The 72,089-nt window shown below is 39.7% G+C and overlaps 2 protein-coding genes across 6 annotated transcripts in view; both read right to left on the reverse strand.

Moving 5' to 3' along the window:
• Window positions 1–206: 206 nt before the first annotated feature.
• Window positions 207–28,245, reverse strand: LOC137658131 (mitotic apparatus protein p62-like). Its single transcript, XM_068392816.1, has 5 exons — window positions 28,091–28,245; window positions 21,799–21,902; window positions 21,017–21,145; window positions 4,563–4,751; window positions 207–332 (listed from the first exon to the last, which is right to left on the reverse strand). Exons 1-5 carry the CDS (start codon window positions 28,125–28,127, stop codon window positions 309–311), a joined length of 483 nt encoding a protein of 160 aa, XP_068248917.1. The 5' UTR covers window positions 28,128–28,245; the 3' UTR covers window positions 207–308.
• Window positions 28,246–39,163: 10,918 nt separating this feature from the next.
• The window catches only part of ACC (acetyl-CoA carboxylase), a 131,240-nt gene continuing 98,314 nt past the window's right edge, over window positions 39,164–72,089 (reverse strand). For all 5 annotated transcript variants that reach the window (XM_068393109.1, XM_068393105.1, XM_068393106.1 and 2 more), the window contains 14 exons: window positions 63,783–63,883; window positions 62,646–62,807; window positions 61,942–62,049; window positions 58,881–59,001; window positions 55,607–55,815; window positions 54,751–54,894; window positions 53,684–53,854; window positions 53,288–53,431; window positions 51,704–51,839; window positions 49,000–49,177; window positions 48,324–48,525; window positions 46,895–47,131; window positions 45,955–46,149; window positions 39,164–40,795 (listed from right to left, as the gene is read on the reverse strand). In XM_068393109.1, the coding sequence (XP_068249210.1) occupies window positions 40,634–40,795; window positions 45,955–46,149; window positions 46,895–47,131; window positions 48,324–48,525; window positions 49,000–49,177; window positions 51,704–51,839; window positions 53,288–53,431; window positions 53,684–53,854; window positions 54,751–54,894; window positions 55,607–55,815; window positions 58,881–59,001; window positions 61,942–62,049; window positions 62,646–62,807; window positions 63,783–63,883 (2,270 nt within the window). In that variant the 3' untranslated portion in view covers window positions 39,164–40,633. The remainder of the gene's footprint in view (window positions 40,796–45,954; window positions 46,150–46,894; window positions 47,132–48,323; window positions 48,526–48,999; window positions 49,178–51,703; window positions 51,840–53,287; window positions 53,432–53,683; window positions 53,855–54,750; window positions 54,895–55,606; window positions 55,816–58,880; window positions 59,002–61,941; window positions 62,050–62,645; window positions 62,808–63,782; window positions 63,884–72,089) is intronic.

The following is a 72,089-nucleotide window of genomic DNA, read 5'->3' on the forward strand; positions in this document are numbered from 1 at the left end:
TATGTAGTTTCTTGGTGTATCAGGAATTAGGCTTGTTAACTATTGGAAGTTATTAGTCTCATCTTTAATATTTAGCTTTCCAATTCTCATTACAATGTACAGCATTCAGCATGTAGTCTTCAGCCATTTATTCCTCTGTTTAACACTTTCACCAGTGCTTACACCTATGGGTCACATTCTTTAGTAAAAGGAGCAGTGATACACACTTTCATTTAAACCGTTTATCAAAGACGTACATAATTTTAATTACTAATTTTTCACAAGATAAAAAACAAACGAAGTGAAGCCACACCTAACTACTTAAACCTCTACTTTTTTGCCTTCTTCTTAGCCTGCAAAGAGAAAAAAAAAACATTTTAAACTTCAGTCTTGATTCTGATGAAACTCTAAAATAATCAAAATAGTTTGATCTTAAAATTACAAATCTATGCATAAGAATAGTCATCATATTTCACTATACAAATATACTGCTTTAAAACATGGTTGGTTCTATAACAGCTTCAAATATAAATCATATGGTTTTTTTTTTTTCATGAAATTGTTTCTGCACAGAAAACATAAGTACTGTATATCAAACTCCAAAATGCTCATGAAGTTTGACATAAAAACACAAACTTCTTAGTATAAGTTCATGGTCCCCCAAGCTAAATCAAGCAAAACTTGTAATATTCTTATTTCACCTCCAATAATACAAGGTGTTATTAGATCATCCAAATTTGTCAATATCACTATATTTGCCTATTCCAATCATTGCTAAACTATTCAAGTGACTGTAATTTGCGAGCTTTATGAACAGATTTAGATTACACACACACACAAACATACAGCATAATATCAAGTCATGGAAAGCTGTAAACAAATACACATGTTAACTAAGTATAATTTCATCTTTAAGTAGCAATTCTAAAATCAAAACATAAGACCACCCATCAAATAGTGGATAATCCAAAGGTAGTAGGTTGGCCAGGCTACCATCAACCTGTTGAGATACTACCGCTAGAGTTATTGGGTCCTTTGACGGGCCAGACAGTACTACATTGGTACCTTCTCTCTGGTTACGGCCCATTTTCCTTTTGCCCACACACACTGAATAGTCTGGCCTAGTCTTTACATATTCTCCTGTCCTCATACATCTGATAACACTGAGATTACCAAACAATTCTTCCTCAATTAAGGTGATAACTACTGCAATATAATTGTTCAGTGGCTAAATTCCTCTTGGTAGGTGTAGAAGAGACTTTTGCTATGGTAAGCAGCTCTTCTAGAAGGACACTCCAAAATCAAACCATTGTTCTCTAGTCGTGGATAGTGCCATAACCTCTGTAGTACAGAGACCATGGTCTTTCACTGTCTTGGGGTAGAGTTCTCTTGCCTGAGGGTACACTCAGAAAACTATTCTATCTTATTTCTCTTCCTCTTTTTTTTTTTTTTTAAATTTTATAGTTGGTGTAAACAAATTTTTTGGAGTTGTTGCTGTTCTTAGAATATTTCATTCTAGTTAATTACATGTAATTTCCTTATTTCCTTTCCTCACTGGGTTATTTTCCCTGTTGGAGCACTCAGGCTTGTAGCATTCTGCTTTCCTAACTAGGGTTGTAGCTTAGCAAGCAATAATAATATCAATAACAAGTGTTTAAAAATATACATATTACCGTGAATCCGATTTTCATTAATTCCCTCTCCCTCTTCCATATCAATACCAGATGTCTTTTGTTCATTATTAATGTAAAGGATGTGCCTGCCTCCCAGTGCACAACTTCCCTATCCTTGGAGGGATGAATGTCTCACCGAAATTGGGAGCATCCACCGTTAAATTCATTAGATTTTGCAAACCCCTGCTTTATTGTACACTAGTGACTACTCTACTCCAATATTACTCTGGTATTCTTCCATGTAGACAACATAGCACCTTAACCCCAATACAAGCAAAACTGCTGTTATCTGATTAATTTGGTAACAAAACGGCTGTTTTTTTTTGTTCAGTTGTTATTGTGGCTATGCATTTAAGCATTGATTATACCGTTACTAATGATACTTTTAAGATTATCTTTAAATTTTCTAACCCATTGAAGTAGAAGATGGGATAGATATTATTACCGGGTTACTGTAAATTTCGGACAGATTCCCTACAGAAGATAACAAGACATCATGCATTGCATCAAACTAAAAAATGGCAGCGTAGAACTTCATACAAAAATGGTTAGTGGTCATTATATAAAATATGTATACATAGTTAATCCTAATATTGTACAGAACATAGTTATGGTAATGTTATTTATTGCAAATGTAGGCTACATACCCGGTGAGTCAAGTCGAAATCGGTGAACACTTACAGTACAGTTATTCTTTACTGTAGTGATAGTAGTATATTACAGTAATATACACCACAGTACCAATGAGTGTTATACAGTATTCTACTAGATAGGAACAACTAAAACGGAGATAAAGCAAAAACAATATTAGGCAGTACTTAGTGTATTATCAGAGCATAGGCAGTGGGCAGAGAGTTGTTAGGTTAGGATTTATCCAACCCTAGGCCACCAAGTATTTGCGAATGGCGCCTGTCTGTTACTTAGCCCTCGCAAAGAATGAGGGCTGACTGTGTGTTTATGAGTAAACTTTGTCAAATAAACTTGTTTGTTTGTCCACATGACCTATAATATAGGTCCTATATGGATATCAAATTGTAAAAACCCGCGTAATATTGAATTTATTTTGCGGAACACTTGTGAGGGGGTCCTCAGTTCTTTTTGTCATAAAAAGGGTCCTTGGTTGATAAAATGTTTGAGAATTCCTGCCATAATGATACTTCATCTATAACCAATTTGTACGTGCATGGGTAAGAAGAAAAAAAAGTCAAACACTTGCCATAAAGAGAAAATGCCTAGGAAAGAGATAGATGCCTGTCACAATCTCTCTGCCATTACACACTATTGATGAGGGCCCCATTTCTACCCTATTTCACCCTCATAGGTGCCATAAATTATTTGAGTACTACAAAAATAGGTTGGACCACTTGGACTTGCTTCAGGTAGTAAATTATAAACACCCTATGTCCATGTATGTATATAAAACTCAGAATGTCCTTAATTGGCATATAAATTTTTCTCATATTCTTATTCTAATTATTTTTTTATCAATATTGCAAATGTAGGCTACATATGCGGTGATTCAAGAAGAAAACAGCGAACACTTACAGTACAGTTATCTTTACTGAGAGAATTATGGGTCCTTTGACTGGCCAGACAGTACTACTGTACATTGGATCATCCTCTCTGGTTACAGTTCATTTTCCTTTCGCCTAGCCTACACATACACAGAATAGTCCGGCCTATTCTTTACATATTCTCCTCTGTCCTCATACACCTGACAACACAAAGATCACCAAAAAATTCTTTTTCTCTCAAGGGGTTAACTACTGTACCGTAATCGTTCAGTGGCCACTTTCCTCTCGGTAAGGGTAGAAGAGACTCTTTAGCTATGATAGCAGCTCTTCTAGAAGTATACTCCAAAATCAAACCATTGCTCTCTCGTCTTGGGTAGTGCCATAGACTCTGTACCAAGGTCTTCCACTGTCTTGGGTTAGAGTTCTCTTGCTAGAGAGTACACTCGGGCACACTGTTCTTTATGATTTCTTTTCCTCTTGTTTTGTTAAAAGTTTTTATAGTTCATATAGGATATATTTATTTTAATGTTACTGTTCTTAAAATATTTTATTTTTCCTTGTTTCCTTTCCTCACTAGGCTATTTTCCCTGTTGGAGTTGGAGCCCCTGGGTTTATAGCATCCTGCTTTTCCAACTAGGATTGTGGCCTAGCAAGAAGTAATAGTAATAATAATAATAATAATAATAATAATAATAATACTATCTTTCTCTGTTAAACATGCAAGGAAAAATCGTAAGCCTATCCTTTTTCATTGTTACATTTCGTGCAAGATTTTTTTTTTCTTAAATTCTACTAAAGGTAGGTATGGTGGCTGGGCCCAGGTAGTACTGTCTCCAGTATTTGTATTGGTTCCCAGTGATGATGCTAGCAGTTCAGACAAACATCATTAGAGGTAGCGTGACGGGATAAATAGAGCCTGAACTGGTGGGTCTCTCTTGTATGCATACAGAGTTCCTGCTTTGCGTATTGAAACACTGGCCCTGGAACAGAGGATATATTTCTTTGGTGATTTTTATTGGACTCCTTGTTTTAGCCATTAACAGTCGAATCTTTGGGGACCACACAGTACTGTATCACCTATTACGGTTCTTTCTTCTTTTAGAAAATTTAATTGTTTTAGCGAATGGGTTTATGCTGTTGATACATCCTTTCAGTCTCTTACAGGCTAAAGGACTAAAGGTTTGTAAACACATAGGAACAAATTGTTCCTCAGAGTAAAACTTCCGTTTGAGCAACATACCGTAGTCACCATCCAAGGTATCAATCAATTACTTACCTTGCATATGGCTGGTTCTAACATAAGGTAAAAACTAATACTTGCAAGAAATACATCTTCATACCAGTATGCAACCATTACTCTACAAAGAAGAATCTACTTATCAACAAACTAACATACCGGCACTTCGTCAGGTTCATCGTCGTCATCATCATCATCTTCATCTTCCCATCCAGGTCTGTTTTCATAACCTTCAGCATCATCCTCATCCAAAATTACTGTGGTCTCTGTTTGGTGTGTGCCACTAAGGTATAATGGACCAGACCCTTTGATAAGGTGAAAAGTTGCTTGTTGGTCCTCTAATAATATCTGAAAAGGAAAATAAATTATACAAAGGGTACTTGGTAACAAGGCATTTATTCCTTTGATAAATGAATGAAATGGATACTGCAAATTTACAAAATCAAAAGAATACTATTTCTCTTGCTTGAGGGTACACTCGGGCACACTATTCTACCTTATTTCTCTTCCTCTTGTTTTGATAAGTTATTATAGTGTTTATAGAAAAATGTTATTTTCCTTAGTAAAATAAATTTTTGAATATACTTACCCGATGATCATGTAGCTGCAACTCTGTTGCTCGACAGAAAAAACCTACGGTCGGGATACGCCAGCGATCGCTATACAGGTGGGGGTGTACAACAACAGCGCCATCTGTCGAGTAGGTACTCAGGTACTTCTTGTCAACAAGAACCAATTTTCTCCTCGGTCCACTGGGTCTCTATGGGGAGGAAGGGAGGGTCCTTAAATTCATGATCATCGGGTAAGTATATTCAAAAATTTATTTTACTAAGGAAAATAACATTTTTCAATATTAATCTTACCCGATGATCATGTAGCTGATTCACACCCAGGGGGGTGGGTAGAGACCAGCATACATGTTAACATAAGAAGCTAAGTATCCCGTATTTCATTTTAGCAGTTATTCAAAATAACAAACATAAAATAAATAAGTACCTGGTAAGGAAGACGACTTGAACAATTACTCTGCCTTTTTAAGTACGTCTTCCTTACTGAGCCTCGCGATCCTCATAGGATGCTGAGCGACTCCTAGGAGCTGAAGTATGAAGGGTTGCAACCCATACTAAAGGTCCTCATCAAAACCTCTAATCTAGGCGCTTCTCAAGAAATGATTTTGACCACCCGCCAAATCAAGTAGGATGCGAAAGGCTTCTTAGCCTTCCGGACAACCCAAAAATATTTCAAGAGAAAGATTAAAAAGGTTCTGGAATTAGGGAATTGTAGTGGTGGAGCCCCCACCACTACTGCACTCGTTGCTACGAATGGTCCCAGAGTGTAGCAGTTCTCGTAAAGAGACTGGACATTCATAAGATAAAAGACGCGAACACTGATTTGCTTTTCCAATAGGTTGCGTCGAATATAATTTGCAGAGATCTATTTTGTTCAAAGGCCACGGAAGTTGTGACAGCTCTAACTTCGTGTGTCCTTACCTTCAGCCAAGCTTGGTCTTCCTCATTCAGAAGGGAATGAGCTTCTCGTATTAACAGTCTGATAAAATAGGATAAAGAATTCTCTGACATAGGCAAAGATGGATTCTTAACTGAACACCATAAAGCTTCAGACGGGCGTCGTAAAGGTTTTTAAAATAGAACTTAAGAGCTCTTACAGGACATAATACTCTTCTAGTTCATTTCCAACCATACGATAAGTTTGGAATATCGAACGATATTGGTCAAGGCCGAGAAGGCAGCTCGTGTTTGGCTAGAAAACCGAGTTGTAGAACATGTAGCTGTTTCGGATGAGAATCCGATGTTCTTGCTGAAGGCATGAATCTCACTGACTCTTTTAGCTGTGGTTAAGCATATCAGGAAAAGAGTCTTAAAGGTGAGATCTTTCAGGGAGGCTGATTGAAGTGGTTCGAACCTGTCTGACATAAGGAATCTTAGAACCACGTCTAAATTCCAACCAGGTGTAACCAAACGACGCTCCTTCGTGGTCTCAAAAGACTTAAGGAGGTCCTGTAGATCTTTATTGTTGGAAAGATCTAAGCCTCTGTGACGGAAGACTGATGCCAACATGCTTCTGTAACCCTTGATAGTGGGAGCTGAAAGAGATCGTTCTTTCCTCAGATATAAGAGGAAGTCAGCTATTTGAGTTACAGAGGTACTGGTCGAGGATACGGATACTGACTTGCACCAGTTTCGGAAGATTTCCCACTTCGATTGGTAGACTCTAAGGGTGGATGTTCTCCTTGCTCTAGCAATCGCTCTGGTTGCCTCCTTCGAAAAATCTCTAGTTCTCGAGAGTCTTTCGATATTCAGAAGGCAGTCAGACGAAGAGCGTGGAGGCCTTGGAGTACCTTCTTTACGCGTGGCAGACGTAGCAGGTCCACCCTTAGGGGAAGTGTTCTGGGAACGTCTACTAGCCATCGAAGTACCTCGGTGAGTTATTCTCTCGCGGGCCAGAGAGAAGCAACTAGCGTCAACTTTGTCCCCTCGTGAGAGGCGAACTTCTGCAGTACCTTGTTGACAATCTAGAACGGAGGGAATGCATATAGATCTAGATGAGACCAATCTAGTAGAAAGGCATCTATATGAACTACTGCTGGGTCCGGGATAGGTGAGCAAAGTATTGGGAGCCTCTAGGTCATCGAGGTTGCGAAGAGATCTATGGTTGGCTGGCCCCAGGTGGCCCAAAGTCTCTTGCATACATCCTTGTGGAGGGTCCAATATGTTGGAATTATTTGTCCCTTCCTACTGAGACAATCTGCTATGACATTCAAGTTGCCTTGGATAAACCTCGTTACTAGTGAAAAGTCTAGACCTGTTGAACAGGAGAGGAGGTCTCTTGCGAACTCGTACCATGTCAGAGAGTAGGTCCCTCCTAGTTTGGAGATGTACGTCAAAGCAGGGTGTTGACCGTGTTCACCTCCACCACTTTGCCTTGAAGGAGAGACCTGAAGCTTTTCCAGGTCAGACGTACTGCCAGAAGCTTCTTGCAGTTGAAATGCATTGTCCTTTGACTCGAGTTCCATAATCCCGAGCATTCCCTACCGCCTAATGTCGCACCCCAGCCTACGTCCGATGCGTCCAAGAAGAGAACGTGGTTGGGAGTCTGAACAGTCAGGGGAAGACCCTCTCTAAGGTTGATATAGTCCTTTCACCAAGTCAGACCAGACTTTATCTTACCGGAAACCGGGATCGAGACCGCTTCTAGCGTCTAGTCCTTTTCCAGTGAAAGCTAGATGATACAGAAGAGGACGGAGGTGTAGTCTTCCAAGTGACACAAATAGAACCACGGATGACAGTGTCCTAACCAGACTCATCCACAGCCTGACAGGGCAGTGTTCCTTCTTCAGCATCTTCTGGATGGATAGTAGGGCTGGGGGTTGATCGTCTTGTTCAGCAATGTCCTCATCAGAGGGTTCCTCATTCGAAACTGATGAGGAAACGGCAACGGAGTGGGCAACGTCTGACTCGCTGAATCCGGTCGCACTGGTGGATGCGTGACGGAGCCGGACACAAGATCATGGTACTGCTGCACAGTCTGTGAACTGTCAACCATGGGGACGCGAGGAAGTACAGCGTCAACCCGAAACTGTGAAGACTGTCTGGGTTGTGCAGTCAACCCCCTACAGGGTTGCTGAGGTTGCCGCACTGCGTCACAACAAGTCATCTCTGCTGGTTGTTGAACGTCTTCCTAGTGACACACTGAACGTCCACAACCACCTCCGAGAGTCGCTTAACGTCAACGTGCGACTGGCAACCCACACTGGGTCGCACCGGTGGAGGAACCATCTCAACTGGCGGACGTGAGTAGGATACCTCAGCGTCAACAGGGCGTACAACCAACCGGTAGGAAGGTTGTTGGCTAGAAGGTTCTTCTCCGTAAAAAATCCTCTATCAAGGACACAAGCTTGGACTGCATGTCTTGCAACAAAGCCCATTAGGGTCTATGGGAGCAGGTGTGGCAACAGACGGGGTTAGCGACTGAAGCGGAACCATTTACCATCCCTGGAAGCATTGTTATGCTTTAATTAAAGTCCATAGGAGGCTAAGCAGCTTAAGGCTCCTCTCCAAATGACAGAGTCCTCAAAGGAATATCAGGAGGGGGAACAGCACTTTCTCATCTACAGGAACCATGTCCGAGAAAAGCTAGGTTATCTCAGTGAGGGTTTCACTGGTGCATAAGCGGCAGACCAGAAGGCAACGTTATGTAACTGCTTGACAGTCTGTGAACTGTCAAAAACTGAACTGTCAACCACAACAGGTGCGTGAGGACATACAGCACTGGTGCATTAGTAGCAGACCAGAAGGCAACGTCATGTAACTGCTTGACAGTCTGTGAGCTGGCAACAACCAAAGCTGTGTGGGGAAGCCTCAACTCCTGACTGACTAGTCTGCTGCGGGCGAGTGGCGGTAACCACAGTGGGTTGCGGAGGCTGACACACCGTGTCAAAACACGGCAGCTTGTGGTAGCTCACGCACGGCAACGGAGTGCTCCGTGTGTCTGAGGGAGTCAGCATGCGCCTGGCAGGGTCGACTGCGCATGGGTGGAGGAGCTCTCACAACAAGAGTGTGGGAGCAGGCAGCCATGCTGGGCGCACAACCGTGGCAGGCTGTAGGCCAACGGGTGCATCGTCAACCTACTCCGCAGTCGGAGTGTGGGAGCAGGCAACAACCAAAGCGGAGTGGTGGTGCGTGGTGGGGACTGCCGTGGGTTGCGGAAACTAACGCATCGCGTCAAAACACGGCAGCTTGACTCCACCTTCCCACTGCTGATGCGGTAGCTCACGCATGTTAACGGAGGGAGCCGCACGTCGGCTAACGTTAACATGCGTCTGGCAGGGTCGAATGCGCATCGGATGTGGAGCTCTCCGCAGCCGGAGTGTGGGAGCAGGCAGCCTCAGCGTGAGCTGAGCGCACAACCGTGGCAGGTTGTAGGCTAACGAGAGCAGTGTAAACCTTCTCCGCACGAAACTCCTGCATAACCGCAGCTAACTGAGTCTGCATAGACTGCAGTAAAGACCACTTAGGGTCTACAAAAAACAGCAACAAACGGAGCTACTGTCCGTTGTGACTGAGGGTCTAAAACAGCTGGTGCGGCAACAGACGGAGTTACTGCCTGTTGCGGTACCACCTTGCCTCTCTTGGGAGGTGTGCAGTCGTCGGATGACTGCAGCGAGTCCGAACTGACCCAGTGGCTACACCTAGGCCGTTGGACTTGCGCGGAAGGGACCGACTTGCACTTAAAAAGCTGCAAGATTTGGTCCATGGTTTCTACGAGAAACCTCTTCCGCAGACGAGGAATAAATGGGCTCTCTCGTCTTTGTGTGGGTGGGGCGATCACGTCGGCAACGTGTGTAGATACGCCCGAAACCACAGAGGGAAAAACGTCTGTTCGTCGATCAAAGCCTGTGGAACCCATAAGTCGTTCGACATTACTTCTCCCCTGGGCTTGGGAGCTTGTAAGAGGTCCCGGACTAGGTGAACAACTGGCACGAACAGACGAACCCTCGAACGCAACACTGTAACACTTTGCGCATATCACTTTATCACTTTTGATTTTCTGTTTGCACTTATTTCACTGAAATCGAAACTTTAACTGATTTCTACCTGAAACACGCAATCCTATCCTTCATTAAAAGGTAGTAATTGCGAAAACAGTTACAATGCACCAGAAAAACATAAATAAAGATAAAGAATTCAGTGGCTGGAAAAGAGACTACTGTAAACACTAGATCAAATAAACTACGTTTACAATCTCTCACCGCATAAAGCCTGGGAACAAGAATAAAACTCTAGAAACGTTTTACCTTCTTCCCCTACAGCGACTAGGGAGAAGAGTAAAAAACGAGAACAACGTTACCCGCTTGAACGAAACGATTATTCTCCTCTCGCTCCCTCCGTCTCTATCTCTCTCTCTCTTCTCTCTTGACTTAGCACCTGAGAGAAGAGCCCAATTATATATCGTTAAAACATGTTATTTGCTAAATGAAAAAACTGAAAGGTTTCCCAAATAAAAAGTTCCTTTATTTAGAATTTAAACCATTTAAGCTAAGAAAGAATGAACGAAACGCTAGAATCGGTTTACTCTTACTGCAACGTGAAACCGTGAAACACTCTCTCTCTATCGTAACGATAGAGTGCATGTTGAACGTTCTGAACGTCAACAACTGCGGAGACTAAAAAACTAAACGTTAGTTCATCTTTGAAAACAGTACGAGACTATCAAAGAAATTCTTTCATAAAACATTAAAATTAAAAAGTATTAAAAAGTATTAAATTCTTAAAAGGTTAAATATGATATGACGGGCTCAATGTTAATTAACTTCGGTTCCAGGTAAGGACCGCCTACTATTAGGAAAGGTCGCATATAAACAAACATAAAAATTAATTTTTATAAGTTTATAATAAATGGAAAGTTAATCGAAGAGGCCTATAAAGGCGGAGAGATATAAAATAAATAGATCTATAACTTGTTAAGCAAAATTACCAAAAACCTAAACACACTTCCCTCTAAGGGAAGGGTCGGCCATTTAAAAGTGAAAGAGAGTCCATACTCTCTTCGTCACCAACACTTCCGTCTAAGGGAAGGGTCGGCCATTTAAAAGTGAAAGAGAGTCCATACTCTCTTCGTCACCATAATTAAATCTATCCAAAACGAGTTCAAGTTTTGAAATGAAGATAAAACCCCTGCATAGCGAAAGCTCAAAACTGGAATAGTGTACTTCACCAAATCGTTGTGAAAACAAATCCAGTTAGGGACGGCGTATTTAGTAGGTCCTGCCATTGGCACGACAGAGGAAAAATTGGTTCTTGTTGACAAGAAGTACCTGAGTACCTACTCGACAGATGGCGCTGTTGTTGTACACCCCCACCTGTATAGCGATCGCTGGCGTATCCCGACCGTAGGTTTTTTCTGTCGAGCAACAGAATTGCAGCTACATGATCATCGGGTAAGATTAATATTGAAAATTAAAAAGTATTAAAAAGTATTAAATTCTTAAAAGGTTAAATACGATATGACGGGCTCAATGTTAATTAACTTCGGTTCCAAGTAAGGACTGCCTACTATTAGGAAAGGTCGCATATAAACAAACATAAAAATTAATTTTTATAAGTTTATAATAAATGGAAAGTTAATCGAAGAGGCCTATAAAGGCGGAGAGATATAAAATAAATAGATCTATAACTTGTTAAGCAAAATTACCAAAAACCTAAACACACTTCCCTCTAAGGGAAGGGTCGGCCATTTAAAAGTAAAAGAGAGTCCATACTCTCTTCGTCACCAACACTTCCGTCTAAGGGAAGGGTCGGCCATTTAAAAGTGAAAGAGTCCATACTCTCTTCGTCACCATAATTAAATCTATCCAAAACGAGTTCAAGTTTTGAAATGAAGATAAAACCCCTGCATAGCGAAAGCTCAAAACTGGAATAGTGTACTTCACCAAATCGTTGTGAAAACAAATCCAGTTAGGGACGGCGTATTTAGTAGGTCCTGCCATTGGCACGACAGAGGAAAAATTGGTTCTTGTTGACAAGAAGTACCTGAGTACCTACTCGACAGATGGCGCTGTTGTTGTACACCCCCACCTGTATAGCGATCGCTGGCGTATCCCGACCGTAGGTTTTTTCTGTCGAGCAACAGAGTTGCAGCTACATGATCATCGGGTAAGATTAATATTGAAAATATGACAAATTCGAAGATAATTTGTATTTTTCCTAACCATACAAACCTTAGCTATTTACAAAGGGTATTACTTTTAGCGTAGCTGAAATGGCGAGCCATTAGAATTTAACGAGGGTGTATTACCCCCGCGCTAGTTAGCGGGGGGGTAGGGGAGTGGTAGCTAGCTACCCCTCCTCCCCCTCACACACAGGTGAATACTCACTTTCACTTAGAGGTAGGACTTGTCTTGGGGGACAGGGCTGGCGGGCAAATATGTGTAAATAGCTAAGGTTTGTATGGTTAGGAAAAATACAAATTATCTTCGAATTTGTCATTTGTTCCGTAACCGAAATACAAACCACGCTATTTACAAAGGGTGACTTATCCCTTAGGAAGGGTGGAAAGTCCCCAGCCATACTGGCTTTGGCTTTACCCGGGGACTCAGAATCCGAGTGAGTCGCACTCGAGAAAAGGAGTCCCTGCACCTCACAAGTTCCTTGCACCGCAAGGAACCATGTGGCCTACGTAAGCTTGTGTGTGAAGGAAGAAGTGTGACCCGTCTTAGGCAGTTGACCTGGAGTTCCAGAAGGAACTCTGGGTTAAGACGTTCCCAATACCACCTCGTCAGGGTATGGGGGACGCGACAGTATTGACTCAATACTCGGAACACAAGGAAGCATGGTTTACCTGCAGAGGTTCGAGGTCAGCTATGCAGAGACCAGGATGCTGCTTCCCCGTAGAGGGGATGATGAAGAAAGAAGTAAGGGCCAGACATACTTCTTTCGTTCATGCAGACTAAAACCTGATAACAATGCCCTCAACCTTCTGCTACCTGTCCAAAAAGGAGCCTGAGGTTAGACCAGCTGTTGTGTAGCCACCACAGAGCGATAGAAAACGTATCGAGACTCCTGTGGGTCACGCCCTGCAGGAAGCGGGCTGCGAAGGTCATCAGACGCTTCCAGACTCCAGCTTGTAGCACCTGCGTCACAGAGTAGTATTACTCGAAGGCGAGGGACGTTGCGATGTATCCAACATCGTGCTGTAGGGCGACGTGACGGGGGAGGGTCTGAAGACAGGTCGAGATGAATGTCCTTGAGTCCGGGCTGAAGAGGTATACTGGTGACTCTCCCCCCATGTCCTCCTTGTGTTCCCAAATCGGCTGCAACTGAGGCCAAACTGCAGCTGTTCCCAGCGCTAACCTCTCGATTCCTGTACTGGCAAGAAAGAGAAGGTCTTGGGACATCAGACACAGAATGGAGACTCAAAATCTTGAATGAATCGGACCGAAGGGTCGGGACCCTCAGATTCTGAGTCTAGCCAACAACTCAGGAGCGAGCCTGAATGTTGCCTTCCCCTCTTCCTTAGAAAGGGGGGGAGTAGTAAGAGACCAAGAAGATTGCTCACACACTGGCCGTGGCCAGAGTGAGCAGAAGACCCAGGGCGGAATACAATCCGAGGCCTGTCGTAAAAGGGTCTTGAGAAGATCTCTTAAAGGACTAAAAGTCCGAGCCATGCTCCAAGTTGGAGGTCTTCCTCCGACTAGGGCAGGGACGATCGTAGCTTCGCATGAGCGAGGATAGATCCAGCGGGCAGGAAAAAGTTATTCCTTTAAGCCTGAAGGTCAGGGAAAGGCTGAGCGACAGGCTTCATTGCCAAGAGCGGAAAGGAGTTTCCTCCCGCCGAAAGGCAATAAGACCGTTATTGCTGGAGAAGAGGCCTCACGGGAAGAAGTATATCTCCCACGGCACCAACCACCTTAGACTCTTCACTTTGCCTGGGAGACCCCTGTGGATGACTATCGCAGATGACGCGACCTCCGTACCGCGACTGTAGCGGGTTGTCTCTTCTAGAGGAGGAAGCGTAGTGTCTCCAGGCATGAAGCCGAAGCGACGCCCCGGTTCGGGAGAGATGTCGCAGTGTGGTTGCTTGAGTAGTCTGCGCCGTGGGAGAAGCTCTCCCGGGAGTTCCGTCAGGGGAAGCAGAGGGTCCAGAAACCGTTCTGCACATAGTCCCAGTGGAGCTCTCCCATTGAAAGGTTGACAGACAACCTGGTTTTGTTGAGACCCATTGTCCGCAGACAAAAAGGAGGGAAGACGCAGGCGTCGAAGTTGTCCCACCATCACCGGAATGCATCTTGCCAGAGTCTCGGGGTCTGAGACTGGGGGGAAAACTAGCGGAAGCTTGAGGTTCCAAGCTGTCGCGATCAGGTCCCCCAGACCAGCACTTGCTGGTTACCCAAGGTCAAAGACCCCTAGGTACACTCTCTCTATGAGGCTCTGCTCGGATAGTCTGAGAGAGACATTCCCCTGCCTGGAATGAGAGAGCCGATGGTGGAATTGAGAGAATCTCAATCATCCCGATATCTCTACTGCAAGATGTGAAGGTGTGAAAATGCGTCCCCTGCTGGTTAGCATGAAGTCGACACGCAACGGGGCGACTTGGCAGGAGCGGTAGGATCTGAAGAGGGGCCAGACTAAGGCCCTTAAGCCTGCCTGAATGATGGAGAGGTATCCTTCAGGTCTTGACCATAGGCCTGGACCGGAACATGCCCCCCCCCCCCCTTTCCTTTGACGAGTCCGAGAACCGCATCAAGAATGTGGGGAAAGGACGAGAATATCCACTACCATCAAGAGGCTCCATAGGTCAACACCCATTGCAGGTTTAATAGTTCCGCTGGTCCCATAGGGCCAGGGAGTCCGGTTAAACATTGCCTGAAGCCACCGGAACTTGGATCGCCCCACATGGAACTTATCCTGAGGCGACCGTTCGGACTATAAACGGGTCAATGAGGAAAGAAGAACTAGGAAACGTTCCAAGGTAGGGCTGAAAACTCTGCTTGACTGAGAACAGGTACTGCGACTCTCCTCAGTCTTGCCACGGTGAACCGAAAGGAAGGCTCGGAGGATGTGGTAACAGAATCTGGCGTCCCCAGGTGGTCACCCATCCAAGTACCGACGTTGCTTAACCTCGCTGGACGGACGAGAAGCGGGGTTTCCAACGTGGTAAGGCGGTTGACTCAATATCATGGCCAGATACTCCAGATGTTGAGGCAGAGGAAGAGAAGGCTCCAAGCAAAATACCATGAGCCCACACTCATGGTCAGCATTCGGAAGCTTTTCCCGGCGCTGAATCAGGTCGAAACCCGAGCCTACCGGAGTTGACCAGCCCTCCAAACAGCAGAGGAGGCGGAAGTCTGCACCTGAGCGGCCAAGAGGAAGGCAGGGAGAGTTCTCTGGGGAAACAAACCTGCTATGCCACGGCGGGATAGCCACACTGCATCATAAGCAGGAATACTTGCAGTTTAGGCTGAATTCGACGAGCACCCTGGAAGATGGATGGAATGGAAACTGAAAGTACCCGTCCTTCCGATCCAGGGTTAAAGGAGTCCTGTCGCCTCGTTACCAGTCTGATCGATTCTGCTGGTCTACGCTGGCCGAAGTTTGTTCGACAAACTTGATCAGGGCTGAGAGGTCGACTATGGACGTCCCCTCTCAGATCCTTCCTTACAAGAAAGGATCGACTGAGGGGGCCGGGGGTGAAGCCGTCGATGATCCTAAGGAAGACCTTCGCCTAAGGTATGGATCATTCTGCCCAACCGGGCAACTCTGCTGATGCTATGGCATAGAGGTTCAGAGACACTGAATTCGCTGACAGAGACGGCAGGCGCGATATCCTTGGCTACTCACAGAGATTGTGCGGGAATGGGCATCGGGAAGCTGTCATTCGGATGAGTAACCTTAAGCATCCTCCCGGCGAAAAAACCTGCAATCCTAGAGTTCGTGAACTCCTTTTAGGACTATGCCCCCCCCGGGGGAGTCTCCCGTGCCATCTGTTCCTGACAGGAGGAAACTGCAATTGGACACCTTGTCCCAGTTGTCGTAGCCGATAACTTAGGCCGACGTGGTTGAAAGAAAAGGGAGCTGGAGCCCTGCAGAGTCTGGAAGAAAGCGCCTTGGAGGAGTGAAACCGGAAGTCGATTTACTCCGCACAGCAGATGTTTAAGTCTCTGTCCTTGGGCAAAGACAAAACTCTTCTCAAGGATGGAAGGGTGTCTGAGGTCGTTGACCTCCACAGATGAGACACCCGAAGGAAGCCTTCAGTCAGTGCGTCCAGATGGTACAACATCGAGCTTGTCCGCAAGTAGATACTTAACGACGAAAGGCCAAGGTGCCTGAGCTCGAGAGGAGGAAAGTACCCTTGATCTTCCTGTAGCTTCCTTGAACCAAACCTCGGGCCGTAACCGAGGAGGGAAAGAACCTGGTAAGCTCCCAGAGGAAGAGGTAAGCAGTCACCCCTTGTCCGATGGAGAAATCTTCAACGGAAAGCCCCCCCGCCAAAACTCCTTCCAGGGCGGGAGAAGGAGAGAGTACTAGTGCAGGAGAGGGGACCCTCGAGACCGACCTCTTGGGAACCAACTTCGCCCTGGGGGAAGTCACCACGAAGTCCACTCCTCTCTTTCTCTTCAGCGTAGGAGAGACAGCCGCTGGTTTGTTACCCTGGCCGGTGAGTGCTGGTTTCATAAACCTCATTAACGCCCGTGCCAGCGGATCAAACCATGTCTGCTGCTCCAAGGACACAGAGTCCGAAATCCTCGCTAAGGTGAAAGGGATCGGGCGATCCTTTGGAGAGGACACGACGGTTCCTGCCTGAAAAGAAGGTGGGAAGAATGCTGTACTGACCTGTCTTCGTCCTGCACTACCAACCTGTGCTTGGATGGAGGTGATCCCGAGTGCCGCCTAGGAGCACGCGTCCCTGCTGCTACCACCGGCTGTGGAATTCGCCGCGAACTATGGTCGCGCGAGGGCGAACGGTCGCGCAAAGGCGAATGGTCGCGCGGGCGCACAGGCGAGTGGTCGCGCGGGCGCGCAGGCGAGCGGTCGTGAGGGCGCGCAGGCGAGCGGTCGCGAGGGCGTGCAGGCGAGCGATCGCGCGGGCGCGCAGGCGAGCGATCGCGCGGGCGCGCAGGCGAGCGATCGCGCGGGCGCGCAGGCGAATGGGCGTGACGGCGAGGGATCGTGCTGCCGCGTAGGTGAAGAAGATCGCTGGCGGTAAGCGATGGCGAGCAGCATGTGTAGGTGAATGATCGCGTGATAGGGTGCGATGGTGATCAGCATCCGCAAGAGGGCGATCGTTCAGGGTTGTGCGATGAGGAGCAGCATGCGAAGCGGGCAATCGTTCAGGGTTGTGCGATGGCGAGCAGCATGCGCAGGTGAATGATCGCGTGAAAGGGTGCGATGGTGATCAGCATCCGCAAGAGGGCGATCGTTCAGGGTTGTGCGATGAGGAGCAGCATGCGAAGCGGGCAATCGTTCAGGGTTGTGCGATGGCGAGCAGCATGCGCAGGTGAATGATCGCGTGAAAGGGTGCGATGGTGATCAGCATCCGCAAGAGGGCGATCGTTCAGGGTTGTGCGATGAGGAGCAGCATGCGAAGCGGGCAATCGTTCAGGGTTGTGCGATGGCGAGCAGTATGCGCAGGTGAATGATCGCGTGAAAGGGTGCGATGGTGATCAGCATCCGCAAGAGGGCGATCGTTCAGGGTTGTGCGATGAGGAGCAGCATGCGAAGCGGGCAATCGTTCAGGGTTGTGCGATGGCGATCAGCATCCGCAGTTGAGGGTCGCGCGATGGCGATCAGCATCCGCAGTTGAGGGTCGCGCGATGGCGATCAGCATCCGCAGTTGAGGGTCGCGCGATGGCGATCAGCATCCGCAGTTGAGGGTCGCGCGATGGCGATCAGCATCCGCAGTTGAGGGTCGCGCGATGGCGATCAGCATCCGCAGTTGAGGGTCGCGCGATGGCGATCAGCATCCGCAGTTGAGGGTCGCGCGATGGCGATCAGCATCTGCAGTTGAGGGTCGCGCGATGGCGATCAGCATCCGCAGTTGAGCTAGTAGCTGGCGAACCATGTTCCTTCAGAAGTGTTGGAGAACGTTGGCGTGCCAGCTGTAACACACGTGGGCGATCCGGAGATCGCTGGCGAGCTGATGATCGCTGACGAGCTGATGATCGCTGACGAGCTGATGATCGCTGACGAGCTGATGATCGCTGACGAGCTGATGATCGCTGACGAGCAGAAGGCTACGCGTGGAAGCCCGCGCAAAGAAGAAGAGTCCTTAACCCCGACCTGAACCTAAGTTCTAGATCGCGAGGGCGAACGTGGGCGCACAGGGCACGTAACAGGAACTGCAGGGAAGATCATCTGAAAGCGCTGACGAACAGGAGAGCGCTGACGAACAGAAGGGCGCGCAGGGAAACCCTGACACGCAAGGGAAGAACCCCCGTGGGGGCAACCCTTTGCCCCGAAGGGATCGTTGTCCGCCGGGAGACTGATGTCCGTCGGAAGACCGCTGTCCGTCGGGAAGACCGTTGTCCGTCGGGAAGACCGTTGCCCGTCGGAAGACGAGATTAGACTGCTGTCCATCTGCACCAAGACGGAAGATCGAGAAAAAGAAGTTGTAGGCTGCAAACGGAGATTCAAAAAGGCGCCTCAAACACCCTTATAGGGAGATGAGAGGCCCTTACGACGAGGCGGACGGAGGGCCTTACGGCGAGGGAGGCCAACAGCAACAGCAACAGAAGAAACCTCCGAAGAGGAGTCTCTATGAGTGTACTCTCTCGCGAACGAAAGAGAAACACTTCGTGGAAGAGACTGGTCAGCCAGTGACCTAAAAGGGGCAATCCTCCGAAGAGGAGATCCTGCAGTTGCCCAGCCCCTTGAGCGAAACTGCAGGTGCGACCGCTCAGCACCAAGAGCATAGTCGCACGAAAAAAAAGGCAAGAGAAGAACCCCCCAAAAGAGGAAAAGCTCAAGCCTGGACAGGAAAAAACTTCCCTCGGAAGGAAAGTTATCCGCCCAAGGAGGCAAGCCTCCTGACTGTTCTAAAATGAACTGGAGAGCTGTCCGTCGACACGGGAGTACTACCAGTAGAAGGAGACACGCCCCTGACGACAATACAAGGGGGAGGCAGCAACAGCCGAATCCCCAGGACTCAACCAGACAGCTCACACCGTTGCTATATTACAGAAACGAACTAGATCGGTAACTGTAAAAAATAAAACAAATAATATTAGTACACATTCATTCCCCCGGGAAGGCTCCGAAGAGGAATCCCGAGGAAAAGGAACAAGAATTACACAATAGGCACGTGCCCTCACAACCACTTACACTCGCGGAAGGAGAGCTGTAACCAAAACAGAATTATAACAATTATAATTATGTAACTATGTAATTATGTAATTTAAAAATGAATGAACACTAAAGAAAAAAACGAAAACCCCGAAAGGAATCGTTCTACAAGCTGAAAAATTAACAACTACAATTAGATTCATAAACTAATTGAGACAAAATGTACGGCGTAGCAACCCCACCCACACGGGAAGGAAGCTACAAGGGCGTAGTAAAACATAGTAAAAGGGTGAACGACCTCAAGAGAGAGAGAGAGAGAAAGACCGAAGTCAAACTCGATCGCAACCCATAAAATTAGGCCGTGGTGGCCTAACTGCCGAGGCCTCCACGTAGATATCGTACACTACACACACACATCTGAAAAGGAAACTTACTTATTTCTATACTCAAATATATATACAAACATGAAAACATGTTTACATATATATTGAGTAAAAGAAAAGTAAGCGATTAAGTAAAGACAAAACAGACAATGGCTGCCAAGCGAGGACCAAGACAGAGACGTCTGTCACAGTCCGAGCCAAAAGTGAAAGTGAGTATTCACCTGTGTGTGAGGGGGAGGAGGGGTAGCTAGCTACCACTCCCCTACCCCCCCGCTAACTAGCGCGGGGGTAATACACCCTCGTTAAATTCTAATGGCTCGCCATTTCAGCTACGCTAAAAGTAATACCCTTTGTAAATAGCGTGGTTTGTATTTCGGTTACGGAACAAATTGATTTTAATGATGTTACTGTTCTTAGAATATTTAATTTTCCCTGTTTCCTTTCCTCACTAGGCTATATACCCTGTTAGGGCCCCCGGCCTTATAGCATCTTTCTTTTCCAGCTAGGGTTGTAGCTTACCCTATAGTAATAATAATATATCTATCTATCTATCTATACATACACACACACACACACACACACACACACACATATATATATATATATATATATATATATATATATATACCAAGGCACTTTCCCTAATTTTGGGGGGTAGCCGACATTAAACAAATGAAACAGAAAAGGGGACCTCTCCTCTCTACATTCCTCCCAGCCTGACAAGGGGACCTCTCCTCTCTACATTCCTCCCAGCCTGACAAGGGACTCAACCTAGTTCAGCTGGTACTGCTAGGGGTACCACAGCCCACCCTCCCCCGTTATCCACCACAGATGAACCTCCGCAACGCTCAATCCCCTACTGCTCCTACCTCTGCGGTCTTCCAAGGTACCGGAGGAAGCAGCAGAGCCTACCGGAACTGCAAAACAATCGCTCGCCATTCATTCCTATTTCTAGCACGCTCTCTTGCCTCTCTCACATCTATCCTCCTATCACCCAGAGCTTCCTTCACTCCATCCATCCACCCAAACCTTGGCCTTCCTCGTGTACTTCTCCCATCAACTCTTGCATTCATCACCTTCTTTAGCAGACAGCGATTTTCCATTCTCTCAACATGGCCAAACCACCTCAACACATTCATATCCACTTCACACCAGTAATTACCAACACAGATTGCTATGAATTTTAATGGCAGTTGCAGCTTCGGGGAAATCATACCAATATTAAAGGACAAGGGTTTGTTTCCATGTAGGAACAGCAATAAATCAAATCAATTCAACAGGATATTGAAATATAAACAATGGAAAATACATGCAATTCTCATGGGCAGTCATATATAAGTAATAGGGGTTGTGATGAAAAAAACTTTGTCTACAGTAGTTAGGAAAATGCACTCACTAAAAAAATAAATACAAACAGATAACTAAAACTTACTTCAATATTTATAACATGTGGACCTCCCTTCTTCATCACACATACTGGCATTCTAATTTTTTTATTATCGAAACCTGTAGTTTCTATTTCAACAACATGATCTTCACTAGCCTCTGGACCTAGTACAGCCTGAAAGAAAAATCAAATATACTTCAATACAGTATTACATAAGTGAGCAGAACATGATAACATACATGAGGACACATGTATAGGGTACTTGAATAATAACTTAGATAGTCGTAATTCAGTTTAATGTATACTGTATTAAATATGGTCAAAGGGGTTAACTTACTGCAATGTAATTGTTCAGTGGCTACTTTCCTATTGGTAAGGGTAGAAGAGACTTTTCAGCTATGGTAAGCAGCTCTTCTAGGAGAAGGACACTCAAAAATAAAACCAATGTTCTCTGGTCTTGGATAGTGCCATAACCTCTGAACCATGGCCTTTCACCGTTTTGGGATAGAGTTCTCATGCTTGAGGGTACACACAGTCACACTATATCTTATTTCTTTACCTCCTGTTTTTTTTTTTTTTTAATTTATATTTTTTCAATTTTAATGTTACTTTTCTTAAAATATTTCATTATAATTTCTAATTACTTCTCTTGTAGTTTCCTTTTTCCTTTCCTCACCGGGCTACTTTCCCTGTTGGAGCCCTTGGGCTTATAGCATCCTGCCTTCCCAACTAGGGTTGTAGCTAAGTACTGTAGTAGTAGTAATCTCTCTCGCAGACACACATACCCTTAGTAGAAATTAGGTGTGACCAAAACCAAAGAAACTTACCTGGCGAAGAGAAAGTGTGTGCGCGCAGACTGTACAATCCTCTTCATTCTCTACTGTGGTTCCGTCCCACTTTACTTCTTTGTTGGACGAATCGAGCTTCACCCCTGTGAAAAACAAGCACTACTTTAATTCTGTACCATACAGAAAATAGAAGAATAGACCATCTACTAATTACAGTACAGTACAATATTTGTAAGTAAATGCCAATTTTCCAGGTGTAGACTACTTTTGAAATTAATTATCTTACAATGGCTGTTATTTTTAAAAGACGGTACATTTCTGGTTAAAAGTACAAAGGTTCCACACCTTAAATTTAAAAAACATATATATTATTACAGTAAAATGTTTAAAAACATATACATTATTATAATAAAATGTTTAAGTTTCAATATAAAGCTATAGATTTCTATAATAATAATAATAATAATATAAAAAAAGGCCTAGCAATTTTCTAATAATGTACAGTACAGTCAGTCATTGAATTATACAATAAAGTATAAGGAAAAAATATCCCTAATTACACTACCATTAACCAAAAACTTACAACAAAAAAAAAATGGACAATTTTACTGAGAAGGTTTGATCATAACATTACTTGCCACTTAAAAGGACTAAATATTTGCTACTAAAGTACCAATTAGAGGGGATAAGTATAGAGCATTCCACGTAAAAAAAAATATTGGTACTGTATATTATTAGGACTAAATTTCGTACATAGCTATTCAATTTCCCTAACCATATTTTGTACATAGCTATTCAATTTCCTGTACTTTCCTGAACCATATTTTACATAGAAGACACAACTTTAGCTTTATTGATAAAATACCCATTATTTTGATAGGTCTTGGGTTTCTCCCAAGAACATTGACACCCGAGATAGGTTGCGAACACTCAATACCGTGAAGCTTAACTACCCGAAAAGCATTTCCTAATGCAAATGGGAGCTCTCTACCTTTATAAATCGTCTTCATCACTTGAGTAGTTCACTAATACATTACTCCTGCCAAAAGTGTGCCTGGTTGACCACTCTAAGGTATTGTATGGCAAGAAACCTGCTTAAATATCTGCAATAAGTTGATGGAAAGATAGTGGAGCCATCATACTTCACTTATCTATCACAAAAACACAACGGATATGATGATGAACATAGTCAAGGGGTCACCATTCATTCCTTGACCTAACTTGGTCCCAAGACACTGCTAGGAAACTTAGGACTAAGGCAGGGATTGCTGGTGGAGACACCTGTATCAAATGAGTTTCTCCAATGAGAAAGATAAAGGCATTTCCAACACTAAGCCAGAAAGTCACGCCAAAATAGAAATGGCAGTGGCACCTCTCTGAACCAGCTGATGCAATCGTCTGGTGGAAAGACTCGCTGCCATCTTATCTATCAGCATGCCAATGTATGTATGTATGTTGCATAAGATTTTTTCTAATTCTGACCATCCTTTACATTCAGATCTTCCTGGACAGTTCCATCCTCTTCGTAATACTAGGCATGCAGTTAATCCTAATAGTCAGGCCTTCTCCATCATGAGGATCAATACTGCACAGTATTCTAGAACTTTTATTCCAGTTGTGAAATGACCTTCCTAATCGGGTAGTTGAATCGCTGGAACTTCAAAAGTTCAAAGGTGCAGGAAAGGTTTATGTTGAATACACTGACATAGTCTTTTTAGTTATATATGAATTTTAATGTTGTTTTCTAAAATATTTCATTTGTAAGTTTTCTTTACTTCTTATATCGTTTATTTATTTCCTCGTTTCCTTTCCTCACTGGGCTATTTTTCCCTCTTGGAGCACTTGGGCTTAAAACATCTTGCTTTTCCAACTAGGGATATAGCTTGGCTAGTAATAATAATAATATAATCTAGCACCACAGGCCCTCTTGAAATTAGCTTCAAAGTTAGTCTTCAAAACTTGCATAATACGTGAGTATTCGTTAAACATGGATTGCTTTACCTATTTTTTGAGATTGAGACTTTTGAAGTTTTGTTTGAATTTAATTAATAGCGTGTTTTGAGAGTTTCAAGATTACGGTCACGGAAAGGTTCTCAAAATTGCGGCCTAAACGACCCACAGCCTAAATAAACACTCTCCATTTTTACACACATCATTCAAGTATTCTTCTTGATCTGACCCTTCTAATATCGTATGTACCCATTCTTTAATGCAATACCCACATGGGCATATTGCATTTTATCATACCATTCTTCTAATACCATATGTTTATGCTATACCCACGTGGACATATCATATTTTACCCTAGTTATTCAAATATACTAGGTATCTTGACCTCTCTAATAACATTGTTATTCATTCATTCATGCAATACCCACTTGAATATTTCTCTTTGTTTCCATACCCATTTTAACAGTTTTCTCCCTTATTACAGCCTTTTGATTCATTACCATTAAATGTTTATTATTCTTTTCATTTTATCTTACCGTTTTTCCTTCATACCTGTTGTTATTACCTTATCACATCCAGTTTTCACATAAATACTGTCTCTGAACAAGTTTCCCAAGCAAGTTCATTCAAGTTTACTTTGTAGACTCCATTCTGTTTCCGTTAACTAATCACGTGCCCATACGTATGGAAAGTTTCCACAGGGAGGTTAATATTTCCCCTCCCCTCTTATTTTTATCTTCTAGTCCCTTCCCAAATCTTTTTCCTTTTAAAACATTTGTCCCTGTTAAGCCTTTGTTCGTATTCTACTCCTTTCGTGCGCTATTATGGAGCTTCCTATACAAACGTGTAAAGGTTGTAGTTATCCATACTTAAAAACCGCAGGGAAGTTTCATGGAAATTACCATGATACACCTGATGTAATTCACACTTTCGTCTCTACCCTTCGCCAGCTCAGATAGAGCAACACTTGCTGGAAGACCCAGGCCTTCGACGTCCCGAACATGAAGTAAGTCATTATTTTTACTTTAAATTTAATACCTGGTTAGTAAATGCCGTTCATCATTAAAGTTATATTGATGTTAGCGTGCGCATCTTAACACTAGCGCTGGCCAGCACATACGGAGCTTGCTGTGTTTATTTTTTGGTGAGGGAAGCGAGGCCACTACCGAACAACAAGAACCATTAGATTTTGGGTAAAACATTGTTGTTAGCGTGTGCAGCTGAACATTACCGCCAGTACATACGGAACTTGATGTTTTTATTTTTCGGTGAGGGAAGCAAGCCCACGGTCAAACAAGAACCATTAGATTCTGGGTAAAACATTGCTGATAGTGTGCGCAGCTGAACATTACCGCCAGTAAATATGGAGCTTGATGCTTATATTTATCGATGAGCGAAGCGAGCCCACAGCCGAATAAGAACCATTAGATTTTGGGTAAAACATTGCTGATAGCGTGCACAGCTGAACATTACCGCCAGTACATTGAGCTTGATGTTCAGGTTCAGGTTGAGGCTTTGCCTTTGCAACAGCGCCTCTGTGTCTTTTAGTTTTGTGTTCCTTATTTTCATTAGTTTTTCTCTTTTCATCCACATTTGTTGTAGTACACTTTTCTTATTTTCAATATTTTCTTCATAAAAAAGGAATTTTCCAACTATTTGTGTACTATCTTCTTCGTATGGTTGTTGGAGTTCAGTTGCTTTTATTCTTATATCACTAAACTGTGGACAATATAACAAAGTGGTTAGCATTTTCTTCAACATCACAGAATACACAGTTTATATTTCCATCTTGGTGTCTTTTTTATATTCAAGCCCAATGTGTTTGTCCTTGCTCTGAATAAAATTGACAAAAATGTGTTGTCATATACTTCCTCCTTGATTTCACTTTTCCAGTTTTTATACAAAATTAGACTCCCCTTGCACTCCATTTCACACTTCCATTTGCTTGTGTCCCATTCTCTTCTTTATGTCCTCTTTCGTACATCTCTTGACTTCTCTCATCGCCATCCCACATTCTTCAGCATATTTCTTCACATGCATCCACCACTTCCTCTCTTTTTCTTCCATATCATCGACTATTGCTGTTAGTAAGTCCTTCTCTCCCTTATAAATACTATTAAGGTACCTCAGCTTTCCATCCATTACCCTTGTTTTCACAGCAGATGCTCCTACTTCCCCTCTCAAGGCTACAATTGCTGTTTTCTTTACACCCCCTAACATTCTTCTATACACTCCATTCTCTGCAACTTTTCTATTTCAGTTTCCGTTAAGTTAATTACCCTTGTTCCATATAATATATGTTTTTCGGTGAGCGAAGCCAGTCCACGACCGAACAAGAATCATTAGATTTTGGGTAAAACATTACTGACAGCGTGCGCAGCTGAACATTACCGCCAGTACATACGGAACTTGATGTTTTCATTATTCGGTGAGGGAAGCGAGCCCACTGCCGAACAAGAACCATTAGATTTTGGGTAAAACATTGCTGATCGCGTGAGCAGCTGAACGGTACCGCCAGTAAATACAGAGCTTGGTGTTTTTATTTTTCGGCAAGCGAAGCGAGCCCATGGTGGTACAAGAACCATTTATGGTAAAACATTTTGAACAGAAAATGTTTTCCTGTAGAAAATAAGGAGCCATTGTAGGGTGACGGCCAGGTCCGTTTCCAACCATAGAAAATGGGAATATTATAAAGTGGGGTGGACTGTGGCCGCCGTTCTAAAATCGAGTTCGTAGAAAACGGGAATATCCTGAACTGTGGCCGTCGTTTTAAAACCGAATTTGGCGGGAGAAGCTAACTTAAAAAAACCCACCTAACCTATGCTAAAAGCCGTGTCCTTACCTACGAGTACGACGGGAGAAGCTAACTTAAAAAACCCACCTAACCTATGCTAAAAGCCGTGTCCTTACCCGGGGGGCTGCGCCCCCCCGGACCCCCCCCCCTTACACAACAATAACATTAACTACATAGTTAAATACTGAAATCCATGTGTACCTACATGATCAATATTCGTAATCGCTGAATTCCGAATCTTCGGGAGGCGCGCTGGCGATCTTCGGGTCCCGATCTTCTTTCTGACATTCGATGGGCGGGATGGACCGGGAGATATTCGGTGTATTGGGGAAATTTATAAACAAAACCACAGATGAGGATAAAAATATCCTGGCACGATAACTGGGATAATTACACCGCCAAAAGTACGTGTTTTCACCGTTTCTTGATTTGCCGTCGTACTTCTTAGTGACTTCGCCGATATTGCAACTAGAACACATTCACCTAACAGGCCTTTGAAATACAAATAATCACTGAAATTGTTAGTGGCCATGAAACTGAACACTTGAAAAAAAGTAGGGCCGTTAATTTGATCGAACTTAATTATATCTTCACAAACACGAGATGTAGAACCGGACGTCATGGTGTCTGCACTAGAAAGAACGAGCGTGCTTCGAGTGAGGTATGGTATGATCGAGATTTTTGAAATCTTGAATTCTGATTGGGCAAAAAATTGCCCTTAGGCTAATCCGCAGGTCAAGTGGGGTCTCATTGGGTCGTTTCAAAAGTACCGCGGCCGCGTTTAGTTCGGTAATTTGCCACTACAGCGGTGCTATCACTATCGTAACGCCAACTACAGCTAGTTTTATGAACTACGGGAGCGAGAAGATTCGTGGCCGGAGTAAGAACTCGAGCCACATAAATTTTCAGGTAATTTAGGGTTTTCGGCAAAAAACATAAAAGTGTGCGATTAAGCACATATTTAAGATCCGTAGACCATTTCCAAACGATCTTATTCTATACAAGATAACAGTGGGAGCGATAATAAACAAAATATGGGGGGGGGGGGGGTGGCCGGCACGCTACAAACTACCCGAAAATAATGTGATTTCACCGATTTTGTGCTTCATTTCAATAGCATCCAAACAGAACAACTGGTTTGACTAATTTCCGTGTAGAATGAAGTTAGCCGAATTGATTTTTCTATATTTGCCATTGAAATGAAAGTCAAATACGGTTAAATCACATTACCTACTACAGGAAACCATATATTTTCTGTTAGAAATGTTTCCCCGATCGTATACAAATTTTACAGATTCGTGAATTTGAATTCTAACCTATTCATCTGTAGCCTTACACAAGCCTAAGTGAACTCTAATCTTATTCTTTATCCAAAATGTACCACAGACGTTAATAATAAGGCATCGTATCGACATACCAGCTTATAACATTTCTATTAAGAAGCAAACCCAACAGATAGACGCGACTACAAACTAGCCTAACATTTAGCTTCTCTTGGAACACTCCTCGCTGACATGCCTTGTAATCGATGCAAATGATTACACATACTGCAATGGTAGAAATGAAATACTTCTGTGATATGCTTACCCCAAAAGAATGACTTTTCCAATCCCCCTCTCGCCATGGTTATAATTGGAGAAAAAGCGCGGGTAACACGTGAGCCGTTAGGATAGGAGCCGTTTGAGATGCTTCCTCTCCCTTCACGATCACAACAACAAATGGGGTCTTATTTTAAATTTGAGCAGTGATCATCGCACGGCAGGGGTGCCAGATTATTTCGACTGGATTATCGTACATGAGCCTTAGAATTGTCGTTTTTTCAACCAAAATTATCGTACACAGTTTCAATATAATTATTAAAGAGTTACATGATTGACTTATTTCAAAATATTTTAGTATAATTGTTTAATTAAACACATATGTATATACCTAAGGTATGTATCGTACATCGTACTGGACCTAAAATAACCATACATGTAGGATAATTATCGTATGAATGGCACCTCTGTCGCACGGTTACTTTCATTGATGTGTATTATATAGATTTTTTCATGAGAATTCTATAAAAAAAATGTCGATAGCTATTTCATCACGACTATTATTATTATTATTATTATTATTATTATTATTATTATTATTATTATTATTATTATTATTATTATTATATAGATTTCTTCATGAGAATTCTATAAAAAATGTCGATTTCAATTTCATCACGATTATTATTATTATTATTATTATTATTATTATTATTATTATTATTATTATTATTATTATTATTATTATTTTTATTATTATTATTATTATTATTATTATTATTATTATTATTATTATTATTATTAAAATTATTATTATTATTATTATTAAAATTATTATTATTATTATTATTATTATTATTATTATTATTATTATTATTATTATTATTATTAAAATTATTATTATTATTATTATTATTATTATTATTATTATTAAAATTATTATTATTATTATTATTATTATTATTATTATTATTATTAAAATTATTATTATTATTATTATTTTTATTATTATTATTATTATTATTATTATTATTATTATTATTTTTATTATCATTATTATTATTATTATTATTATTATTATTATTATTATTATTATTATTATTATTATTACTACTACTTGCTAAGCTACGACCCTAGTTGGAAAAGCAGGATGCTATAAGCTCAGGGGCCCCAACAGGGAAAATAGCCCAGCGAGGAAAGGAAACAAGGAAATGTAAAATATTTTAAGAAGAGCAATAACATTAAAATAAATATTTCTAAATAAAATATAAAGACATTAACATAACAAGAGGAAGAGAAATTAGATAGGAATATTTATAGATCCCTAGGTGCTACTATAGCGTGAGGTCTACCACACTATAGCGTGAGGTCTACCTCCCGTTCGCACTATAGCGTGAGGTCTACTGCTGAATTATTCGTCCCTCATAGATAAAACACATTTCATACATTTGTTTAAAAAATAAACACTTAATTTAAACATATCTTAGAAATGACTTAAATAGATAAATAGATAATTGGATTTTTAATTACATTAAAAAAAGGAATAAAGGTAAAAATAAACATGTTATCATATGTTTCCATACATTTATTCTAGCGATACACTCTTCGTACATCAAACATGTTATCATATATTTCCATACATTTATTCTAGCGAGACACTTCGTAGCCTACATCTTCTAAGAATGACACAAATAGATCATTGGAATTTCTTCTCATCCCCCTCCAGCAAAAATGATCAAGATGAGACTGGAACAGCTGACGACCAACAGAATCATTGTTTTAGCGTCCTTATGTAGGAGCTTGCTTGCTTGCTTGCTGTAAAATATAGCCAACAGTTCTCGTTGGCATGGGCCATTTCCTTGGTCGGCCCGTAGCAACATTTAGAAGCTCCATTGGCTTCCTTTTATATGGGCAGTTCACGTGGACAGGTCACGTTTTTTTATGGTTAGGTGCGAGGCTCTGGGACGCTGGTCACGCGGTAGACCTCACCCTCTACCTGGGTAGGCGACATATGGCGGTAGACCTCACACTATAGTAGCACCGATCCCTATTTATTTTATATAAATTATCTCTCAATTTTTATCTGCAGGAGGTTACAGATAATCTAGAGTTGATCTTTTGGTTCTTTCGAGTGGATTTATTTTATTTGATTTTGTCTTTTTTTTTTTTTAAATTTGAGCAGTGATCATCGCACGGTTACTTTCATTGATGTGTATTATCTAGATTTCGTTATGAGAATCCTATAAAAAGTTGATTCCTATTTCATCACGACGAGAAATATTTCTTTATGAGAGTCCTATAAAAAGTCGATTCCTATGTCATCACGACTAGAAATATTTCTGTATGAAGAGAGTCCTATAAAAATTTGATTCCTATAATCCTATTTCATCACGACTAGGAATATTTCTTTATGAGGAAAGTCCTATAAAAATTTCATTCCTATTTCATCATCACGAGAAATATTTCTTTATGAGGAAAGTCCTATAAAAAGTTGATTCCTATGTCATCACGTCTAGAAATATTTATAGATCCCTACGAATATTATGTCAGCTACCCCTCAAAATTGGGGGAAGTGCCTTGGTATATGTATGTATGTATGTATGTATGTACGAATATTATGTAAGTTATCTCTCGATTTTTTATCTTCAGGAGGTTATAGGTAACATGGAGTCGATATTTTGGTTCTTTCAGGTGGATTAAGAGTGTATTTATTTTGTTTTATTTTATTTTATGTCTTTTGTTTTCTGTGTAAAAAGACTGTGCTGTTCTCTGATATCTTGATTCACTTTCTTCCCAAAATGTAACTATGTTAGTATGCGTGTTACAATTTCCTTATAATCATAGAAAACATCACATATTTAAAAAAAAAAAAAAAAAAAAAAAAAAAAAAAAAAAAAAAAAAAAAGGAGAAAAAAAAGAGTAAACTATTGTTTTATAAAAATATACCTATCTGTGTAAACCTGAGACGTTGTTAGGAGCAACATTATTATTATTATTATTATTATTATTATTATTATTATTATTATTATTATTATTATTATTATTATTATTATTATTATTATTATTATTATTACTTGCTAAGCTACAATCCTAATTGAAAAGGAAGGATGCTCAAGCCCAGGGACTATAACAGAGAAAATAGTCGAGTGAGGCAAGGAAACAAACAAAAATAAAATATTCTTAGAACAGTAACAATATTGAAATAAATATCTCCTATATAAACTATAAAAACTTTAACAAAACAAGCGGAAGAGAAATAAAATAGGATAGTGTGCCCCAGTCATCCCTCAAGCAAGAGAACTCCAACCCAAGACAATAGAAGACTATGGTGTAGAGGCTATAGTACTACCCAAGAGCAGAGAAAAACGATTTGATTTTGGAGTGTCCTTCTCCTTGAAGAGCTGCTTGCCTTAGCTAAAGAGTCTCTTCTACCCTTATCTAGAGTAAAGTGGCCACGGAACCATGATAGTCCCATGATAAGTAGTGAGGCAGGAAAAGTATCTATACTTCCACATATCAGTTGGGATGAAAGTCCCAAGCTATTAACACAAGTGAGTTATAAATTACATAGGAACAAAAAATTTAATTGCACAGTCCCACTCACTATGAATAAAATCTTTGTTCCCAGAAGCCTATCAGCCCGAGGTCTGTAAAAGAAGGGTTAAAAAGGGAGGTACACTGTTTTACTGAGAACGCATAAAGGGCCGGAGTCTCATTATTTCAAAAAATTCATAAATGTGCAATGATATGTGCATGAAATATGTATAGAAAAACGGAAGTTTTCAACCCCAGAGTTATGTACCTCAGTAACATCTATAACTATATACCAAGGCACTTTCCCCAATTTTGGGGGGTAGCTGACACCAAACAAGTGAAAAAAGGGTACATTTCCTCTCTACGCTCCTCCCAGCCTGACGAGGGACTTAACTGAGTTCGGCTGGTACTGCTATGGTGCCACAGCCAACCCTCCCCCATTATCCACCACAGATGAAGCTTCATAATCCTGAATCCCCTACTGCTGCTACCTCCGCGGTCATCCAAGGTGACTGGAGGAAGCAGCAGGGCTTACCGGAACTGTGTCACAATCTCTCGCCATTCATTCCTATCTCTAGCACGCTTTCTTGCCTCTCTCACATCTATCCTCCTATCACCCAGAGCTACCTTCACTCCATCCATCCACCCAAACCTTGGCCTTCCTCTTGTACTTCTCCCATCAATTCTTGCATTCATCACCTTCTTTAGCAGACAGTCACTTTCCATTCTCTCAACATGGCCAAACCACCTCAACACATTCATATCCACTCTAGCTGCTAACTCATTTCTTACACCCGTTCTCACCCTCACTACTTCGTTCCTAATTCTATCTACTCGAGATACCCCAGCCATACTCTTTAACACTTCATCTCAAACTCATTCAATTTCTGTCTCTCCGTCACTTTTATTACCCACAACTCCGATCCATACATCACAGATGGTACAACCACCTTCTCATACAGAACTCTCTTTACATTCATGCCTAACTCTCTATTCTTTACCACTCCCTTCACTGCCCCCAACACTTTGCATCCTTCATTCACTCTCTTACGTATATCTGCTTCCACTCCACCATTTGCTGCAACAACAGAGTAACATAACAATAATATTCATTAAATATGAGGAAAACATCACCTTTGACTCTTACCATAAATATATATATATATATATATATATATATATATATATATATATATATATAGATTACCACACATTACAAATAAGAATATTATTCCATTTGCACAACACAGGTTGAAAGTCACAAATATACAATCCATGAGCCCATGCAAAACACTTAAGAAGCTGGTCTAATCACACCATCAGTGGCCATCTCAGTGTTTAATCTCTTCCAATTGACGCAAGTAACGTTTGAAAAAACTCTTTTGAAGATTTTTTTTTTCTGTGTAAGCTTGTAAGCCTTTAAAAGACATGTATTGGAAAAAGTTAAGGAAGAGGCAACTTTCCTAGGGTCATGACCCAATGGAGGGTCAGCCCTTCTGATGAAATAGGCGAATCTGAACCTTACCTGTTTCAAAGAAAGATTAGATCCTGTTGTTTCCCCTTTAAAAAATTGTATACCTAGGCCCGACTATTTAACAGGTAGGCCTTAAGGCATTCCACAGGGCACTGAGAAGGATCCCCCTTTAGTGGAACGATCTTCCAGGGTCCCCAATGTTTGTGGGAATTTCATTTTTTGCCAAGGATGCACGATCTGGGTAAAAATTTTACCTCCCCGATTGCAAGAATTCGATGTGGCCATCATCCCCATAAAAGTGCCACAATCTCGCGAACTGAAGCACCAGATGCCATAGCAAGCAAAAAGATTGACTTTTCAGTAAGATCCTTGAGGAGGATGAGTGCAACACTTTATCCAACAACCATGCGATAGCCTTAGGAGGAGCATTTGGTTTCAATTTACCACAAGCCTACAAGATCTTATTGAACCATTTGCTATCGAGTTCAACATCAAAAGCATAGGTGATAGGTCTAGTTAGTGCCGACTTACGTGAGGCAATAGTCGTAGAGGCCACATCTTGTCCGTGTAACAAAATACAGAAGTCCATATTAATGGAAGAGGGCTAATGTCTTTTAACAAATTCCAGCCATTTTTTCCAGGAAGAAAAGTATTATCGTTTCGTAGTATTGGACTTTTACTCTTCTATAAAGTCAATCCTCTCCTTTGCAACTATGAATTTTCTAGGAGCCGCTAGGGCGAGAAAATCATTGGCTGAAGGTTTTTTTTTGTTATCCGAGAGGAAGCGAAGAAAGTCCTCTGTGGAACATCCTGGGACACCAAAGGAGATGATAGAAGGATCTGGAGAGGTTTGAGTTCCAGAACCACAGGGTACCAATTGCTCTTGGGTCATTTTTGAGACACTAGAGCTACTGTCCTTTTGAAAGTCCGCAGTTTGTTCAGGACTTTCATTAGGAGGTTGAACAGTGGAAAGAGGTAAATGAGAGACCACTGGCTCCAATCCAGTGACAATGCATCCATTCCTGCCACTTCTGGATTTAAGATTGGTGCTACATACCTGGGAAGGTTCTTGTTGAAGCTCGTCGCAAGGAGATCTATTTGCAGTTCTGGGACTTGCTCTAGAATGAAACAGAATGATTTTCATCAAGAGACCATTCTGTTTCCATAGGCTTGGATTCTGACAGGGTATCACCATCCACTGTCACATTGCAAACCCCTATTAAGTGAACTGCTGACAAATACCAGTTTCTCAGCTTTACTAAGGTGAGAATGGCTAAAATCACATGATTGATCTGAGGAGACCTGGAGCCCTGTCCGTTGATGTAATGGACTATCGTCTTGCTGTTACATACTAATTTGGTGTGTGATTTTTTCTTTGGGATCAGTCTCGTCAGAGTTAGAAACACTGTCATAGCTTCCAGAATGTTGATATGGAATTTCTGAAATGTGGCTGACCACTGACCCTGTATCTTTTTGGAAAGGGGAATGTTACCCCCATCCCTATTCCAAGGTGTCCGTGTGAAAAGTCACACGAGGAGGATACTGTGGAGGGACATGAGTCGACAAGCACTTAGCAGTGGATCACGGCTTGAGCTGTTTGAGCAGCAAAGTCCAGGTTTTGTGGTGAAGATCTCCGAGCATTTGGTGCCTTTCTTCTCCAGGCTCTGTAGGCATCTTTGAGTCCTGCTTTTAGGAATGGGTCTATCACGGTAGCGAACTGTAGAGATCCTAAGACTCTTTCCTGTTTACAGCTGGTGATTACCTTTGAGCAAAGTAAGCACCTGACAGATTTTGCGTTTTTCTTTCTCTTGCCTTGTGGTAGAGGAAGAATGTGTGACTTTAGATTCAAGTGAAACCCTAGTCACGGGAAATCTTGAGCTGGAGATAACCTGGACTTTTTGAGGTTGATTGCAAAGCCAAGATAATGTATGAATTTCATGACTTTTGAGAAGCTAGAAAACATTCTGACTTCGTTGCAGCCGAGACTAGCCAGTCGTCAAGGTATACCATTACCTGAAGGTTGTTGGACAACGGTCTCGACTAGTTTTGTGAAAATTCTTGGAGCTATACTGAGCCCGAAGGTCATAGCTCTGAATACATAGGCCTTTCCTACCAGTTTGACACCAAGGTAGGGGGAGAAGCACCGACCTAATGGAAGATGCCAATAGGCATCAGAAAGATCTATGGAGACGGTGTAGACCCCCTGGGGTAGTAGGGTCCGTATTTGCGAGATAGTCAGTATCTGGAACTTGTCGTTCAGAATTAATTTGTTTAGTGGGAAAAGGTCCAGAATAGTTCAAAGAGTGTTCAAATGTTTCTTGGGCAAGCACAATAGTCCCCCTTGGCGTAATCCTCCAAGAATGGGGTTGTGGGTTGAAAGAACCTCTTGAACTGGGCTGGTTTCTGTCTCCATTTCCAGCCTAGTCCCTTTGAGACTATCCTGTGAACCTAAGGATCAAACTCCCATTAATCCCTGAAAAGACAAAGACCTCTCCCTACTGGGAGCTCTTCATTGTTGTTGTGAAGGACATGCCTCTTTAAACACCTTGCCTCTACTTCCTCAGTCCCTAGATTGACTGCCCTTTCCAGACCTTCATCTGCCGCTAGCACTTTTCCTTTGTAGTGGCTAATTTTGGAGACTGTGACATATACTGCTGGGGAACCGTGTTCACAGTCTAGGGGATCGTGGCAACTGTGGCCGTCGCAACAGTAAAGGTTTTCCTGCCTTTAAAGGGTCTCCTAGGCTTCTTGCTTTTGGGTTGAGGTCCGTCTTTGGGGGTGAATTTCCTCTTAGAGAACGTACCCCACTTTTGCATAAAGGCTCTTTTTCTCCTGAGCCGCTTTGTCCATTACTTGACCAATTTCTGAGGAAAGAGATCTTTCCCCCCAGGTGTTTGAGCCAATTAACTCTCTAGGCTCATGCCTAATAGTTGCTGCGGCTAGGACGTTTCTCTGCATGCTCTTCTGGCTAAAAAGAGAGCATGTAGATCTCTGTGGAAAGTAGCCAGATGAGTATTTGCTAGGACTGTGAAAAGGTTTGATTTGGAAGTTTCCAATCAATTCCAGATAGACTGGTGGGACATTGAAGCAGATAGCCTGTCTTTGGCTTCCAATTCTTCCTTCAAAAGGAATTCGGGAATTCTAGGCAACCTTTCATTGAATTGTTTGCCTCCTATGTCCCTGTAAAGTTTTCCAACCGTAAAGGTGTGTTGGACATCTTCCCAACTGTCAGAGTCATAAGGAAGGGCTAGGGAAACAGGTTTGCACTCCTCTAGCACTGGCAATGGTCTACCTTTGGCCATCTTAAGTTCCTTAACCATTAAGGATTGAGCATTGTTGTGGTCCAGAATGATGGTCTCCTCGGATCGTATCACCTCTAATGGACACTTCCGATAGTAGTTTTACATAGCAGTAAGGATAACTATTAATAGAGGGGTAGGATTCTAAGTCAGACAGAGGCTTAGAATCCATACCTTTTCCAATGTGGAGGTACCCCTCACTAGGATCCATATGCTCAATGTACCGCAAAGGATTCTTGGCCGAGCAATCTGGTAGCCTTGACGCTGGTGGAGCCTTGTATATAGGTGCCTGTTGAAAAGCCCCTATCTTCGCCTTCAAGGATGCTTGTGCTCGTTTATGTTCGGCATGTATATTTTCCATGGATGCCATAAACTCCAAGTGATCAGGTAACTAAGTTGTACTTAACGTAGGGAGAGGAGTAGAAATTAAGGCGGGAGCTTATCCCCACTTTCACACCATGTTTTCCAAATACAGTCGTCCTTTAAATTCTCTTCTACTTGGTGTATTTTACTTAATTCTTTATATAACACACAGTACAAAACTGTCATTATTCTTCCAAGAAAATATCTAGAGTCCTTCAATTGCACATCATCTTGATAAGCTAAACCATCATAATAAAATTTCTATCCCATAAGCACATCTTTTTAATACTTTCTGGTTGGTACACTCCATCCTTCATATCAATATTGTGTTATTAAACCTTCTCAGAACCTTTGCCCTTATTTCAAAATGCTCATATGGCTGTTGCACATAGCAGCACCAGCCTTCCATACACTAAATTATTGCCTTGCTTCTATTTGTCATACACTTAATAACATTTCTAATTTACACAGGCTCGCCATCACAATTGTCGCTACAACCAGTTTTCCTCTTTTAGGTTAGATAAGCAATTATCTTTTACGGGGAAAGAGAATTTTCTAATTGAAATCCTGTACTGGTTATTGTCTGATCTAAACAATTACAGTGAACCCTCGCTACTTCGCGGTTCGACCATCGCGGATTCACCACTTCGCGGATTTTTTCCATAACCCATATTTATACAGTAATATATATATATATATATATATATATATATATATATATATATATATATATATATATATATATATATGTATGCATGTATTTATGTATATATGTAGGTATGTATATGTGTATACATATAAATATATATATATATATATATACACACACACACACACACACACACATATATATATATATATATATATATATATATATATATATATATATATATATATATATATATATATATATATATATATATATATATATATCTAAAGTAGGAAGATGTGATGTAGTTCTAAGGGAAAAGTATGGGAAATATGTCTGGGTAATAAGCAAAGCTCTACCTCCAGTTTGTTTCTACATTATGATCAGAGATAAATGTAAACAAAACATTGGTTGCCATTTTTATCGTGCTTTTTAGCATGTTTAGGAAATGCATGATATAAAATCACCTTTAATATTTGTGCCTGTTTTAGTTTAGGGTACTGTAGTACATGCATTAAGTGTTCTGTACATTAAAGGGTAGTTTGTTAACAGTACTACGTACAAGGGAAGGTTTTAAAAGTCTGAATATACATGTTGAATAAATAGGTAAATATGGTGTCACTACTTCGCGGATTTTCACCTATCGCGGCCGCGACTGGAACCTATCTACCGCGATAAACGAGGGTTCACTGTATAGCACTATTTTTGGCAAACTAATACTCTTATTTCTCATAACACATCCAAATTCTGAGCATTACATGTTTCAATAAAACACTCATCACTCCTTTTACGAATCAGTATTTTGCAATAAACTCCATTTTCTTAGTGGGTCCCCTATTACTGCATAAAACCAATATTTTAATACAAAAATGAATTATTTCTATACTCACTTGGCACTCGTGTTGCAGTTCTCGTCGTGATAGGTGCTCCAGATTGTGATTTTGCTTTTAGGAGATTCGTTCTTCTTGCGAGGTTTGTACTTGGGTTTGTACTTAAGGTTTATCCTCATTCTCTGTCATGAGCCACTGGCTACAATGTTATTTTAACAATTGTTGTGAAGAGCATAATACCTTAACAGTTCCCCATAGTAGGATTACCTTCAATTAGTAACTGTTCATGTAAAAGATTGAGGTCATATGGAAATTATCTTTTAATTCAGAGGAAAAGCCAGAAAAGACTAGGCTAGTTAATGTTTGTGTAAGTGAGGTAGCTGATCACAGTTATTACCATACTTACAGGATAGACAATAATGAGTTTCATAAGAAATTTACTAATTTTGTTTTGATTGTGCTACTCGCAAGACCGAGCAGCCATTGGGAAAATGCAACTATCCCAACCTAACCTACCCTGATTTGAATTCTAGGCTAACTCCTCAAGTTGTACCCTGTAGTCCAGGTGTACCAGTCAAACAGGGTTCTCTTGGTAAACAGCGCACTATATTGTTGATAGCCTCTTCTTGAGCCTCACTCTATCAATTACTTCAGGACTTTCTATGACAACACTCTAGCTTGATCAAGTCTATGAGTTCATCAAATTCCAAGATAGAAAAGACACTCTTTACCTTGGCTCTCTCACATCAACAACTTCATAACCCATTGCAACAGTAAGACACTGGTATGACGTACCTTCTTCAACGTTGGTCTTTCCAGCACCTATAATGTGTAACCTTCAGCATCTCTCATGACCTTCACAAAAAAACTTTTCCAAGGACACTTTCTTTGATTTTTCTTTCACCACAGGCTATTTTTTCTAAAGCATGCAATCATTGCTAGTTTCTTAATAAGTATCAGTAAAAGGCATAGAAAATTAATAAACTGTTTTATGCATACAAGACTTATAAAAAATTAATCTAACTATTTTTTATTCAATACACAGTAGTACCTATACAAAACATATAGCCAACCTTTCCACTTACGCTTTACACTATTCCTAGCACATTAGCATTATCACCAGGCCAATGAATGACCATTTAAAAATCTTAATTTAGCTGATGTGTTAAGTATCTGAAGAACATGAACTGTTTCTAATTAGAATATTTCTGGAAATATCTGAAAAATTCAATATACAGTAAAAGCTCAGTAATTTTGTGATAAATGCTAAAATCTTAGCTTTTAAAAGACTTTTCTAAAATAAACTAATCAGTATAAATATACAATTTACATAATTTGCATAATTCTTAAATTTCCAAATATTTACAAAATTTGACAGGGTTAGCGAATAAAAATTTACATCTTATGGAGGCAAAATTAAAAATATGGACTTCTATTTAGTTCTGTAATTTCTGAGCACAAACTTATATTATAGAAATATTTGAAAAACGGATAATCTATTTTTGGGTGAGATAGCCATGTCGTCCTGATGGAAGCTACTTAAAGGAACCTTCCATCAGGAAGACATGACTTGAGCCCAAAAAATATATTATCAATTTCTAGTATGGCATTTGCTTATTGATTTCATGAAGATGCAGTAGAAATGATTGTTAAAATGTTGTAAATTTGAAAACTTTATCAGTAAATATCAGGGACTGCATTGTTTTTAAGTTAAGGCTTATTTATTGAATGCAATATCACCTTTTTAGTGTGACCTATACATACCAAAACAAATCCTAAGAAACATCTCGAATGTGGAACAAAACCTTCAGTTTTCATTTCATTGTTTTCTTAAAAAGATATGTATTTCAGATAAATATTTTTTCTTTAAAAACATATTTACAAGATGACTACAGTATTTTATTTTCTTTAAACTGATCTGCTTAGAAATAATTATACAATAAAATCAATGCCTCTCTCAAGATATTCTGATAAAAAGAATGATAAAATCTGCATAGCATGTTCTTTTTAAATCACAAAATTACATGGGCTTTCTCTTCTATATAAAAAAGCAGTTCATTCAACACACAAGAGAGGTAATCACAGTTTAAATATATTAACATCTTAATTACCTCGATTCTGATGCCGTATATCACACCATAATAGCGATAGAGAATTTTCACATAAAATAATATTAATAAAGATTTTGTGAGAAGTTTTTACCAATCAAAATTTATCACTGTATAAAGCTTTACGAGTATATATACTGTACTGTACGTACATACATTTGTGACAACCTTCAAACTCTATAAAATCTGGGAACATATCTTCTAATATACATACGGTGATTCAATTTGTAAAGGTGATAAAGGGTGTCGACAGATGAAGGGATAAAAGGCTAGGGCAACAGAATACAATAGTGTATGTGGCAAGTAGTTGGGAGTGACTACTGCCACAACAAGGGTCAGTTGGAGCCTTCCTGCGATTCTGGTGTCGAATCCGGTTCCGACGGAGATTGCCGCACTAAATCTAGATTAGATAAAGCTTCGATGGCATCTGTGCGCTGAGCCTGAGACATTCGCTGAACAATGTGAACGATTGTATCCATAGCAATTTCTGGAAACTCCTGAAACAAAACGGGATAAAACTTACAATTACTATTTTATGAAAAATTTTGAATGACTGGAATTAACTTTATGTAATAAGTACTCTAATGGTTTATTAAGAAAAATATGAGGCGCTAAATCCAATATCAATCTACACACAATTGGAAAAATATTGCACAAAGACATTGTAGCTAGTCATAGTAAAGGAGATTGCAACAATGGAAACCCATGAGACAAAATAACTTGGTTCTATTATTGCTAGGAAGGAATAATGACAACTCACAGTGGAATAAGATTTTACGGCATAACCAATTTTTCATACAAACCCATGAATAATAAATAAGTCATTTCTATTTTGAGCTTTTAAATCAATACTCTACTTATCATCTACTACTTCACGCTTCATAGTCCTCAGTCATGTAGGCCTGGGTCTTCTAATTCTTCTAGTGCCTTGTGGAGTCCAGTTGAAAGTTTGGTGAACTACCCTCTCTTGGAAAGTGCGAAGACCATACCCAAACCATCTCCATCTACCCCTAAAAGTTCTGTAAATATTTTTTTTACCTCATTGACAGGTTACTTCTAAATCTTCAAACATACTTCACTGTCCATAACTTTAATCCATTCTAGGTTGCCTCTTTACAACTAATAGTCTACTGATTGTGATACAAAGAGGGTGGGGATTGTCTCCACAAGGAGGAGATGATAACTGACTCTGATGTTATCCAGAACTCAAGGTTTTAATCCAACCTCATGCAAGGATCTCCAAGCCCCCACTGATTATGAACTGCCCGAGGACAAACAGAAACCGCATATCATTGTTCTATTTTTTGTGACAGTCTTGGTTGACAAATGCCATCCCATACCAGAATGAAAGGGTGACTGATACCTTTTAGCTGGCATCTGCACGATGGGAGTTTAAAGGTCGCTAATAGAAGGAAGAGGCAAAGGATAAACTAAGACCAGACAGCTGTTGATGAATCAGTAGATAGACATATCATTATTACTTGCTAAGCTACAGTAGGGTCCCGAATTATGCGAGAATTTGGTCGATTAATGACCTCGTGTAAATGGAAAATCGCGAATTTCGAAACACACAACTAACGAAATAATTCCATTGTGGCCATGGCAACCAGCAATTTGCCTATTCAAATGTGTTTACTACCCATTTCCAATACTTTCTTTGTACTATACTGTATTTCTTTATAATATCAAATTGTTTTTGTAAATAAATAAAACATTTAATATACTTTAAAGTTCTAATAACTTGAAAAATGGTTAAAATTATAACCAGGATAGGTGTAAACACCATATATTTCCCGTTACAACACAACCCAAAATACAGACAAATTTTAATGTTTGTCATATCTATTGTATAATACAACTGGTGAATAGCAAAACCATCACTCTATAGACTAGCTTGTTGTATGATTGAAAATCCAGAATTATCAAAATAAAGGCGATTTTATATCATGCGTTTCCTAAACACGCTAAAAAGCAGAATAGAAAACGACAACCAATGTTTTGTTTACGTTTATCTCTGATCACAACGAAGAAACAGACGCATTTATACATCTGTGTTTTTGAATTGACAGCAATTTTACCAAGTATAGATTATATGTTGAATTTGTTATTACCAATGTTCTAATTATTTTTTATTAGAACTTTCAAATAAATGAAATGAATGCCATTTATGAAATGTTTTTCTTTATGATGCCGCCTGAAACGGAAACCTTCCATTTGTTTACGCTCCATCTTCGATCATAATAAACAAACGAATGCATTAAACACACATGATCTAAGTCATAACTAATGATATTACAAACATTTAGTAAACATTATGCTATTACAAATATTTTACTTACCGTATCCATATAAATTCCTAAATTCGTAGCAAAGCTGGAAAATTTTTTTTCCTTATGCGTTTACTCCACAATAGCAAACTGCCGCTAATGACAGAGTGATAACTTACGATAATTCTAAACTGTTACGAAAGATAATTGTCCTTTCCATATCCAAAATACTTTTCCTAACTTCAGTTATAAGTCAACTTGTACCCACCTCAATTATGGATCCATATGCAAAAAAGGTAAAGAAGAAAGTACTAGGCCTATTTTTAAAGTCACCGAACAATTAGGTTACCGCTATAACGTTCGATGAGAGAGAGAGAGAGAGAGAGAGAGAGAGAGAGAGAGAGAGAGAGAGAGAGAGAGAGAGAGAGAGAGAGAGAGAGAGAGAGAGGGATGGTTTTAAAGTACTAAACAATAAATATGATAGGTTATAACACATTGGTGTTTATGTAATATTAACTGTATAGATGGTTTGAATAAGTTAAGAAATGGTGTAAACAATTCTTTGTTATTGTATTCGCGCGGAAGCTAGACATCAGCTGATGTGATCACAGCCAAAAGTAAAACAAAAATAAGTTAGCAATACTCGATTTTTAAAACACACCCGAAATTTTACAACATAAGTACATGTTTTATTATAGCGCAATTGACATTTAAAGAGTAAAAATTTTCTGGAATAGAATGGTGTTTCCTAAAAAATAGTGGTTTGCTGACGAAATCGGTTACCGTATTTTAAGCTATGATTGAAATGGATGTATACACGGTATAATTTTTTCGTTTTGTATTTAATTGACACTTCAAGAAAACCGATTTTGGTTTCTTCATCTATTTGTAAGTATTGTATAACGAGAGAGAGAGAGAGAGAGAGAGAGAGAGAGAGAGAGAGAGAGAGAGAGAGATATGACGAAGGTTACAGACCTAGAACAGGGGAGGATGAAGGTGGGGGGAGTGTTGAGATAGCCTAGGTGGACTCGCAGGGGAGACGGTAGGAAAGGGGGAAGGGGGGATTTGGTTGCCAGTGGCTAAAAATAGATTCTGTAAGACGGTAAAGGGAAAAACGAATCCCATCGAATAAACAGAATAAGGAAAGGGAATAAGATTCTGAGGAATAATAGATATAATGGAATGAAAATGACTAGATGGTGTTAGTTGTGATAAGAATAATTTAGATATTTGAAATAAGAGTGTCTGAGGAGGTATAGAAGGAATTCGTGATAAATATAGAGGAATATCAAAGGATACAGTTAGTTTGCATTAAAGGGTTTGTTATCGTTTATCGGCAGTGAATAGCCTAAACTTCGGTAACGAGTCGTCAATATTTTGTCATATTTTAAACAGTATACATTTGATTTGCAAACATTGGTTTTGTAGAGTAGACGGTAAAATAAAATCTAGAGAGAGAGAGAGAGAGAGAGAGAGAGAGAGAGAGATTTCTGCCATCAAATCTCTCTCTCTCTCTCTCTCTCTAGATTTTATTTTACCGTCTACTCTACAAAACCAATGTTTGCAAATCAAATGTATAACCTACTGTTTAAAATATGACAAAATATTGACGACTCGTTACCGAAGTTTAGGCTATTCACTGCCGATAAACGAACCCAGTCTACTCGTGAAAACCTTGAACGCCCAGAGGGAAAAATAAGGCTTTTAAATATACTGTACTAAACAAAAATAATGCTTTAATATACCATCATTAACACTACCATTACAATTATCGTAAGGTTGGAGAAAGATAAAGATTGCCGAGAACGTAACCACATTTCTGTTTACATTTTGTCAGCTGGACTCGCACAGTTAACAGTTGATTTCATTGTTGTGGAATTTTATCCTTAAATAGGCTATTCATCATGAAATTATGTTAATGAAATGTAATGTTAATATTGTTTTGTAACATTTATTATAAATCACCGTATTTAGGGCTACCAATATACTTAAAAAGACTATAGATTTGATACATTTTGTAGTGCTTGACTCGCGAACTTTGAACAGCCTCGTGGATACAGAAAATTTATTTTTGAAAAATAGCGATCGTGGAAAAGGGGAATCGTGTAATTCGAACACGCTTAATTCGGGACCCTACTGTACAACCCTAGTTGGAAAAGCAAGATGCTATAAGCCTAGGGGCTCCAATAGGGAAAATAGCCCAGTGAGGAAAGGAAACAAGGAAAAAATTATTTTAAGAACAGTAACATTATTAAAATAAATAATTCCTATATAAACTACAAAAAACTTTAACAAAACAAGAGGAAGAGAAATTAGATAGAATAGTGAGCCCAAGTGTACCTTCAGGCAAGAGAACTCTAACCCAAGATAGTGGAAGACTATGGTACAGAGGCTATGGCACTACCCAAGACTAGAGAACAATGGTTTGATTTTGGAGTGTCCTCCTAGAAGAGCTGCTTACTATAGCTAAAGAGTCTCTTCTATCCTTACCAAGAGGAAAGAAGCCACTGAACAATTACAGTGCAGTAGTTAACCCCTTCACTGAAGATGAAATGTTTGGTAATTTCAATGTTGTCAGGTGTATGAGGACAAAGGAGAATCTGTAAAGAATAGGCCAGACTATTTGGTGTATATGTAGCCAAAGGGGAAAATGAACTGTAACCAGAGAGAAGGATCCAATGTAATACTGCCTGGGCAGTCAAAGACGGGTGGCTGGTGCCCTGGCCAACCTACTACCCTAAATGACAAGGACAGATGTTGAGACTACTGGAAACAAGGACCTAAACTCTTGAGCCATGGATTACAAACCAGGTGTATGTCACAGAGTTTTCTGGTGTAATTATCTGCAACAATGAAGTCGAACAATAGTCTTCCTGCCAGGAAAAAAACACCAGGGTCACCAATTACCATTCTAGTCCTTGTAGTGGAGGTAAGTTCTCCGCGAGCTCCTGGAACAGCATTTTAGGAAGTAGAAATAGTTCGAGTTGGTCAGAGATTCTCCTGCCTCTGATGTGCAAGGAAGACAACTGGCTTGAGAGGTCCTTGCTGGCTGCATCACATTCTCTCATTAAAAAGTTACAAGGATGGATAATTAGATATGATGAGCTCCAAAAAAGGACTATTCTTTAATAATAAATATGAATGTTAACAACTGATAACTGAATAAGGATGTCTAGCTAAAAGATAGGAGATTACATTTCACTTATGTTAAAAGCTCTACAAACAAACGTGACAAGAACATTAGTACCTACCTAGGAGTTCATGTTGTGCTTGCAAAAACAGTTGCTCTCTTGTCTGGAAGACGATTATACCATGTACAAGTCTGGGAACTATTTGACTGATGGGTTTGCAATAAAAAAAAATCTTGATTTAGAGCAAAAATTACCTACCTTCATTATTTCTTTAACCTCAGAGATAGCAGCATCTCTTCTTAGAAGCTGTAATTTCTCTGAAAGATATGAGGAGCTGGTTTCATCAGTGGGAGTAGAACTAGTTGATCCACAGTCTTTATTTACGAGGTTCTCCTGTTGCATCTGTTGTTCCAACCAAAGGGCGACATCTTTATTGCTATCCCATAGATAAGTCTGAAAATTTAGCACAAGAAACATGTAAAGGTTATCTTTGTTACTGATGAAATATAGGAGCATATGCCCTTCATATTTCTACAAATGGGTAGAATATTGATTAAAAATACAGTACTGGTAATTTTAAAAAAAGGGATTTTGACGAAGGAAAAATCTATTTCTGGGGAGAGACCTGTGATGCCCGGTGAAAAGGGTCCTTCTTTACACTTTTCTAATATAAATCTTCCAAATATACTAGAGAAAGATAAAAGCATGGAATGCAGAGGTTACAACCCTCGCACGAACACCTTGTTGGTGTCGTGTATTTAACAAGGGCGTGTGTAAACCACTATTCACAGGCTGTCTTCCATTTAGATAATCCCTTCATCAAAGGGGAGGGCCGTGACAGGCCCTATAGAATACAGTTGGACTACTCCACCGACACCTACTACTCGCGCTCTCCAGGTCATCCTTCTGTTTTGGACTTGCCCGCTAAGTCGTTTTTTATTTTGTTAGGTGTTTCGCAAGTGATTTCTGGTTATTTTTTGTTATATATAAAATGCATTACCACTGTACTAGCCAAGAGGCTTGTATCATACTGGGTTTCAGAAGAGCAAAAGTATTGCAGATTCCATAGAATGTTTACTAACTTTTGGATGCATTGCTGAGTAAAACTATAGTAGCATATATGATGAACTCTGCAAACAGTTTGGCTATTCTATTTATACTTTTAGAACTAAAAATCATCATCATAAAAATTACTTACTTCTCCCGATCGTTTAGCTTCATAGAACCAACGTTTCAACAAAGATTCAACGTGAGCATCTGATGCATCCTTCTGAACTTGTCTTATCTCCTCCTTTACTCTCTCTTCCGCTAGAAGACGTCTAAGTCTCCAGTATAGAATCTGTCGACTTTGTGCCCAGGGTACAACCCCTTGAATTACTCCTTTCTCTTGCATTCTTACAGGAGTATCATGTAGGTCTGCAAAAGTTACCGCAACCTGAAAAAGACATTATTTTGAATATTTTGACCTCTTCACCAACAGCATATTACAAATTTTATAATAAAATAGAGAAATAGTTTTTAAAAATCTGATATAAAAAAACATTAACATTCTTTCAGGGAACAATCAAAAGCAGGATTTAATTATTTTATCTAGCCCAAGCCTAAAGAAAAGAAGAAAGGGCAGGATAAATAAGTAGCAGCAAGTGCCTTGTGTTTTAAATGAGATTAGAAGTTACTTTTCAACGATTTCTTCCTCCTATGCAATAAAGTGATACATAAAATACAGCTTTACATGATAAAAAAATACATTGAAAAAAACTACAGCTACCTACAACGTTAATCGACATAGTTTCACAAAATAAAATTATTCAATTATTTCAAATAATAACTTTACAAACATATGAACAATTATGGTATTCACTTATCAGAGTACCATAATCATCTTCTATTACCTCTAAATAATAGTAATTTTCAATGTTTCTTGAAAGAATCAACAATATCCAAGATACTACATGTACAAAAAAAAAAGCAATGGGATCAGCTTTCCAATTTTCAGACTTGTACATTGAAGAGAAAAAACCTTGTAGTATCATAGCTTTATTTCTATCGTTCCCACAATACAGAATAGCTGAAAATCCCAGAAAACCAGTGATTTTTAATGGATTTATCTCAAAAAAAATTTTTATAATAAAACTACTGATGATTACAAAGTAATGTAAGAAATTGATCAACGAGTGTCAGTGAAGATGGTAATATCCCTAGATGAAATTGTTATCAATTTTTAAAAATCCAAAGAAAAAAGCTTCAACACTATATGCTCCTAATTCAGTCTGGCTCCCTTATCCATGGGTACCATACGGATATTGAATTCCGTGAAAATAACAGGGGCCTTAAACTCTACGCAAGTAAAGATAATTTAAAGTTTTCAATACAGAACTTGTAAATATATAAAATAAATACTTTGAGTAAAATACTGTACAAACAATATCAATATGCTCTATCTCTTTACAGTACAGTGTGGGTGTGTATATATATCTATCTATCTGTAAACTAAATCAACATAATTACCAATAAAAAAAATTTAAACTTGATGTAGAGTGATGATTTTTATACATTTGTTGTATTAAATAGAATATACATAAAATAAAGATACCCTGTCCCTACACAAGAATTCTTTAAAAAATTACCTGATGATATATTGGCAATAGAATATCTTGCCTCTCCTTAATCTTTTTCCTTGTGGCAGCTTGTTGATCACTTGGAAGATCAGAGTCTGACAGAGACTTGTTCAGCTTATGAATAGTTGGATCCAGTCGAGACATGGCCTTCACAATGTCCTTGTGTTTAAATTTGATTTCAACTGTTCCTTCTGGTTCCAGTACCCCACCTCTGTCAAAAGCATTATAATAGATAAATGATCATTCAACTGAGTAATGCACCTTATCCCTTTTACCCCCAAAGGACGTACTGGTACGTTTCACAAAACTCATCCCTTTACCCCCATGGACGTACTGGTACGTCCTTGCAAAAAACTGCTATTTAAATTTCTTTTTGCATATTTTTGATAATTTTATGAGAAACTTCAGGCATTTTCCAAGAGAATGAGACCAACCTGACCTCTCTATGACAAAAATTAAGGCTGTTAGAGCAATTTAAAAAAAATATATACTGCAAAATGTGCTTGAAAAAAAAAATAACCCCTGGGGGTAAAGGATTGGAAATTTCCAAATAGCCTGGGGGTAAAAGGGTTAAATAAGTTTTCATCAACATTACTGTTTTTTATTGATATTGTAAAAAGATTCAAAGAAACAGATGAATCATATTTTGTAACACTCAAAATGTTAGGATATTGTTACTGCATACCTAGAGAGGGGGTCTGCATACATTTCCATATATCTCTTATTAATTGTTGTGTCGATGACAACCCAGGCACCTCCTCGTAATTCGGCATATGGCGGAACATAGACGAGGATTGGTTGATTATATTCACAAAGTTCATCCACAATGTATGCACCAAACTTGATCACCTGTTCATACATATCTGAAAATAATTTTATCTTGATAAATGCTCAATGCAACAATAAAACAGAATAAACACTGGGGTGTAAGTATTTTAGTGTAATATAAGTTATATTATAATACTGTACTTGCCTTTTAACCTGAAATACCAATTACTAGAAAAAAATTAATGTTTTTCATAAAAACCCATTACCCATAAACAGCCCCCTTTCGTTGTCTTCAAATGTATCAGAAAATGCAGGATTTTGTCCAACAGACTAACAAAGAATGTTAGTAATACTACATATGTGGTACCAGGATCCTCAAGCCAACACCAGGTACTATTAGGTTTCTTTTCATTGTAAACTACAGCAGTCAAGATACTGTATATTTATCTTAATTCTTGCGCAATTCTGTACTTACAATTTGAAATAAAAAATTAAAATACCAGTATAACATTAGGCTACTGAAAATTAATTTTTCAAAATGTTTCGAAAAGTATTTTGTTTCATACAAAAGTATTGTCATCTGAATAAATAAATACAGTGCTTTAAACCATCTGGTGATACCGGCCATGACAAAATCTCCAGGGAGCAATGATGTCATGTGTCAACTTACTTATGATGACATTTTGTAATGTAACCAACAAAGCAATGATATAGGAAGAAACTGAAAATTGCTTTAGAAAGCTGAATATATTTTCTATATAATACAGCTAGAGTGGATATGAATGTGTTGAGGTGGTTTGGCCATGTTGAGAGAATGGAAAATGGCTGTCTGCTAAAGAAGGTGATGAATGCAAGAGTTGATGGGAGAAGTACGAGAGGAAGGCCAAGGTTTGGGTGGATGGATGGAGTAAAGGAAGCTCTGGGTGATAGGAGGATAGATGTGAGCGAGGTAAGAGAGCGTGCTAGAAATAGGAATGAATAGCGAGCGATTGTGACGTAGTTCCGGTAGGCCCTGCTGCTGCCTCCGATGCCTTAGATGACCGCGGAGGTAGCAGCAGTAGGGGATTCAGCATTATGAAGCTTCATCTGTGATGGATAACGGGGGAGGGTGGGCTGTGACACCCTAGCAGTACCAGCTGAACTCGGTTGAGTCCCTTGTTAGGCTTGGAGGAACGTAAAGAGAAGAGGTCCCTTTTTTTGTTTTTGTTTCATTTGTTGATGTCGGCTACCCCCCAAAATTGGGGGAAGTGCCTTGGTATATGTATGTATGTATGACTTATGGGTACATGAACAGATGATGCCAAAGTGCGTCATCGGGTCCTCAGAGGGTTAATAATCATAGCTACCAGTAAGCATACTACTGTATTGCATAGTATTTTCATCTTCAAATCTTATTCGATTACAATATTACAGCTAATACATGATATACTGTATTAAAAAACTGAAAAACAATATTTCATAGATGCTTTTGTTTCTAGTAAGATAAGATAAATCCGTATAGTCAAATACAAGTAATTGGGGGTAGATTTAGCACATCTGATCATATTTTATCATACAATCTATGTAAAAAACCATTTGAAAACAAAATATAACGCTGTTCCAAGTCAACTTAAAGGCTGAAGATGATACATTCGTAGCATGTTATAGTCAGTAGGCATCATTTGTCTCATTGTTTAATGGAGGCATTAGTATGTTGGATGGAAAGATCATGAATCATTTAAAAATTTTTAATGGTTACCATCGACATTTCCCATTTTTCTGAAATGAGAGCAATATGAATATCACGGAAGGTTCATAAAATTACGTGTTGTCTAAAAAGTGGCGAAAAAGATGGTGGCTGGGCCCAAACTACAGTAAATGCCCAGGTAGTATTGTCTCCAGCAATAGTACTGGTTCTCGGTGATAATGTGTTATCGGTTGTCAAATGAATATTTCAACATTGGAGGTGCTGTGACCAGTTTAGTAAAGCCTGAAATTGTGGATCTCCCTTATAAAAACTTAAGTCTGTCTTTTGTACATCGAAACAGAGGTACTGAGATAGGGATGACAATATTTCTTTTGTATTTCATGTCCTATTGGATTCCCTGTTCTAACTTTTAACAGGAAGTTCTTGAGGGACCCCCCAGCATCCCATCCCCTCAAAAATAGAATATGATGTTATTTTGGAAGTAGAAAAGTATGACTCATATCATACTTCCATAAAAAAAATATAGCATTTAATTACAAGATGTGATGATAAGAGAGAAGGGCAGATTCATTCTATTATATTCTAATATTGGAGAAAATTAAAGTGTTTAACCCTTTTACCCACAAAGGACATACTGGTACGTTTCACAAAACTCATCCCTTTACCCCCATGGACGTACCGGTACGTTCTTGCAAAAAACTGCCATTTAAATTTTTTTTTTTGCATATTTTTGATAATTTTTTGAGAAACTTCAGATATTTTCCAAGAGAATGAGACCAACCTGACCTTTCTATGACAAAAATTAAGGCTGTTAGAGCAATTTCAAAAAAAATATACTGCAAAATGTGCTTGAAAAAAAATAACCCCTGGGGATTAAGGGTTGGAAATTTCCAAATAGCCTGGGGGTAAAAGGGTTAAACACAGTCAAAATTACCTTTCATCCCTCCTGAAAATCCTCTCCAGTTGGCGAATATTATGAGGGGTAGGCCTTCATGGTTGAAATCACAGATGGCTTGAGATGTCTTGTATGCAGAGTCCGGGAACCAAACCTGACCAGCTTGAGATACAGTCTGGAAGATGAATATAATAAATTCCTTTAGAATATTGTTCTTTAGAAAACTATATTAATTTCTCTATACCCAATCCATTACTTCTTTTGCCAACTTTACTTGTCAGGAAATTTTCTCACACAAAATTCTTCTGAATGAAAAGAGCTAGAGTTGAGAGAGGGCACAGTTAGTGTGTGCAAAAATTTGTTTCCAGCCATCAATCCAGTTAATAGTTTGTGCAGTCTTAACTTCTGAAAGTGAGTAATGGGTCTAGGAGGAGGGAAAATGTATCGATATGTAAGGATTGTATGGAATATTTAATTTACCAGGTAAAGTTACAATTTTCATCCAATCTAGGTTGCACTTTGTTGGAGTACGTTTAAACATAAAAAAAAAATACATGGCTAGAATAATGTTATAAAGTTATATAATGAAACTAAGATGAAAAAAATGAATTATAATGATGAAATATATTATTCTCACACTCAGCTGATGTTCATATCGCTTCTACTCAAAGCTGTATTGACGTTTACCCCAAAATAAAAATTCCCATTCGCTCCTTTTGTAAAACTAGTTGAAGACAATATATCAACCTTCCTTTTCAATTCTTGAAGTAGAAAACACAATCATTATTCTCCTAACATTACTGATTAGTGGGGAGGAAGGGGGAATGTATATGAACATCAGGCGAGTATAAAAATAATAAACTTTATCATTAAAATTCTGTTTATTTTAATGAAACTCTCTTTATTTTCATATTGGTAGATCTCACACTCTCATGGGGGTGGAATAGTGAAGAAAACAGTTGGGAAAGTAACAATCAAGATTAATAATTTTTCTACTACTCATCACTAGTTTTAAAGTAACCTATCCTAATCTCAAATAAACACATACAGTATAACAAAAAAACCTTTGAACTTTCTCAATGAGAAAGCTAAAGGTACAACTTAAACAAAGTTTAAGCAAATAAATAGACTAAATTCTTATTTACACAATTACTCTCACAGTTACGACAACACTTAATGCTTAGTAAATTTCTAATAAAACCAGTTTCTTTTAGATATAACCTTGCAAAAATGGACTATGTGAACCACTGTATCATTGTGAATACTCCTTTCTAAACATTTTTCACACAAACTTTAAGTCCTTTTTCTGACTTGAAACCAACTCCCTGTGTGACCTTGTCACCAGTTAGAGAATAAATTCACTAGTTGAGGTGCTATGATGGGTTCAATAGAGCCTGAACTTATAGGTCTCTCTTATATACAGTACACCGAGTCTGTGTTTTGCATGTTGAAGCACTGACCCTATGGTAGGGAAAACAATACTTCCTTAACATAATTCTGAGTCAGGTTGGATTCCTTATTATAGCCTTAGCAGTTAAGTCCTTGGGGATTACACAGCCACCTAACCCCAAGAAATAGATAAATAAAAAGGCAATACACCTCCAGTTATATTATCATACTTACTTTTGCCTCTGAATCTGGATTAGCTGGATCTGCCAAAAGATTGAGTTCCATTGTTCTTGTTTCGACACAAATCACACCCACGGGGATGCCTCCCAGCCTCGCCCGCCCACACACTACTGTTTGTGCCCATGGTTCCAGAATTTCCTGAAAATAGCGCAGGAATGTTTTTTTGAAAGGGTACAATTTCCAGCATGAATAAATTTTCAATCAATAAACAAATTGATTTCTAATATCTTTACTTGAAAGTGTTACTTTATTCCTTTCTGGATTAAAAACATCACGATTAATACAATACACACTGGAATTACTTTCCACTAACATACATTGAAAGTAAGATCATATAACAAATATTACAAGAAAAATCATATCTTATTTCATGAAATAGTTCTAAATTACCTGGAATGAATCCTTATCAAAGAATCCACTTTCCCATTCATTTTGATTTGATGATGACATTCTACCAGCCAACAAGTACCGAGGATCATACGAAGCTCTGCCTGGTGTAAACGTTACCTCACGTTCAATTGGATCCACGAAAGGAATGACTGGAAGTGGAGCACCTTTGGCCTGATAGAGAAAAATTATTACACTTCATTAGCATAATTTAACTTCAGTAAATAAATAAGACTGAAGAATACTATGTATGATAATATAACCTAAATCCAACTGAAGTTACATCAATAGTTCCTAGAGTATCAACAACAGACTCCTCCTTCAAGACTTAATTGCAGATACACACTAAGTATCCAATGTAAACTATATGCCAAGTTTGTGGGTATCCTTAAAATAAACATAGGATGGTCTCTCAACAGTCCTAATTAATTATGACAATCAAAACATATGCAAAGCAAATAAGCATACAGACCTTGCTGGTAACACTAGAAAATGACATGATATAAAAAAATTGTGAGGTGAATGACCTTACAACTCTCAACAAATGGCAAGTCTAATAAAAAAAGTTCAAACATTTATGAAATATGCAATACAGTTTAGCTCATAACAAAGTTAAACATTTTATCAGCATTGTAACTTAAAGTATATGAAACACAATTTGGCCAGGTCTATTACTGCATCATTATTATTATTATTATTATTACTAGCCAAGCTACAACCCTAGTTGGAAAAGCAAGATGCTATAAGCCCAAGTGCTACAAAAGGGAAAAATAGCCCAGTGAGGAAAGGAAATAAATCAATAAATAAATGATGAGAACAAATTAACAATAAATCATTCTAAAAACAGTAACAATATCAAAACAGATATGTCATATATAAACTATAAAAAGACTTTATGTCAGCGAGTTCAACATAAAAACATTTGCTGCAACTTTGAACTTTTGAAGTTCTACTGATTCAACTACCTGATAAGGAAGATCATTCCACAACTTGGTCGCAGCTGGAATAAAACTTCTAGAATACTGTGTAGTATTAATAAGTAGAATTAATAAGTGAAAATAAGTACATACCTTGGGGACAAATGAGAGCCATTTCAACATGGTATATATTCCCTCCAAATCATTAGGAGCAACATCATGAGATACACCATTATTATGCATAATTTGCACACCACCCAACTGAGAGTTGCTGCTATAAACTTCACGGCCAAGTAACTGTAAAAGAAATTACCTCAATCAAATTAAATGTTCAATTTAAATAAAAGTATGATGTAGATATTTAAATAAGTTATCAAGGCATATGCAAAAGCTCTATGCTTGTACGTATATTATTCTATACTAAATCATTCTAAATAAATAAATACTTTATAAAACTACATACTGTATGTGTGTATATATATATATATATATATATATATATATATATATATATATATATATATATATATATATATATATATATATATATATATATATACATATAATATATATACATACTGTACTGCATGTGTATATTATTCTTTGATATTGGTTTGTGATAAATGGTTATGTGTATGTCAAGAGCTTCATCTATATGGAAAGTTAAATTAATATATCAGAAAAATAAGAAATAAAAAACAAATTATGAGAGAGAGAGAGAGAGAGAGAGAGAGAGAGAGAGAGAGAGAGAGAGAGAGAGAGAGAGAGAGAGAGAGAGAGAGAGAGAGAGAGAGAGAGAGAGAGAATATGTCTCAATATTGTACTAAACATATTGTAATGCACTGTACACCCTTATTCATATACATTTATCATCACTTTATCTGCATGCATGAATTTCAAAATAAACAGTGTGCATGTAATAATAATTAATACACACACACACACATATATGTATGTATGTATGTATACACATATTTATAAATATTGCAATTGGTTGTAGAAAACAAACCTTATTCAGAGCCCTGTATCCAGTAAGTATAATGTGAGAAGACTCTACTTGCACGACTCTCTGACCTAGACGGACCAAATAGGCCCCAATACCTATGGCTCGACAAGTAACCATAGAATAGGTTACTATTTCACGATATGCTTGTGATGTCTCCCCGGCAATCATACCAGAATACTGTAAGTTTTCTACGCCAAGTCCATTATCCTTTCCTGCAAAGAAATTTATACATAAATACAACTCACATAGAGTAGTTTAGTACCTTGGTTTACATGCAACTTCGAATAGGAGCAAATTGGGATTCAAGCATACAAATTCAAATTGCATTATGAGCATTGCATTGGTCTGCGAACAAAAACTTCATATTATAAGGGTATTTTTTGTATACAATTACTAACTAAACTACAGTACCCAATACGCTTTCCACGCCGTACTCACACTGTATTATGTCGTAACCAGACAGGTTCCTTGTTAAGTTGAATGTAAGAGCGTAAAGAAAGATGACCAAGTGTCCAGAAAGCCCATATTCAAGTGATTCAGTTAATGATAATGAATGTCATTCAAGAAAGTGAACTCCTGATATTTTACATAAAGTTCTAATGATGGGAGAGTCTCCCTCTAAGTAGTAAACCCTCCTTTTTTTTCTCTAAAGAGAGAATATGGATATATAACAGACCTTACTTATCAAACCTTGGAATTTTTTTCTTGTCTCAAATGAAATGCACAAAAAAAAAAAAAAAAAAAAAAAAAAATTCCCACGCAAAAATGGTAAATTGTTGTCTAAAGGAAGAATATGGAAATACAAAAGACACTACTCAACAAAACCTTGGTCAATTTTAGTAGAAAGTGAGAACATGGAAATACAGGACACAAGATATCCAAGAAAAGCTCTTTTCCCCAGAAAATACAGCCAACAGTCTCCATGAGCATACTTTAAACACATGCAGAATTTTAGGTGTTACTGGCTAGTACAGTGGTAACGTTTGTCTAGCATTTCGCATGGCAAGAGATCGATCTTGCCCAGGACCGTGAGTTTAAGCTGTTTACTGGGGAGGCTACTGCTGTGGTAAGGCACCACAGTGGGGGGTTGGGCTTGCCCGGCTGACGTTCTGGTGAGCATCTATTCTGATGAACCGGAACTGAAACCAGTCACCTTTAACCTTTAACTTCAACCACAAGGAACTAATTGAGAAGGTTTGAGCAAAATTTGATAAAATGAACATTCACAGTTACTCTCTTAGTACAAAGATGGTGTCAAGGAACTAGGTAATAAATCTGCAAACCTGACCGTTTTATGTCTCGGATTCTGAGTGTAAATAACTTGAGTTAGAATCCATACTTAATCTTGATATGATCTATAGCACCATTACTTGTACAAATCAATTAGATTAATCTTTAACATTTGAGCACTTAGTTCTGGAGTCTGCATTTCTATCAATATCAGATAAAACACCCTAATCTTATTATGCGAGGGAATCAGTCTACAATCTTTTAATTTTGGTAACATTATGAAAGAATAACTTCATTAAGAAAACCATAACGCGTAGTTGTACTTCTGCCAGGAGAGGACAGTAAACAATATGCAACACCATAAAATCATTGCATATGTATAAAGGCTCATCATTTTCGATACAGTGTATACAGTAGAGAAATCTGAACCTTATTAGAGTGACTTAAACATTGGATTTATGAAAACCCACCATATAATTGGTAAAATATGTTTTAATCCTTTACTCACTCACTTAATACCGAAGTGCCTTTGGAGTCTTTGACAGATGAACAAATGGGACTTTCCCTTCTTACCCCATGCCACTAGCCAACTACCTAATAAACAATTCAACTATAGCTCCAGTTCCTGTTTCGTTACTATGATCCACTTGGTTATCATGAACTCTTGTAGTACCAACTCCACCTATTCTGCATAAGTTTTTAAAAACAATTTGGCATATATCTGTATTTCAAAACCAAATAATGACATACTTCTAACTTCCTTAAAATATTGCTAACACATAATCCATATTTTCAAAAACCAATTAAGCCAAAGATGAAAAAGTTAGTCTTCATGGGGTCATCTATGCTCAGTAATAATAGACCTATTGTGATGTCACTCCCACTTAGCACCACCTATCAGGTCTACTAGGCATCACAGGGGAGGGGGAGATGGAAGAGAGAGTAGGGTAGAATTTTCTATTTGTTTAGAGATCGGGAAGCTGGTAGCTTCGATAATGTCATTGATATAATCACAAGTTCACAATACTTTGAAAACAGCAATACAACCACTCCACATCTGGTAGGGACTATATACTATACTGTTTCTGATATTACAGGCTTTACATAGCAAGAACCAAGGCGATAGCTGAAAAACCACTATGTAAATAAAAGTATCTACAGTATATCTTTTTCACTAGTTTTATAATTTTTCACATTTTTTAATAATTTTTATAAGTCTAAGCTTTTATAAGCCAAAAAATCACTATATAATAAAAAATCTAAAATATGAAAAATACAAAATATATCTTCCATTAGAAACCTGCGATATAAAAGGAGTCCATGATATAGATTTACATTTACATCTATAAATCGGCTATGTATTGAGAGCAATAGCTCAATCATGATATGGTTAGGGATACCGTACATATACTGGCATATCGAATCACAAATTACTGAACATGTGGTATCAAAACTGGAGAAGCTACGTAAGGGACAATTTCACATTGATACTTAAATTTCTAAAAAAATGCAAAGGTGTGGTCATTTATGATATACTTCCCAATAGGTCAAGAGTATACATACATGAGAATTTGCTATTATCTTTTCAGCTGCTTTCATGTAGGGGCATTTGGACAGCAAATTAAGGGCTCTATGACCGATAGATTTCATAATGAACAGCAACATTAAATTGGGTTATCTGGAAGCATAAATCTACTGTACAAGGGTTTAGCTAATCTAAGGGATTCAGCTCTTAAAGGGTTAGACACAAATTAGTTGGAAGTGATGGTCGCAGAAGGCCAAGTTTAATGTTTGGAGTACGACGAGGACATCATCACCCCCTTTTCAACTAATCTCCTCTCATTCAATAAATACAGTACAGTACCACATGTAATTATTCCGTACACTATTAGAAGGCATCAAATGTATGCCAATATGTAACCAAAGCACAGTACCTAACAATAATGATTTCTTCAACATTTATATAAAGTCTGTGCATTAAAAGATGACATGCCAATCCTTACGAATCTAAAAATGAAATATGAGCATTTTACAAGCTTACACTTACCTATGATATGATTTATTTTATACCTGGTTTCCCCATTTTCATCAATAATCTCAGTATGAATTGAGTCAAGTGCAGAAATTTTCTTGTAATCTTCAGGTGTTACATATAGATACTTGAAACCCTGCAAATGCAAAATTTACTTTTATCTACTATGAAGTTAAAGGAAATTCATACTGTCAATGTAAAAATATAGCAAATACATAGCATTACTGTGAAATAAGGAAAAAGAACAATATCACTGTCCAAAATTAACAGCAATTTAATCTTAGTAATATCACCAACACTGATAACCAAAATACTTGGTGGAAAACGTTCATGAAAATGCACTAAAAGTTTACCAAAAATTAAAGCAATGAAAAAGTTAACAACTGCAAAGATAATTAATCTCTATTATACATATAATGTTATGAGTCACTGATATAAAAATTTCTATTCAATAAAGCAAATTTTAAAAGTAATTTGTATTTTTTCCTTTTTCCTTTTTCATTTAAAATAGGCAATGTCTTCAGCAAAGCTGGAACAGCAGTTGAGTTCATTAATGAGATAGTTTACAACAGGCGGTTGTGTAGTACAGTAGCCCTGCCCAGCCACATGTCGAAGAAACTTCACTTCTGACCTACAGCCCAGGACTGAGAGGGTTGGCTGAGGTGGGAAGTTTAACTTTAAAAGGACTCAGGTTTGTATAACTGGGAAAAATACAAACTACTTTCAAGATTTGTCATTTGTTCTTAAAATTAAGGAAACCTTTCATCCTTTAAAGTAGGGAGACTCACTGATTTGTGGGTCAAAGTCCCCCTAGAACTGAACTGGTTGGTCCTTTTTCTTCCCTGCCTGGTCCCATAAGGGAGCAAATATTACTCCAGAAACATTTAAAGGGAAAAATTGGCTGATAAGGCCTGGATTGAACAAAAACATAAGGTCAAAGGATGACTCACTTCTCACAAAGAGGAGTAGTTCAGAATATCATTGGTATATGATGATCAATAGGTTGGTATATATTCCACCATCTACTCTCCTCATCAGGGGAAGATGGGAGAGATAATTCTTTCGATTATCAAGAACAACACTCAAAAGTGTAGCTTACCAGCATCAAGTCAGGTCAGGTGAGCAAAGGTATGACAGCTTAATCACCAAGACTGGGGAAGGAAAGATGAAGGATAAGAGCCAGTCATTCTACCTTCCCTCCCAAACATACATCTACGAGTTACTATATACAAGATGCTTCCTGTACCATGCGGGAGCAAGATTGGCTACACAACTACTTGAGCAGCCACCACAGGACCAAGAACAAAAGTGTCAAGAGACTTATGTATACTACCATAGGTAAATTGCTATGAAGGTGATTTGGCATTCCCAAACCCCAGCCTTCGATGCCCTGCCGACTGCAATATTCCTCTCGAAGGTTAAGGTAGAGTCTACAACCATGACTTCATGAGCCTCGGTACTGACTGGTACCTTGACCCTCTTAGTTATTGCGATGTATGCCCTACGGATTGTATCACAAAGCCAGAAAGAGACAGTGTTCCTCGACGCCTCTTTATTGGTTCTGCCAATGCAAGGTAAGAGGTACTGACATTTGGACCTAAGGTGTCTGGTTCTCTTCAGATAGCACTACAGAGCCATCACAGGATACAAAGTCATCTCTTGATTGCCACTCATTCGCTTCCCTTAGAGAGGGGATAGAGAAAGTTAAAAAAGTGGGGTTGTGTGCTGTAGGATTCTGGGTTTAGCCATGAACTCTGGCACAAATTCAAAATAAGTCCTCCTTTCAACCCTCAGAGTGGGTGATTTAAAGAAAGACTGTACAACTTGCCTAGTCTTTTTGTCAATGCCAAGGCATAGCAAAAGGAGTCTTGTGGATCAGATTTATGTCAGACAACCTTCTCAAAGACTCAAACGTGGTACGCGGATAAGCCTCGAGAACCAGTGTCACATTCCACTCCGGGTTGGGCAAGACTGCTTGACAAAACTAAGGAGCATAGACTATTCCACAAGAAAGAAAGTTCTATACCCTGCAGCCGAAAGACTGTGCTCAAGGCTGATGGATAGCCTTTAACAGCTGTGACTGAGAGGTGCTTCTCTTGGTGAAGGAGGACAAGGAAATATGCAATCTGCGCAAGACTCTCCAACTAGAAAGTACCCCTTCTATGACCCCAATCATAAATGGTTGCCACTTCCCTGGCAGACAGCTGTAGAGGAGCTTTGCAGATATCCAGACATTTGTGCAGTGCCTCACAAAAAGCCTTTTGCACGAAGGTGCTGGATAGTCTCAAACAGTGAAATTCAAGCAGCTTTAGTGGTACCTTTGAAGATGTGGCTGACAGAGAAGTGGAGTAGTTCCCTCTGGACCTCAACTAGAAGTACTAACAAATTGGGATACCAGTTTGCATGTGGTTACCTGGGAGCCACCCGGGTCATTACGAGGCCTGGCATAATCAACTCACGGTTGATCAGCTGCCAGATCTAGCTAAAAGGAGGAAAGGCAAAGATGTCCAGATGACCCACTGGATGTTGGAAACATTCGCTAACACTGCCACAGGTTGGAATGGGGGAATGACACACGGAGAGATACTGTTTAGCTGCGTGGCAAACAGGTTGATCACTGGAGATCCTCAGAGAGCAAAAAGCCTTCCCTCTACACAAGAATGCAGGGACCACTCTGACCCTACAACCTACCATAACTAGGGCAAAATTCAAGTAAAATAAGCTATAATCTCATAATTAAGGGAGACTATTACCAGCAGGTGCAGCGTAAAAAAAATGGATGGTGTGCTACACACAGCCTTTTGTTGGCTGCCCAGTGATTTTATATATTAAGAGAGGTGCTGAACCATCAATTGCTAGAAAATCGGTGATGCACCTATGCTAGAACTCATATATTACTTTTTTTTTTTTAATGTTCTTGTATCTAACCTTTGTTTCTGTATTTTCAATGTCTCACATTTATAATTGAAGTACCTATAATGGGATTTCATGAATGGATGCTATTTCCAAACCACAACTCAACACACTATTGTATTTGTTAACAGTGAATAAAATAACAGTTTCAGACCATACATACTTTATCTGGTTCTGAAAGATCTTCCCAAGCAACTTTGAATAAATGCTTAACCTCCTCTGCCAAGCCGATGCGAGCACCTGAATTTGCTGCTATATAGATCCTCGGGATCTGAAAAGATAATTTCCATCATTAAAATACTAAATGTCATTCACCTGACAGAAAACTGTTGCAGAAACAAATAAGAGATCATATTCATTATATATTTCATACATACATACATACATATACCAAGGCACTTCCCCCAATTTTGGGGGGTAGCCGACATCAACAAATGAAACAAAACAAAAAGGGGACATCTACTCTCTACGTTCCTCTAGCCTAGCAAGGGACTCAACCGAGTTCAGCTGGTACTGCTAGGGTGCCACAGCCCACCCTCCCACATTATCCACCACAGATGAAGCTTTATAATGCTGAATCCCCTACTGCTGCTACCTCCGCGGTCATCTAAGGCATCGGAGGAAGCAGCAGGGCCTACCGGAACTGCGTCGCAATCGCTCGCCATTCATTCCTATTTCTAGCACGCTCTCTTGCCTCTCTCACATCTATCCTCCTATCACCCAGAGCTTTCTTCACTCCATCCATCCACTCAAACCTTGGCCTTCCTCTTGCATTCATCACCTTCTTTAGCAGACAGCTGTATCTACATCCTGTGAGACAGTAACAAAGAAATAAATCATACATGCTCAAAAATATGTAACACAAACCTTCAAATTTCTGGCCAGTATTGAAGCTTTTAGGAAGAGTGTGTCTTCAGCAGGACCAAAAGAACCAATTTGATAGGTAATGTCATTGCATATGCAGATCACATCACGGCCATCTGGGTATTCTGGGGTGTGAAACGTCATACGCCACGCAACCATACCAATCTAAAAAAAAATGGTTAACTAAATATAAAATAAAATACTTATTCCCTTATTCTTTCAAACATATACACACTATCAGGCATGTATATGCTGTATAGTTAGTTATAAGAAACTTACTAAGAATAAAATTCACCCCCCAAAACCAGTACAATTTGATGAAAAACAGAACTTATGGCATGGGTTTATAAACCTCTTTTAAAAATAAAGTTTTAACACTCATAAAAATACTTCTTCCTGATATATGTGATTTTATCAGACAATTCTTATATTGGAGTATCTAAGAAATACCAAAATAGCAAATTGTTTGTAAAAGTGCCCTACAGGTAGATAATATATATTTGACTTCTAATTTCTCATTATGACCTTGACCTTGGCCTTGACCTTATTCTACGTAGCTTCATTACTGAAGAGTACACTAAACTTTAATGTCCAGTATACTTCAAAAGTTACATGAGATTAAATTCTGATTTGAGCTCTAAGCTTGACACATGACTTTAACGTTATTTTTCCCTTCATTAGTGGACTATATACATCAAGTGACCTTATACAGATAAGTTTCATCAGGTAACTATGCATGCTAAATATGTCTCTCTCTATGTCCTATAGCGTAAAAGTTATGGCCAAAATTATAATTTTTTTTTTTTATCTTTGACCTTTAAGGATGACTTTCACTTTTAGATCCATCCCATTAAATATTAAACCCTCATTAAACAGTTAATACAAATGAAGTCTTAAAACTTTATAGCTAAAGATACTGAAATTTTAATGCTTTTGAAAAAAATGTCTTAATGGCCAGGTAAACATATAGAGACATAGTGAAAATACTACATACCTTTGGACAATAAAGCAGGATCTTTAAAATTTATAAGGATTAGATATTGTGATAAACAGTAATAAAGTTGATCATTAAACATATGATTTAATACAACAAATACAACAGTGAGAAAAAACACCAAAATATGCACAGGTAAGCCTTACATTGTTCTCACCAGGAAGTCTTTTCTCCTCCATCAGTTTATCCTCCTGATCTAGTACGAGTTCTACAGTACTCATAAGAACGCCAGGAACTTCTCCGCCCCCTGAAACCAATGGGAGAAAAATCAGTTCCCTAGTAGCCATCTAGAATTCTAATATAATTTTCATTTTACCTCAAAACAGGATAGACATAATATTTTAGAGCTAGAGTTTATATCTAACCTTTCCTTTACAAAATCTTAGTTTCAGTTAATCTTAGTACTGTTTTATTGCTTTAATGTATAATAGCATTCTAATATAACTTTAATTTACCCTCAAAATAGGATAGAAAATGGAGTTTTTATGATAAAACAAAGTTTTATGAATACTTACCTGGCAGTTATATATATATAGCTGATTTAGAGATATCAGCTTTATATATATAACTGCCAGGTAAGTACTATTCATAAAAAAGGGATTTTGACGAAGGAAAAATCTATTTCTGGGCGAGAGACCTGTGCCGCCCAGTGAAATACTCCTAGAGCACTATTTCTAAGGAATATAACTGCTATATATTACCAGAGAAAAAAAGCATAGGAATGCCAGGTTGAACCCAGCTCGCTCACCTATATAAGGTGTCGGTATAAAATACTGGGGCGTGATAATTCACAACCAGAGGTCTCGCACTATTTAGATATCTCCTCTTCAAAATCCCCGCCACAGCGAGGTGCCGTTCAACACTACTACCACTAACCCAACCCACGCCAGTGACGTCACTCCTCATAGCACCCAAGGTTTGGGGCCCATGTTGGGAGGGAAGTCAAGGGAGGGTTCACTGGGCGGCACAGGTCTCTCGCCCAGAAATAGATTTTTCCTTCGTCAAAATCCCTTTTCTGGGCTCCGACCTGTGCCGCGCAGTGAAATAGTACCAGAGAAATGGTCCCAAATCTTGGAACAATACCTGAGGAAGTAACAAAACCCAAAATAACAGGTAAGAGGATAGCAAGACATAGTTGATTAAGGTTCACTATGTTCAGGAGGAATTACATTCCCTGCTGCCACTGTAGCAAATATAAGGCTTCCAGAGGTTTTAAGCAGTGGCGTTTAAATACTGTTGGAGACTTCCGGCCTGTATATTTAGTAAGTCCAGTAAAGTTCATAGTAATTAACTGAGGTAGCTACAGCTCATATATCATGGACGTAAGGGAGTGATGTGGGAATGATTCTAGGTAGCCCGTTAATGAAATGCAGAATCTTCTGTCTGAGTCCTTTCAGGATGATGGTTCTTCACCTTCTCTAATGGGTAAGGGCCCCGAGGACTGAACGGGAGATATGTTTAAGTAGGCTTCCAGAGTGTTTACTGGACATAAAGATGGGTCCTGCGGAAGTGGGACAATCTTCCAGGGGAACCGTCTGTCCTGGGGGTCCTCATTTTCGCTAAAAATCTTTTGTCAGGGGAAAGGAGTACTTCCCCTGACGAGAGAAATTCAATATGACCTGGATCTCTAGACAAGGCTGAAAGTTCTGATATTCTGGCGCCAGAAGTCAGGTTCATTAAGAACAAGGATTTCCTAACCAATGGAATATAATGGCAAGTCTCGTTAAGAGTGTCTGAAGCCAACTTAAGTACGTCATTCAGAAACCAGGAAACTGAGCTATGGTGAGTTGATGGTTTCAATCTGGCGCAGGTTCTCGGGATGGATGAGAAGTATGAATCTGTAAGGGCAATATTAAAGCCAATTGTAAAACCTTCAAGGCTGACTTAATTTGTGGTAATAGTACAAGTCTCTAAGTCTGATTCAAATAAAATTCTGAAGAAGGTTACTGTCAGATTCATAGTCATTGTCTCAACCTTTGAGTCCCTTAAAAACTGGCAAGTTTCATAACAGCCGAATCATACTGTCGAAGGGTGGATCCCCTCTTATCTGATTCTAAAAATAACGTATTTGAGGATCAATATCTGCACCTCTTGAGCAGCAAATTTCATAAAGTCCAGAAAGGTAGGGCATTCTGAATTTGAGGAAGCTAACACACAGCGAGTTGTACTGCTTGTGTTTGTATTGGATTGGGGATCTGTCGAGGTGGAGAACCAGTTCCACCAGAAGGGGAAACCCGTTGCGCTTGGGCCAGATGGGGACTACTAGAGCAACTTGGCCTTTGAAAGTCCTGAGCTTGTCTAACACTTTCATCGACAGATTTATTGGTGGGAATAGGTAAATTCTCTCCCAAGTGTTCCAGACTAATGATAGTGCGCCTGTGGCGTAAGCCCGAGGATCCGGGCTGGGAGCTACGTAGCACTCTAGTTGTAGTTGGACTTTGTTGCAAACAGATCTATCTGGAGATCCGGAACCTGAGAAAGAATCCAACTGAAGGACATTGGGTCTAGTGACCACTCCGACTCCAGCGGAGTTGTCCTCGAAAGTGCGTCCGCCACTATCTATCTAGAAGAAACCTGATATGTTGGTTTTTGGCTGGAGCCGGTTGCTTAAGGTAAAAAATACCGCCATGGCTTCTAAAACATTGATATGAAGTTGGCGGAATATTGTCGACCATAGTCCCAGGACTTTCGTGTACTGAGAGTATCCCCCCCCCCCCCCCCCCCGCCTGTTAGGGAGGCGTCTGTGTAAATGACGAGCTTGGGGGTGGATATTGTAAGGAAACTGATTTGCCAGATTTTGACCTTTGTCGATGGTTGAAGTCTTTTCTTCAGAATTGGTTGGAGTCGAGCCCTTTGTCTCGATATTACTCGTTTTCCTGGAGCACCATACTCGGCTTATATCTTTCAGTCTGGCCTTCAGTAGTATATCTGTTACTGAGGCAAACTGGAGGGCACCCAGGATTCTCTCTTGATTTCTTCTGGAAGACAATTTGTCTTTGAGAAAACTTATTGTGTTTTGCTATATCGTTCCTCTTGGCTGTTGGGAGACAGAGTGTGGGAGCATAGAACCCATTGAATCCTAACCATTGAAACTTGTCCTCGGGACCAAACGAGATTTCTCGAAGTTGATTTGGAACCAAAACTGTTGTAAGAGATTATCACTCTGTAGTTGCTGTGAGGCAGTTTGCCTAGTTGAAGCCTAGAAACGGACGAAAATGCCTTGCTTTCGGAACATGATAGCAAACGTCTGCAAGATCCATAGGGGAGGTGACGGCCCCACAGAGAAGCAAGGTCCGCACCTGAGAGATGGTCAGCATGTGAAACTTGTCGCATTAAATGTAAGAATTCAGAAGTGACAGGTCTAGGATTACTCTTCGCTATTCTGAGTCTTTCTTTGGCCCGCTGAACAAGTGATCCTGAAATTACAAACGATTTACTTTCTTTATTGCTTCCTTTTGCAATAAATCGTTTTCATATAAGACTAGCTCTTCCGTTGGATGTTGATGAAAACTGGTTGGTGGAGGGGGCCATTCTATCCAACTCCACCCCAGACCTTTGGAAATTATACTGAAAGCCCAAATGTTGAACGTTCAACGGTTCCGGAAGATGTAAAGTCCTACCCCTACCTGAGAACCCCCAATGATTTGCTGCGGATTTACCTCCTCGGCCTCGAGAGTAGCTGTTGCGAAAAGTTCCTCTCGAGCTAGCGCCTATGGGGCGCTGGTAACCCTGGAAAGTACCCTGAGTTTCAAAGGTGGGCCTAAGGGCTGGGGAAGTAGCATAGGAGGTAGTTGCTACTTGGGACTGAGGAACCAGCACGTATTGCTGTTGGGGTTGACCCTTCGAAGTGAAAGGTTGACTCCCTTGTGCCACCGGGATGGTTTGAACCACCTGTTGGGACTGCCGGTTTGGAAGGAATGGAAAGATCTCAGACTCTTTCTACCTCGAGATTGGTTGCTGGCCGGTTCGAACTTGTGCTTGGGGACTAAGCCCATCGAACCTTGAGGCTCTGATTGACCCTAGCAGCTCCAGACTGGGGCTTTAATGAGCTTGTTAGGCTCATGTCTGATAGTGGCCTCAGACAAGACATGCCTACAGCAACGACGTCTGGCCGCAAAGAAGTCGTAGGAATCAGACAGTAAGGTTTGAAGTAATGACTTTGTCAAGACCTTAAAAGGTGGTTCTTCTTCATACATTAAAGAGGTCTTTTCTGCCATTGTAGCCGAGTTGATAGGTCCACTCAGGCGCATACAGGCTTCGAGCTCGAGGCATATCAGAGATTCCGGAAGCCTGGGTAGCCACTCACTGAACTGAATGGGAGCACAGTCAGCGCTTAATTTACCCAATGTGAAGGTCGCCGGGGCGTTAGCCCAGCAATCGTGATCCCCCAGGGACAGGAGGGAGGTCGGATGCGTTTCCTGCAGCTGCGGTAACGGCTTGTCCTCGTTTATTGCCTGCCGAGCAAGGTCCGATATCTTAGTGACACACGGAGTAGGGGTTTACTCCTCCACTAGAAACATCGTGTACGGGCTCTTGTGAGGTGTTAACGTAGTGTTAACACACTCCCACTCGTTTAAGGGCCGGACCCAGGTGGACTGAGCCTGCCCCTTTGGGTACATTTTGGTTTCTTTGGGGACCTTGTCAAACCTTACGAGTGTCTCCTCGGTAAGGCATGCGAAACTAGAGAGAGGGAACTGTAGACCCGGCGGGTAGAATTCAAAATCTTCTACAGTCCGGGTGCCAAACCCTTCGATGGTTAACATACCATCTTTGAAGGGAGAGCGCAAGGCCCCCTTCCACGGATTGCTTTCGACGAATTCCGGGAGCCTAGAGGCATCCGGGATGATATATTGTGCTGTTGAGGTAGCCCATAACAAATGAGACCCTGTATGAGGCTATCTGGTTTAGCACTCACTTCCCACTAATGGGCAATAATTCCATTCAATTGTCAAGTTCACAGAGGCACCAGGAATCTTCCATCCTATAATCGTGGTGACTCGGTATGTGACACGAGGTTTGAGCCAGTGAGCTACAGAGGTCCGTAAATTATACATATATGTATATATATGGATAAATATCAGCACAACATCGTGTTCAAATAGAAATAAATTTCTACCTCATCCCTGGGATCGGTCGCTGGCCTCTTCTAATGAAAGGTCAGGTTGAAACTAACCATGCCACGAGAGGCCATGCATCAATCTTGAAAGGGCTGCCGGATCGAAGGGAGCCTCCGGGGTCGTAGGTTTCAGGCCGGGCTTCGCTCTCGGCCCAAGAGAAGTCTTAATTGGTTTGGTGATTTGGAAGACCTGTGAGTCTTTGGTAGGGCTGGCAGGTAGCTTTAACTTTAGGGACAACGGGACGTGGCCCGACATCAGCCACGTGCTTCCTTGAAAACCCTAAAAGGAAGAGACACAGGATCTCTTTGCCCTGACACTCCAGGCAAACCCGCCAACCCAGATCTAAAGAGTCGCCAAGGTAGAAGTCATGGAAGACTGCGAGCTCCGAAAGAGGGTATATCGTTACTAATGAACAAGGTAACTCCGTTGGGAATGTAAAATAAATAGATCGAGAATAAATGTTTAAATCGATCAATCACAAAGGAAATAAAATGAAAATCCCAAAATAATATATCCGAAGTTATAATTATAAATAGTAACGACAGGGGCACCTACAGTGTCCCATAGTAGGGTGGTAACCCAAAAAGATCCGGGTGTTCCGAATTCTTAAAATAGACCGGTATGAAACCGGGACAAAAGGCTATGAACAAAATTTCGGACCGGTATAATAACCGGGGAGAAAACTTTCATAAATTAACTGACATTGTCAAAATAATTCCATAAAAGGTGAAGATTATCAATGAAATAATATTGTCATAGCGCGAAATATACTATCCCGTCGGTACTGGGAAAGTATAGAATATCATAAAGATACATAAGTATCCCATAGCAGGTCAGTAACCTAAAGAGATCCGGATGCTCCGAATTCTTGAATTAGACCAATATGAAATCAGGACAAAAGACTATGAACAAAATTCAGATCGGTACAATAACCGGGGAAAAACTTATCATAAATTAACTGACTTTGTTAAAACAATTCCATAATAAGTTAAGGTTATCAATGAAAAAATATTGTCATACGGAGAAATATACTATCCCGTTGCTACTTGGGAAGTATAGAATAAAATAAAGATACGTGAGTGTCCCATAATAGGTTAGTAACCTAAAAGGATCCGGGTGTTCCGGGTTCTTAAAGTAGACCGATATGAAACCGGGACAAAAGGCTATGAACAACTCTAGGACCGGTTTAGTAACCGGGGAATAACTTATAAATAAACTGACATTGTTAAAACAATCCCGTAATAAGTTAAGGTTATCAAAGAAATAATATTGTCATAGCTTGAAATACACTGTCCCGTCGCTACTTGGGAAGTATAGAATAAAATACAGATACGTGAGTATCCCATAATAGGTTAATAACCTAAAAAGATCCGGGTTTTCCGGATTCTTAAAATAGACCGATATGAAATCGGGACAAAAGGCTATGAACAAAATTTCGAACCGGTATAGTAACCGGGGAAAAAATTATAAAAATTAACAGACATTGTTGAAACAATTCCGTAATAAGTTAAGATTATCAATGAAATAATATTGTCATAGCGAGGAATATACCATCCCGTCATTACCAGGGAGGTATAAAATAAAAAGGGATGAAAAAGGATGCAAAAAACAGTGATGAATAAATATAATCAAAACTAGTTCCGGGGCCGGGGAACAGGGTTGGTAAAGTAAACTTAAAGTAACTTAAAGTAAACTTAAAGTAACTTAAAGTAAACTTAAAGTAACCTAAGATACATCCTAAAAATACATAAATAGAAAACTCCAGTTATGATCTAAAACTAATGTCTGTAATTGAATAGGGCTCCCGGGGATATTAATCAAAACTGTGTCAGTGTCAACAGATCTTGTATTTAAGAGCTCGGAGGCTCCGATGTCTGATGATGGGAGGGTACCACGGGAGAGCGCGGGGGAGCCAATGGAACCCCCACTACCCAACCAGAGGTACCGGGACGAAGGTAATGATTCATGTAGAATATAATATAATGATATAGGATATTAATAAGTCCTATGCGGACGATAATAGCAGGAGGTACCGTAGGTGGGGACACTCCTAATTTAAGTGCTCATTCTTACAACCATAGCTAAAAGCAAAAGTTACACCAAGGTGCAGTCATACCGACTAATCACGTGTGATAGTCCCCGGTGGTCCCGGCCCTCCCCCTCCCCCGACCGATGGCCAATCGGGGCGACGGGAGGGGAGGAGACGAAACAGCCCGGTATGAATGAATGAGACTAAGTCACACCCCGTGGGTACACTCAGTCCTCAATATGTCGGAACGTTGAGGGAAGACTGAGGAACAAGCATACTTGACCCGTATGTCATAACCAACAACTATCGAGTGAGAGGAAGGGTGTACACTGGAGGAGGGGGGGATGGAATAGCCTCCCCAACCTGTGGGGGGGGGGGGTATGGTACCGGGGAATCACCAGTGCGTAGTGGTAGACAGGGCTACCAACTGGAGATCCCCTCAACATGACATGAAAATCCCAAAAATATGATCATAACGGAGTAAAGCAATAAATATAATATCAATGCACAAATACATAAAAATAATTAATGAATTAAAAGCGAAATCACGTAAGTAAGGTTAGGCATTCAGAAATAATATGGCGAGAGAGGGTACTCGGGCGAGTGGTAAGGGAGGAGCATGACGCCATCAGCAGATGGAAAGCAGGGGTACCAACCTAGTTACTGAAGTGGTAGATCGAACAGTAAAAACAACAAAATACGCGAGTCCCACTCGAACCAAATGTAAAACTAGGTGGAGCGTACGAAATAAAACTAAAATGTTTAACAATAATAAGTGAGATGGTCGTCTTCCTAGAACTAGCGAAACAATCTCAAAGGTGACGCAATCCACCAGCATGCACGAATGCAGGCATACCAACATAACCTACTCCTTGATGAAACGCTAACACTGATATCATAGGATAACATAAAATTAATGCTAGATGAAAGCATAAAGACGGTGTACTATATAAATGTAAGGAAAAAACTCCTAAAAGTTCGAACAAATATTAATGACTGACGAACTAACGAGAAAAAGGGCAGAGCCGAACCATGAACGGTAAGAACGGGGACGCCGTTCATATATAAACACTTCTCCATTAATAAAAACAGAGGTTACACTGCCCAATCTCGCTAACATTCATGGATAAAGTACTTAACTTCGATGGGGTATCATGGGAATCGGCCATCGATTATAAAATAATGATAAATCCAAGGATAAACACGAGAAAAAAACATGTTGGACTTAATAACAACAAGTGCTATAAAGGAGTGTAGTCACTGGCGTGGGTTGGGTTAGTGGTAGTAGTGTTGAACGGCACCTCGCT

Source organism: Palaemon carinicauda, chromosome 19, assembly GCF_036898095.1.
Source record: "Palaemon carinicauda isolate YSFRI2023 chromosome 19, ASM3689809v2, whole genome shotgun sequence".
Taxonomy (NCBI): Eukaryota; Metazoa; Arthropoda; class Malacostraca; order Decapoda; family Palaemonidae; genus Palaemon; species Palaemon carinicauda.

Bases quoted from the DNA above. Each gene is read 5' to 3' on its own strand.
- LOC137658131 (XM_068392816.1), bottom strand. From the start codon at position 28,127: ATGGCGAGAGGGGGATTGGAAAAGTCATTCTTTTGGG. The intron at 21,903-28,090 runs GTAAGCATATCA...TGTTTTTCACAG, and splicing joins GGAAAAGTCATTCTTTTGGG to GGGTGAAGCTCGATTCGTCC. The intron at 333-4,562 runs GTATGTTAGTTT...TTCTCTTTGCAG, and splicing joins ATGAACCTGACGAAGTGCCG to GCTAAGAAGAAGGCAAAAAA.